General features: G+C 32.1%; 2 protein-coding genes and 2 non-coding genes across 4 annotated transcripts; 1 reads left to right on the forward strand and 3 right to left on the reverse strand.

Annotated features, from left to right (window-relative positions):
- Nucleotides 1-14,891: 14,891 nt before the first annotated feature.
- Nucleotides 14,892-14,998, reverse strand: LOC115718246 (small nucleolar RNA R71). The gene has a single exon (XR_004011828.2). It is a non-coding gene; the product is annotated as a small nucleolar RNA R71 (small nucleolar RNA).
- Nucleotides 14,999-28,799: 13,801 nt separating this feature from the next.
- On the reverse strand, nucleotides 28,800-31,798 carry LOC115717959 (uncharacterized). Its single transcript, XM_061116397.1, has 2 exons — nucleotides 30,919-31,798; nucleotides 28,800-29,083 (listed from the first exon to the last, which is right to left on the reverse strand). The coding sequence occupies exons 1-2, from the start codon at nucleotides 31,796-31,798 to the stop codon at nucleotides 28,800-28,802; spliced, it is 1,164 nt and encodes a 387-aa protein (XP_060972380.1).
- A 394-nt stretch (nucleotides 31,799-32,192) lies between these two features.
- Nucleotides 32,193-32,298, forward strand: LOC115718237 (small nucleolar RNA R71). Its single transcript, XR_004011821.1, has one exon. It is a non-coding gene; the product is annotated as a small nucleolar RNA R71 (small nucleolar RNA).
- A 6,143-nt stretch (nucleotides 32,299-38,441) lies between these two features.
- LOC115716983 (B-type cell cycle switch protein ccs52A) lies at nucleotides 38,442-42,625 on the reverse strand. Its single transcript, XM_030645908.2, has 10 exons — nucleotides 41,826-42,625; nucleotides 41,598-41,720; nucleotides 41,412-41,516; nucleotides 40,764-40,943; nucleotides 40,543-40,605; nucleotides 40,233-40,427; nucleotides 39,809-39,910; nucleotides 39,658-39,720; nucleotides 39,488-39,556; nucleotides 38,442-38,929 (listed from the first exon to the last, which is right to left on the reverse strand). The coding sequence occupies exons 1-10, from the start codon at nucleotides 42,363-42,365 to the stop codon at nucleotides 38,876-38,878; spliced, it is 1,494 nt and encodes a 497-aa protein (XP_030501768.2). The 5' UTR covers nucleotides 42,366-42,625; the 3' UTR covers nucleotides 38,442-38,875.
- Between the last annotated feature and the right edge of the window lie 29,464 nt (nucleotides 42,626-72,089).

Consider the following 72,089-nt stretch of genomic DNA (forward strand, 5'->3'; position numbering starts at 1 on the left):
CTCCTATGAATTTCTAAAAACTATGAAACACGAAAATCTCAATTTTCGCACTCACCGAAACACTACCAAAACTTATCCAAATCACTCCAAACTTCACAGGGCACATATATACCATGAATACTATCATTCTTATGTAACAGAAGTTAAAATCGAGCCCTTAAATGGAAAACGCCATTAACGCTCGGACTAAGCTTTAAAAAGTTCCAAACTTGATTTCTAACCCAAAACTACTTCAATTTCAACAAGAAAACATCGGAACTAGTCCCATGACTACCCGAGAACAATCCTATAAGGTCAGAACCTTCATAACTATTCTAATTCACAAAACCCCTATACGAAACCAATTGTTATTAAACTTAAAACGAAATTAAACCTTACCTTAAGCTTCTTCGCTCTGAGAATTCGCTATCCTGCTACTACCGGAGCTTAGATCGCTAAGTTTTGGATTGAAAATCAAAGAAAATGGATATAAAATGAGAAAATTTGGTTGAAGGAGAGAAACGAGGGTTCGTCTCTGTTCTCTGATAAGTTATATATATATAACTTAATAATATATATATATATATCGTATTCAAATTTTTTTAACGTTAATAATAATAATAATAATAATAATAATAATAATAATAATAATAATATAATATTAATAAAAATTTTATTATTAATAATTATTTTATTATTTCTTAATTACTAAGAAACTTTTACTTCTAGAGCGCTACATTAAATTCTACATACTCCTAATTATCCTAATACCTATATTATCAATTTATCAAAATATTCTCATTAATTCTATCAATTAAGCCTGTTATGACATTTCTAGCCCCCGATCGAGTCTCCAAGGTTGTCAAACCTGAAAATATTTTTATTCCACATATAGTTCATATTACATTCACACATACTATATAAATCTCCGTAATTTAAAAATCACACTTATTTATCCACTTATAGCAAATTTAAAATTTTATGTTGAACTAAATTAGTTGGATTATCATCCCACTCATTACCTGGTTAACTCATAATATAAATATAAACCCTAATTATTAATTATTAAGCTTATTGGGATATTACATTATTGGGCCCTACTTTGCAATTTTGCCATTTTGTCATTTTTCCATCCTATTTTCTCAAAAACGTCAATTTTCCAATTTAATCACTTAAATGCCAATTCCAATTATTTAATAACTAAAAATTAATTATTAAATAATATTGTCATTTAATATATTTATTAATTAGACATATAAAGTCTCTTAATTAATAATAAAACCTAGAATCGCTTTTCTTACAATTTTGCCCTTGCTTAGTGAAAATTCATAAACTAGACATAGTCTAATTTTAGAATTATAATTGATTAATTAAAATCAATTAACTGAGTCTTACAAGCAGTATGGTCTCAACTAGTATGGGGACCATGGGCCTATATAACCGAGCTTCCAATAAGCAGATCAAGAATTTACCAAGTAAATCCACTGACTTATTAATTCCTTGTTGCATCCACGCATAGAACTTGGAATTGCACTCTCAGTTATATAGAACGCTCTATATGTTCCACGATATAGATACGCTATAAATTATCCATTGTTATAATCCTAATTTGATCAATGATCCTCTAATAGATGATTTACATTGTATAGGGATTAAATTACCGTTACACCCTTCAATGTATTTTATCCTTAAAACACTTAGCTTCGTATAAATGATATTTCAGCGAAGTGAAATGAGTACTCAACCATTTATCTCTGTTTAGCCAAGCTCGAAGGAAATCATCGTTTCACTTCTAAATACCTATAGAAGTTATAGATTCCATATCTATGTTTAGCGCTCCCACTCAATTATACTACCATGTTCCCAAAATGTATGTATCACCCTGACCCAAAAGTAGGCTTAACTAACAAATCAAAAAACATGAATAATACTCTTAAGATCGAACCTAGTCATATCAGGATTAAGATCATTTGATCTAGGATCAACTAGGTGATATTGAATTGAATAAATATTACGGTAAATTTAACATATCTAATCAAAGTTCAATATCGGTCCCTTCCAATGTATACTCCATACACCCGATACTGGTAAACTTTGCCAATGCCTTGGAAAGGACATACCACTTATCCAAGGTGTAAGAATACCTATCGCTGATTATCATGCCAGTCTAAATCCAGTGAACTGACAAATCAAGGAATTAAACTTTCGAACATATTATCATGATTATATTCCACTGTGCTGACAACACTATAATCATTAACAAATACATATAATCTGGACCTAATAGAATTTATACATTAAACAATCATGAAATAAATCATGTGAACCATGCAACATAAAATGTTATTTCTGATCTTTATTAATTAGTAAATCTGATTATATTGAAATGGGTTTTATTTAGGGCACAAAACTCAACATAAACTACGTCCAGCCAAATTGAAATATGTTGATTGTGCTGGCATAATTGAAAAAGTTCAAAAAAACCTTCATGGTTGGAATAGTAGACACCTTTATTTTGCAAGTAGAGCTCAGCTAGTTCATTTTCTTTTGTTGGGAATCAGGAATTATTGGATGAGCCTATTCATTCTCCCGCAAAAAGTCACAAAAGAAGTCGACAAGCTTTGCAAAGACTTTCTTTGGGGTACATCTGGCAGCCGAAGTAAATTACACTTTGCTTCATGGGAGAAAGTTTGTCTGCCAAAAAAATTTGGAGGCATTGGGTTCCGAGAAGGGAATAAGTGACATATAGCTCTAATGGTCAAATACATTTGGGCCATTTCCATGAAACAAGACAATCTTTGGGTTCGATGGGTCAATGCAATTTATATGAAGAATGAAGATTTTTGGACTTACAACCCGGGACAGAATACAAGCTGGTACTTTTGTAAACATATTAATTTGCGTGATAAGATTAATAGGCAGGCTATGATTGAAGCAGGGAAGACTGGTACTTTTAAAGTCAAACAATTTTATCAATCTCTCTTAACAGAACTGAAGATCTCTTTTCACAAAGAGATTTGGCACAAACTCAAAGTCCCAAAGCATAGATTTATTTTGTGGCGGGTTGTGCACTCCAACTTGCTAACTCGAGATCTTTTGGCCATATTCATCCATCTTGATTGTCTTTTATGTCCTGTCTGCGAATTTGATCTTGAGTCCCATGGTCACCTCTTCTTTGCTTGCCCTTTCACTAAGAAAGTTATCCTAGAGGTCACTAAGTGGTTGGGTCAGTTTGATTGGCCGCCTAATCTTGAGGAATGGCTGATTTGGTTGAAAGGGAGAAGGAATAGCTTGGTTACTGATATCAAGTCAGCAGTAGTAGCTGCGGTTACCTACATGGTTTGGTGCAGTAGGAATAATTGTGCTTTTGAAGTTTTCTGGGAACCGACTGCAGTCCTTAGCAAGAGGATCAACTTGAGCAATAAAGCTAGAGTGATTTATCTTAACCATGTTAAGCTTAAAAACAAAGAAAAAGATGTAATTAACTTGATAAACAATTTTTGAGTTTTTGTTGGGGTTGTTCTCCCTTCGTGTTTTGTATTTGCTTAAGTGATTGGTGTAATAAAATTCATTTCTCTTGTTCCAAAAAAAAAAAAGGGGAAATTTTTAATTAGTATTATACTACCAAACGATAATAAAAAAGAAAATCACTTAAACAATTAAATAAGAAGATTGGACTTAAATATTATGAACTATCACCTAATGGAAGATAATTTGTTGACGCAAAGTTCAATAATGGTCTTGCCTAGTGTTTAACGCCCAAATGTGACTTCCACTAGCGGTGGTTGTAGTATAGATCGGGCGGTCGATTCCACAAGGAGGTGATTATAGACAAAAGCGTTAGTAGAAAAATAAACACAAAAGGTTAATAAAAAGTAACAAATAAGTAACCAAAAGAGTTTGAGGATTTTTCTTTTGGTAATAAATATTAAAGAAAAGCAAATAAGGGTGTAACCAATAATAAAAGAGAGAAAGGCTTCAAGAATCATCCATATGCTTGTTTAGCTATTTTGTACCTTTGATTCACTAAGTTGACACAAATTATGTAACATTAAAGTTCATTATATTTTGAGTATACAAGTTCTTAAAAATAAAAGAAATAATTTAATCTTATGTAGAACCTAGAAATGACATTATACATCAGGCAATAATGCAATAAAAGATTAAATATAAAACTAAACATCAATATATATTATGACTAAATAGTAACACATAGAAAGAGCATGACTAATCCTATATATTTTTAGTAAAAATAATGACAAAGAGATAGAGATGGAGATGGAGGTGATAGTGAAGGAAATGAACATTAATATTACTTTTATTAATTTTTAGACATATAGGAAGAGCATGACTAAACCTATATATCATTTAACAAAAAGTAAGTAAAAATGAACATAAAAGACAGAAATGAGCAATACTACCATTACTATAATCACTAAATAAAAATATATAGAAAGAGCATGACTAAGTCTATATATATATTTTTATCTCAAAAAAAAATCTATATATATATTTGGTATATAATAGCATAAATAGTATAGATGGAAGAAGAACATAAAAATAAAAGTGGAGTATTAACTTGCATTACTCAAATAAATATTACAACAAAAAGTGAATCAAAGATACAAAATAACCTCACTTTGCATATGGAATCATCCCTAACCTTCCAAGGAAGTTAGGCCATATGCTAATCATTCTCATAAAATTTCTAAAGAGGAAAGATGAGAAGAAAAGTTGAGAGAATTTTGCTATAGTTTTTCTACACTAAAAATTACACACCAAAAATTACTAAAATGAGCTCCTATTTATAAAGCCATTGATTAAGGCTCAAATTTATATATTTAAAGGTTTAATAGCGTTCATAAAATTAATTTAATTAATTATTTTCATGGTTTTAATTGTAAAATTATGATAGTTGGAAATATTTAATTTATTTTAATTTTGTGTTATTTTCAGGGTTGAGTTAGTGAAACAGTGGCATGTTTGGAGCTGTTAAACCCAACTCAATAGTTGGTATTGTTGTAAACATGAAACAATGGCCCGAGCCCAATTTATTTAGTCCATAATGTCATTATTCACCATCAATTATTATAGTTCCAAGTCTTGAAGCTAACATGCAAAGCCAACATATTCAAAGAAAATGGGCCAAGTCAATAACAAGCCAGCCATTTCTCCATGCATTCTCTCTCCAATCAAAGAATGAATAATTCTTTATAATAAGTCCAACGTTCAAGAAAGAAGGCCCAATTTTAGTCTATTTAGTTTGGTCAACAAATTTATTTATTCAACATGTGCGGACAAGACTTTTTCTCTTGCATGATGCTACATCGCAAGTCCCATTCACTCCCACTCATCAGCACACTTCTCGCAGTGCGACAAGTGTCCCACTTTGCCCAGAATTTTGAGCCACTTCTCCAATATCTCACACTACAAAAAATATCAGTTATGAGTATTATTTTGGTTCTATAAATAGTACCGATTAGAAGAGCAAAACATCAGATTTTAGAGAGAGTAGAAAATTATTTTGTCATTATATTTTTCTCTCTTATTACTATTTTATCTATACTTATTTTAGTGACAAAAATGAGCGTATTAAAATAGTAATATTGGTTAGATTAGAGTGTAGCTTTTGTACTTCTTATTTTAATTATTGATATTGATTCTTTTGTGCTTCATCTCCATATCTTATTTCTTAAATTGTTCTTCATCTTCTAATTTTTCTTCCAAATTTAATAGTATCTTTTATATAAGTTCAGTCATGCTTTTCTTATGTAAGTTAGGCTATTAATATTTTGGTATATTTATTATATTTTATGTCGTTTACTGCATTCTGCCAATAGTGGTATTTTGTCGATTTATGATATATAATATGATATGCTATTAAGTTAGAGGTGAGATTCAATTTATTCAAGATTATTTAATTTGTGCTCATAACATATATATCTTCCGGTTGTTATTAATGGTGTAGAATTGCAACTGTGTTCTGAATTAATATCGGTATTAGAATAGGATTTGCATAACTACATCTCTACCTTACTAAACTCTTTATCTGATCATCCCCTTTCACTCACCATTTTATTATTTTTAATTCATTCACATTTCTATCATTTTATATTTACTAAACTAATCTTTAGTGGTAATTTACCTCCCTGTGGATACGACATATAACCCGTTTACTACCGCGACCGCAGTGTAACTAATTGGGCGACATCAATTTTTGGCGCCGTTGCCGGGGAGGTTTCTGCGCTACAAAAGGTTAGTATAGTAATTTTTTTTTTTTAGTATCTATTTATTTTTTTTTTTGTTTTTGTCTCTCTTTATTTATTTATTTTTTATTGATTTGTTTCTTTATTTATTTAATTATTAAAAAAAAATGCCAATTTTTTTTTTCTGTTAGTAGTTTATCTTTTTTTATTTTCGTTTAGAATATATAGTGTGTTTCTTTTTTTCCTTTGTTTCTTTACTAAAAAAAACTGAAGTAATTTTTTTTTTTGTCTTTTTCTTAATGTATATATATATTTAGTAATTATAAATATATAAGATAGATTTTTTTTAAAGAAAAAAAAAACTGATTAAAAAAAAGTAATACACTTTATTTATTTTTATATATATTTTCTTCTTTTTTTTTTTTTAGATTAATTTTATTCCTTTAACTTAACAAAAAAAAAATTAGTGTTGAGAAAAATTGTGTAATAGTAAAAGTGGTAAAATTGAGAATATTCTGTCTAAGAAAGATTGGCTTTAAAGGTTTGTGGTAGAGTACCCTCTACACTTTCTAGCAACCCCGGGGAGTTCTAGTAAAGTGTGGGACGAAGCGGTACCTTGGCAACCTTCCCAATCGGCCTGGGAATATCTCATGTATATACCCTTAAATTATTACATAGTTGAACTTTATACTAATTAAAAAAATATATATATGAAAAAGATCATCGTCGATTTGAATATTTGTATCCAATATATCTTTCTTCATTAAACAATGCAAATTCTAGTGCTACTGAAGGTACTAGTAATTTTATCGAACCAGAATTTAGTGATGGGGAGGAAGCTTTCCAATACTATTCTTTTTACAAGAGTGAGAGTTCCAAAAAGTGGAAGGCTTGGTACGAGTCTCATCGACCACGTCCTTATGAACATACACCATCTGGTGCACATCCCTATGACGAAGAGGAAGAACAGTCCTACAACTCTTACTATCAGAATGGTCCTGATGATTATAGTTGGAAGCCTGAGTACGACTATAATCCATTATATGAGTGGAATTGGGAAGAGAAAGATCCATGGTATAATCACAACAGCTCTGATGATCATAGTTGGAAGCCTGAGTACAACTATAATCCATTATATGAGTGGAGTTGTGAAGAGGAAGATGCTTGGTTTTCTCATAACTCTCAACATCTATACAATCGCTCCCTAAATGACACTATTGTTGAGTTACAAGCATCTATGGTGATAAATTGCGAGATGATGAAAGACTTACTTGCTGAGCTGAAAGAAATTAAGCAAGAATTGAGCAAGTTATCTGGTCACCTGGTAAGTTCGCATGCTAACGATTTTCCTCTACAACAGGTGAATGAAGCACTAATCTCCAATACTACCTTTCACAATTTTGATGAGGTAAGTGTCACCTCTACCTATAGTGGTGAAAATTTTAAAGAATCCACTCTACCGAGTACATGTGATGGTTATCATACTGATGTGGTACCCACATTATTCATAGAGAAGGATGATACCACCACTATTCAGAATGAAACTCTTTCTCATTCTATCATTCTTCCCCTAATTCTGGATGAAAAGAAATGCTATCATACTGATGTGATAGACAAAGCCGTTGAGGAAATTAGAAAATTATTTTCACTTAGTCATTTACCATATTTCCTCTACGACTTAGACAAAGATCATTTTCTTTTTCCTGAAAATGTAACTAATGCTTCTATTTTTGAGACACAGGATAAAAGAAAATTTATTTTTGATACTGGATAGTCAAGAATATTGAGTTGGTAAGCCTACCTGAGGAGACTTGTCTCCGGCTTGCCAAGACTAATCAGGTTCTATCTTTCCTTGCTTTCTTTTATTTTCGGTATGTTTTACCTTTAGTTTTGTTTGTTTATTCTTCCTTTAGTTTTATTTTTCTAAGAATCAATATCATGTCATTTTGCATTGGCTCACTCTCTAAGTGTTCTCATTTCATGCATTTCATGTATATATTTTTAAACAATGAGGACATTGTCTAATTTTAGTTGGGGGTGGTGAGCATATTCAAGCGTTTTTCTTAATTTTTGTCATATTAATATTTTCATGGTCAAATTTTTCAAAAATTACTCATTTACTCTTGTAAAATATTATTTTCAAGCCAATTTTTGCTATCTTTATTACTTAGAATTTTTCTAGAGTTACAAAATGCACATGCCAAACTTTGTGGTAAGATGGTTGTTAGCACATATTTGCTTATAAAATTTGCCAAGTTTAAGTGTTCATGTTCTTTTATGAGTGGCGAGATTTGAGAAAATAATTTTTGAATTTTTATTGATTCTTAGAAATGGTTATAATTATTTTGGACATGGTACTAGGGTTTGATTGGATGTTGCTTTAAGGGATAATATTTTTATAGACAAATCTTATTAAGGAGCCTTTGTGTAATTATTTTCTTTAAGTGCAAAAAAAAAAAAAAAAAAAAAAATAGAAAAAAAATATAGAAAAGAAAAGAAAAAAAAATTGTACTATTTCATTTTTTTTATTTTGGCTCCTAGAAAAACAAATGTAAAAGATTGTCTATTTTCGTTCAAAAATCCCGAAAAGCTGGTTTGTGGTACTCTTACGGTGGTTTGTCCAAATAATTCATAACCTATCTTTGTTTCAATGTTTATTCAAATGTTTGTCCTAAATTGATCTATCCATTTCGAGTGCTCACTTTTCAATTTCCAACTCCATGAGTGAATACCTTAGCCATATATAAATGTTTTCAATGACCTGTGAGGCTAATGGAGTTGAGACTTCCACTTGGTACATTTTTCGAAAGCTCTTATGTGCTATGGTTTGTGGTAAGAAGGTTCAAGTTTGGTGCACACACTCACAACTCTAGATTTATTCAAGGTAATTTTGTATAGTTCTTATTTGCTTGTTACTAATATTTTGCTTGAATATTTGTGCCATTTTTTTTAATTTTTGACTTAAAAATATCATGTTGACATTATTTTTGTTTGCTTGAATTGCTAGAGACTAGCAATAAGCTAGTTGGGGGTTGTGATTAAGGCTCAAATTTATATATTTAAAGGTTTAATAGCGTTCATAAAATAAATTTAATTAATTATTTTCATGGTTTTAATTGTAAAATTATGATAGTTGGAAATATTTAATTTATTTTAATTTTGTGTTATTTTCAGGGTTGAGTTAGTGAAACAGTGGCATGTTTGGAGCTGTTAAACCCAACTCAATAGTTGGTATTGTTGTAAACATGAAACAATGGCCCGAGCCCAATTTATTTAGTCCATAATGTCATTGTTCACCATCAATTATTATAGTTCCAAGTCTTGAAGCTAACATGCAAAGCCAACATATTCAAAGAAAATGGGCCAAGTCAATAACAAGCCAGCCATTTCTCCATGCATTCTCTCTCCAATCAAAGAATGAATAATTCTTTATAATAAGTCCAACGTTCAAGAAAGAAGGCCCAATTTTAGTCTATTTAGTTTGGTCAACAAATTTATTTATTCAACATGTGCGGACAAGACTTTTTCTCTTGCATGATGCTACATCGCAAGTCCCATTCACTCCCACTCATCAGCACACTTCTCGCAGTGCGACAAGTGTCCCACTTTGCCCAGAATTTTGAGCCACTTCTCCAATATCTCACACTACAAAAAATATCAGTTATGAGTATTATTTTGGTTCTATAAATAGTACCGATTAGAAGAGCAAAACATCAGATTTTAGAGAGAGTAGAAAATTATTTTGTCATTATATTTTTCTCTCTTATTACTATTTTATCTATACTTATTTTAGTGACAAAAATGAGCGTATTAAAATAGTAATATTGGTGAGATTAGAGTGTAGCTTTTGTACTTCTTATTTTAATTATTGATATTGATTCTTTTGTGCTTCATCTCCATATCTTATTTCTTAAATTGTTCTTCATCTTCTAATTTTTCTTCCAAATTTAATAGTATCTTTTATATAAGTTCAGTCATGCTTTTCTTATGTAAGTTAGGCTATTAATATTTTGGTATATTTATTATATTTTATGTCGTTTACTGCATTCTGCCAATAGTGGTATTTTGTCGATTTATGATATATAATATGATATGCTATTAAGTTAGAGGTGAGATTCAATTTATTCAAGATTATTTAATTTGTGCTCATAACATATATATCTTCCGGTTGTTATTAATGGTGTAGAATTGCAACTGTGTTCTGAATTAATATCGGTATTAGAATAGGATTTGCATAACTACATCTCTACCTTACTAAACTCTTTATCTGATCATCCCCTTTCACTCACCATTTTATTATTTTTAATTCATTCACATTTCTATCATTTTATATTTACTAAACTAATCTTTAGTGGTAATTTACCTCCCTGTGGATACGACATATAACCCGTTTACTACCGCGACCGCAGTGTAACTAATTGGGCGACATCAGCCATAAAAGGACTAAAAATAAATAAATAAAAATTTGGGATTATAAAATAAATATTAAGATTAAATTTGACATTTCAAATCAAAAATAAAATTAATATTATTTTTGTTATCATTTTGATTTTGTCTTCTACTCTTTGGATGAAGGTTGAGTGTGGAAGAGGAAAATAGGGTTGATGATGACCTAGACTTATCATCATTGCATCACATGCTTTGGAAGAGACAAAATTGATGATGAGCTTCATGGGCTAGGCTTGACCTTTTTGGGTTGGGTTGCTTTGGACTTCAACAAAAATGTCATTTTTTCTTCATTTCTTTTCAACTTTGCTCCTTCCTCTTTCTTTCAACAAAAATACACTTTAATTCCTACAAGAAAGACATAAATTGAATCAAAATCAAATATTTTCATTTATAAAATATATTACAATAATTTCATGAAATATCAATTAAAACTCAATTTATTTTATCATTTAAAATAAATAAAAGTGTATTTTTAACCACTAATCACAACCCCCAACTAGCTTATTGCTAGTCCCTAGCAATTCAAGCGGAGAAAAAGAATAATCGAGCTGAATAAACAAGTCAAACCACGCAAAATATCCAAGCATTTTCAAAATATTAGTAGAGAGTTAAAGATTGCTATCAATGTTATTTCAGTTGTAACAATAAAGTTGTGTGTGTGCACCAAACTGTATTTATTTTATTTCAAGTCTTAACACAAATAGTATCGAAAAATCTCAAAAGTGTAAAATTCTCAATTCCAATTTTTTTTCACGAGTATTGAAAGCATTTATATTGGAACGGTGACACTCTTTGGAATTGGAAATGTAACAATTAACGCACAAATGAGAGAGGATAAACTTTTTAGGACAAGAAATTTGAACAAATATTGATCACAAGATAGACATATCAAACTAATAGAATTCAAATGACAAACAACCTTTGGGATTTACATGAAAAACTCAGATAATAAAGAGCCAACTAACTAACTAATAAATAAAGAAATATAATAACAAATTTTATATTTTTTAGAGAGACATGTGATGCTTCTCTTTTTCTTTTCTTTTTAATTAAAATAAACTAACATGATTATTTTTTTTTTTTGATATGAAAAGAATGGAGGAAATAGAAATAAAATGATATTACTTTTGCTATTTTTATTTTTTTATTTTATTTTTTTTTTCTCAAAAAAAAAAAGATGGAGACTACATATAAAATGATGTTGCTCTTGTTCTTTTTTTTTTTTATTATATATTTTTTTGATGATTTTTTTTTCTTTTATTTTTGTTTTGATGATATATTTTTTTTTTACTTTTTTTTTCCTTTTTTTTTCTTCTTTTTTTTTTTTTTTACAAGAGACAACATATAAAAATAAAGACATAAAGAAATACAATAAAGTTACAAAGAAATAAACACAAAGGCTCTTTTGACATAAAATTAATCTTTCTAGTAAATGTCATGTTTGAAATTTCAAAAGTTTGACTTTACCAACTCAAATGATCAATAAAAGTTCAAAAAGTTGTTTTCTCAACTCTCACAACTCACCAAAAATGAAAAACTTTACACTCAAAATTTTTCTTAACTATATGTGTTTACAACTATTTTACCACATGTTTGGAAAGTGCACAAAAGAACTCTGAAAATCATAACTTGGTAACAAAATATAGTAAATATTGACTCAAACTGTAATTTTACAATCATGCTTGGATAATTTTGAAAAAAATTTGACTTAAAAATTCAACAAGACAATTATATTTTCCAAATGAACGCTCACTAGAGCTCACCACCCCCAATTATGGCTCTATAAATAGGAGCTCATTTTAGTAATTTTTGGTGTGTAATTTTTAGTGTAGAAAAACTATAGCAAAATTCTCTCAACTTTTCTTCTCATCTTTTCTCTTTAGAAATTTTATGAGAATGATTAGCATAATGACCTAATCTTTCTAGGAAGGTTAGGGATGATTCCATATGCAAAGTGAGGTTATTTTGTATCTTTGATTCACTTTTTGTTGTAATATTTATTTGAATAATGTAAGTTCATATTCCACTTTTATTTTTATATTCTTCTTCCATCTATACTATCTATGCTATTATATCCCAAATATATATATATAGACTTAGTCAAGCTCTTTTTATATATTTTCATTTTGTGATTATACTAATGGTAGTATTGCTCATTTCTATCTTTTATGTTCATTTTTATTTACTTTTTGTTAAATGATATATAGGTTTAGTCATGCTCTCCCTATATGTCTAAAAATTAATAAAAGTAATATTAATGTTCATTTTCTTTACTATCACCTCCATCTCCATCTCTATTTCTTTGTCATTATTTTTACTAAAGATATATAGGATTAGTCATGCTCTTTCTATGTGTTACTATTAAGTAAAAATAATATTGATGTTCAGTTTTATATTTAATCTTTTATTGCATTATTGCTTGATGTATAATGTCATTTCTAGGTTCTACATAAGATTAAATTATTTCTTTTATTTTTAAGAACTTGTATACTCAAAAATATAATGAACTTTAATGTTACATTATTTGTGTCAACTTAGTGAATCAAAGATACAAAATAGCTAAACAAGCATATGGATGATTCTTGAAGCCTTTCTCTCTTTGACTATTGATTACACTTTTATTTGCTTTCTTTTAATATTTATTACCAAAACAAAAATCTATTCAAACTCTTTTGGTTACTTATTTGTTACTTTTTATTAACCTTTTGTGTTGATTTTTCTACTAACGCTTCTGTCCATAATCACCTCTCTGTGGAATCGACTGCCCGATCTATACTACAACCACCGCTAGTGGAAGTCACATTTTGGGCGTTAAACAAATTTTGGCACCGTTGCCGGGGAGGTAATTTTTCGAAAGCTAGTGAAATCTACAATCAAGAGGTTAGTAACTTTTTTTTTGTTACATTTTATTTTCTTGTGAATATTGTCTTATGTTGTGTAAATATTTGTAAAAAAAAAATTACCAAGAATTCAAAGTATGCTCTAAGGTTCCGGTTTTATCCGATCAACCTTATCATAAATGATTTCTTGAAAAATAAAAAAATAGTTAACATCTTCTTGTATTTAGTTTTACAAGTATAATTTTATTTTTCTTGACAAAAAAAATGGTCTATTCCCTTTATTTTTATTTTTTTTACTTTAATTTTTGTTTAGCATGATTGTCTATATTATCTTTTAGTTATTGTTTTCTTTCTTCATTATTGTTTTATTTGTCTTTTTCTTAGTACTCTTAGCATTTAAGCTCTCTAAAAAAAAATCATAAAATACAAAAAAAAAAAAAATAATAAATAAGTTGTAAAAATTCTTTCACAAAACACTTAGTATTTGGTACAACGGTGTAAAATTGTATATGACACAAACCAAGATTGTTCTGTCTAGAAAGATTGGTTTTTAAATAAGGTTTGTGTTAGTGTACCCTCCACCTTACCTGGGAACCTCGGTTCTGTCTAGGCAAGGTTGGGACGAAGCGCTACCTTGGCAATCTTTCCAATCGGCCTGAGAACATTTTTGTGTTAATCATTGTAATATTGCATTTTTGTGCTATTGACTATAACAAAAACAACCTTGTTCAATCAAAAATAGGCAATTCATTTTTGCTTAGAAAGGTCTTTGGTCGAAAAGGTTAGTGAACCCTTCACACTTACCTGGTAACCCCGGGGAGTTCTAGTAAGTTGTGAAGGACCATTCTAAAAACCTCCAAAGTAACCTGGGAACAAACTGAACAAAAGAAAATTTTAAGAAAAATAAATTAAAAAAAAAAGCAAACTAGAGGGGATGAGTAACTCTTCTTCTGACGAAACCACTTCTAGTGAAACTTTGTCCAATCCATCCACTACTCCTTCTCCCATTCACACGATAATCGATAATCCTTTCGCAATGAATAATAATAATGAAATACAACAGAGAACACTTAATGATTACCTTCACTCCACCCAAACTTCCATACCATCATGTTTCATATTTCTACCTAATATGCCAAGTCTTGGTGTCAAACCTGACATTATTCAACTTTTGCCAACTTTTCATGGAATAGAAAATGAAAATCCATACGTGCATATTAGGGAGTTTGAGGAAGTTGTTGACACTTTTTATGACCGAGCAACCATCAATGATGTTGCACGCTTAAAGTTTTTCCCCTTCTCCTTGAAGGATAAAGCTAAAAGTTGGTTGTATTCTTTGAGATCTAGGCCTATTGGAACATGGGAAGAAATGACCAAAATATTTTTTGTTAAATATTTTCCTGTCCATAAGACCAACAGTTTGAAAAGACAAATCTCAACATTTTCCCAAAAAGACAATGAAACGTTCTATCAAGTCTGGGAGAGATTTAAAGATCTCTTAAGTCAGTGTCCACACCACGGGTACGAGAGTTGGCGCATCGTCAGCTACTTCTATGAAGGCCTCACAAGTCGTGAGCACCAGTTCGTAGAAATGATGTGCAACGGTGAGTTCCTTCAAAAAGAACCCGAAGAAGCTCTTGAGTTTTTCATTGAGCTTGCTGAAAAATCTCACACATGGACTGGTCCAAGTGCTGCTGAAAGCACCAACAGAAATTGACCATCTGGGATTTACCAACTTTGGGAAGAGGATAGCTTAAAGGCCCAAGTCGAAGCTTTAAAAAAGCAAATTGAAATCCTTACGACTAAAGATGGCCAAAAAGGGCGCATGGTTGCCCAAGCACAAACCAGACCACTCGAACCTTGTTTTGTTTGTGGAGAAAATGAGCATTTAGCTAAGGACTGCTTAGTGTACAAAGAAATGAAGGGGGTTCATGAGGAGCAATGCAATGCCTTAGGGCAATATAACAAGCCATTCTCCCATGGGTACAACCCTGGTTGGAGAAACCACCCGAATTTCAGTTGGAGAGATAATTCCAATCAAGCTCAAACGTCTGGAGGACAATGGAGAAATGAGAATCAAGCTCAACCTCCAAAGGCATATCATGCACCTCAATACCATGCTCAACAACAAGGAAACTCCCTTGAAAATACCATTCATGCATTCATTGAGGAACAAACCAAAATCAATCGCCAATTAAAGGAAGATGTCCAAGAAATAAAAAGTCAATTTTCAAAATTGAACACATCCTTAGCTATTTCTGAGAAAGGTAGACTTCCTTCCCAACCTCAATTTAATGCACAAGGGCAACATATGGTTGAAACCTCCAGCTCTAATGATCCCATCGTTAAAGGGGTTAACGCCATCACAACAAGAAGTGGCAAAACTTTGGAAGATCCATCCATCAAAACCCCTACTTCAAATCCAAAAGTTGCCCCTGACAGTGCACCACTCAATGCTTAATCTAAAGTACCATTTCCTTAGGCTCTTAGACCTGTTGGGAAACTTCCTGAAAATCGAGCTGAACTCCTTGAGCACTTGACACAAGTAAAGATTAATCTTCCTTTGCTCCACATCATAAAACAAGTGCCAGCTTATGCCAAAATCATCAAGGATTTGTGCACTGCAAAAAGGAAACACCATGTCAAGAAGACTGCTTTCTTGACTGAACAAGTGAGTGCGGTGATCGAACAAAAGACACCGCCAAAATACAAAGATCCTGGTTGTCCCACCATTTCATGCCAAATTGGGACTCATGAAGTCAGCCAAGCATTGCTTGACCTTGGCGCGAGTGTGAATCTCATGCCTTATTCTGTGTACTCGCAACTTGGTCTTGGAGAAATAAAGCCAACTTCCATTGTGTTGCAACTTGCTGACCGCTCTATCAAAAAGCCTCGGGGTATCGTTGAGGATGTTCTTATTCAAATCGAGAAATTCTATTATCCCGTGGACTTCCTTATTCTTGATACCCAATCTGTGGTCAACATGGAATCAAAAATTCCCATCATCCTTGGAAGACCATTCCTTGCCACTGCAAATGCTTTGATCAATTGTCGTAATGGTCTAATGAAAATATCATTTGGAAATATGACACTTGAGGTCAACATTTTCCACATTGGGAAACAACTTCAAGAGGATGAAGAATGTCACCAAACATTCATGTTTGACAATCTTGAATCTGATGAGATTCAATTGCAAAGAAATTTTGTTAATCTTGATGAACTCCTCTCTCGCCTTGAAAATGAAAATCCCAGTTTTGTTGAGTCCGCTCTTGCTATCGTTGATCAATTGGACACATAAAAACAGAGGGAAGAAGTTTTGGAAGTCACACTTTGAAGCATTACCTCGTGAGAGGGAAACGCTAAAAGCTTTTACCGAAGAGCCTCCCAATGTTGAACTGAACCAACTTCCAAAGGGTTTGAAACATGTTTTTCTGGGAGATGGCCAAACCTTTCCAGTTATCATCGCGTCCGACCTTCAACTTTCTCAAGAATTGCAGTTACTCGAGCTACTGCGAAAATACAAACTTGTGATAGGTTGGACGTTTGCTGATATCAAAGGTATTAGCCCTCGAATTTGTACCCACCGAATCAATCTAGAAGAAGAAGCTATCCCACGAAGGGACCCTCAAAGAAGACTGAACCCACCAATGAAAGAAGTGGTGAAAAATGAAGTGTTAAAACTTCTTGATGCTGCTATCATTTACCCAGTGGCCGACAGCAAATGGGTCAGTCCGGTTCAGGTAGTGCCTAAGAAATCAGGTGTTACTGTTGTCCTAAATAAAAAAGGGGCCCTTGTTTCCACCAAAATTGTGACGGGTTGGCACATGTGCATTGATTATCGAAAATTGAATGCCGCCTCCTGTAAAGATCATTTCCCGCTCCCATTCATTGATCAAATTCTTGAGCGCGTAGCTAGTCATCATTTCCACTGCTTTCTCGATGGTTATTCAGGTTACTATCAAATTGAGATTGCATTAGAGGACCAAGAGAAGACCACTTTCACTTGTCCTTTTGGAACATATGCTTTCCGGCGTATGCCATTTGGACTGTGTAATGCACCAGCTACTTTCCAAAGACGCATGATGAGTATTTTTCGTGACATGATTGAAAAAACCATGGACGTTTACATGGATGTCTTAACCGTCTTTGGAAAATCTTTTGACGCATGCCTTCTCAATCTTGAGGTTGTTTTAAAACGATGCATCGAGAAAGGTCTTGTTCTTAATTGGAAAAAGTGTCATTTCATGGTATCTTCTGGAATTGTCTTAGGCCACATTGTTTCTGAAAAAGGGATTGAGGTTGATCAATCTAAAATTGACCTCATCTCTAAACTGCCTACCCCTAAGACTGTCAAAGACATTCGGTCATTTCTTGGCCATGCTGGTTTTTATAGGAAGTTCATAAAAAAAATTTCAATGATTTCTCGCCCATTATGCAACCTCCTAGCTAAAGATGCTAATTTTGAGTGGACACCAAAGTGTGAGGAGTCCTTCCGAACACTTGTGAATTCACTCACTTCTGCTCCCATTATTCAGCCACCCGATTGGAGTCTTCCTTTTGAAATCATGTGTGATGCCAGTAATTTTGCTATTGGACCTGTTCTTGGACAACGAAGGGAGGGGAAACCTTTTGTTGTCTACTATGCAAGTAGAACTCTTAATAGTGCTCAAATGAACTATTCCACTACCGAAAAAGAGTTGCTTGCCGTTGTCTTTGCTCTTGACAAATTTCGAGCTTACCTGATTGGATCACCTATTACGATCTTCGCCGATCACTCCGCCCTTAAGTGCCTCCTTTCCAAAAAGGATGCTAAGGCTCGCTTAATAAGGTGGATCCTCCTCTTGCAAGAATTTGACATAACAATCAAAGACAAGAAAGGTGTTGAAAATGTAGTCGCGGATCACTTGTCCTGACTTGGATTTAGTGATCCCGCTGATGGCCCACCTATTCATGATGATTTTCCCGATGAACAATTGTTTGTTGTTACTAAGTTACCGTGGTATGCGTACATTGTTAACTACTTAGTAACTGGTGAGCTCCCTTCTGAGTGGAGTTCACAAGACAAACGCAAATTCTTGGTCAAGGTGCGAAATTTCTTTTGGGATGATCCATACTTATTCAAGTATTTCCCTGACCAGATTATGCGAAAATGCATTCCCAACGATGAGGTGTCAAGTGTGCTAAACTTTTGCCACAATGATGCTTGTGGTGGTCAATTTTCTGTGAAGAAAACTGCTGCAAAAATCTTACAATGCGGTCTTTACTGGCCCACTTTGTTTAAAGACACCAATGATTTTTGTCGCTCTTGTGTAAGGTGCCAAAAGTTAGGCTCCTTATCCCGTCGGCACATGATGCCCTTGAACCCAATTCTTGTCATCGAAGTATTTGATTGTTGGGGGATAGACTTTATATGACCATTTCAACCTTCTTTTGGTTACCTTTACATCCTTCTTGTTGTGGATTATGTTTCAAAATGGGTCGAGGCGGTACCTTGTCGAAATAATGATAACACGACCGTTGTGAAATTCTTAAAAAAAATGTGTTATCGAGGTTTGGTACCCCTCGCGCTATCATTAGTGATCAAGGCACTCATTTTTGCAACCGATCTTTTGAGGCTCTTATGCGAAAGTACGGTGTACTTCACAAAGTTGCAAATGCCTATCATCCATAAACCAATGGTCAAGCTGAGCTTGCTAATAGGGAGATAAAAATAATTCTTGAAAAGACGGTAAATCCCGATCGAAAAGATTGGTCAACACGTCTTCAAGATGCACTTTGGGCATACCGCACTGCTTACAAGTCCCCTCTTGGGATGTCTCCTTATCGGCTTGTCTATGGAAAAGCATGTCATTTACCTGTTGAACTTGAGCACAAAGCTTATTGGGCTATTAAGGCCCTGAACTTAGATCTAAGTGCGGCAGGTATGAACGGAAAACTCCAATTGTCTAAAATTGAGGAGTTGAGAAATGATGCTTACGATAATTCTAGGATCTACAAAGCAAAGCTGAAAGTTGCTCACGATAAACAGATCCTAAGAAAACATTTTGAGTCGAATCAAAAAGTACAATTGTACGATTCTCATTTGTATCTCCACCCCGGTAAGTTGAGATCGAGGTGGACTGGTCCATATATGGTGAAACAAGTATTCCCCAACGGTTCTGGTGAAGTTAAGGACCCAACCGATGGGAGAATTTTTCGAGTCAACGGCGAGAGACTGAAACATTACATTGAGAGTGTGAGCCTTGTTGAAGAAGTCCTTCTTGAGGACCCAGATTATACACTTTGAATATTTGTTTTCTATCTATATATTATATTATTTATTTTTATTTTGTGTTTTTCTATTTTTCTTTCTATGTTTGTTCTGGGTTTCAGTTATCAGGTTATCTCCGCTCTCACCCCGGGCATATTATCATCATTCAGGTGTACTCTTGTCCCTATCTTTTTCATTTCATATTTTTGTGACATTGAGGACACTATCTAATTTTGAGTTGGGGTGGTGAGCTCTGGTGAGGTTCATTTGGAAAATTATAATTGTCTTGTTGAATTTTTAAGTCAAATTTTTTTCAAAATTATCCAAGCATGATTGTAAAATTACAGTTTGAGTCAATATTTGCTATATTTTGTTACCAAGTTGTGACTTTCAGAGTTCTTTTGTGCACTTTCCAAACATGTGGTAAAATGGTTGTAAACACATATAGTTAAGAAAAATTTTGAGTGTAAAGTTTTTCATTTTTGGTGAGTTGTCATAGTTGAGAAAATAACTTTTTGAACTTTTATTGATCATTTGAGTTGGTAAAGTCAAACTTTTATAATTTCAAACATGACATTTACTAGAGGGATTAATTTTATGTCAAAAGAGCCTTTGTGTTTATTTCTTTGTAACTTTATTGTATTTTTTTATATTTTTATTTTTATATGTTGTCTCTTGTTAAAAAAAAAAGAAGAAGAAGCAAAAAAAAGTAAGAAAAAAAAAGATCATCAAAACAAAAATAAAAGAAAAAAAAATCATCAAAAAAATATATAGGGTAAATACCATTTTGGACCCTGTGTTTTGCAAAAGTTACAGATTGGACCCTGTGTTTTGTTAAATGACAAAATGGACCCTATATTTTCTAAAATAGTAAAAATAGGACCCTGAGCTCAATTTTTGACAACTTTTTTTTTAATACAACCAACTTGAAGACAATGCTTAATAAGAACAGATACAAAAATGTAAACAGTTTTGTCATATCACTTTTAGATCGGATTAAAACTAAATTTTATTTTGACAAAAAATCAATTCAGGGTCCAATTTGTACTATTTAGAAAATACAGGGTCCATTTTGTCATTTAACAAAACACAAGGTCCAATTGATAACTTTTGTAAAATAGAGGATCCAAAATGGTATTTACCAAAATATATATAATGAAAAAAAAAAAGAACAAGAGCAACATCATTTTATTTTGATTTTCAAGTAGTCTCCATCTTTTTTTTGAGAAAAAAATAAAATAAAAAAATAAAAATAGCAAAAGTAATATCATTTTATTTCTATTTTCCTCCATTCTTTCCATATCTAAAAAAAAAAAGTTTCATGTTAGTTTATTTTAATTAAAAAAAAAGGAGAAGCATCACATGTCTCTCTAAAAAAAATTGTTATTATATTTCTTTATTTATTAGTTAGTTAGTTGGCTGTTTATTTTGTGAGTTTTTCATGTAAATCCCAAAGGTTGTTTGTCATTTGAATTCTATTGGTTTGATATGTCTATCCTGTGATCAATATTTGTTCAAATTGCTTGTCCTAAAAAGTTTATCCTCTCTCATTTTGTGCGTTAATTGTTACATTTCTAACTCCAAAGAGTGTCACCCTTCTAATATAAATACTTTCAATACCCGTGAAAAAATTGGAGTTGAGACCTTTACACTTTTGAGATTTTTCGATACTATTTGTGTTAAGACTTGAAATAAAATAAATACAGTTTGGTGGACACACACACAACTCTGTTGTTACAACTGAAATAACACTGATAGCAATCTTTAACTCTCTACTAATATTTTGAAAATGCTTGGATATTTTCGCGTGAGTTATTATCCAATTGGATTTATGATTCTGGACTAAACTTTGTTTATTTGTTTTCTTCTTCTGATTGGCCAAGCTACTTGAACTCAATTGAGTTGGATCAGAAAGCTGGACCAAGGGTGAAATCGTCCAGATGAAGATGAAGCTCTTCAATTTTTTGAATTAATTGTTTTGGTTTAAAACAATTTGGATTTCAAATTTTAGTTAGGGATATTTATCCCTGTTTTTCTCATATTGTTGCAATATTTTTTTTATTTTATTATTAATAAAGTTTTATTTTTCGAAATTCACTATTGCAATTTATGAGATTGAGCTTCATTTAATTTTATCTTCATCAATTATTACCACATTATATTTATATGTTTGTATGTGTAAGTGTTTTTATTATTGATGCAAATTCTATAATATTTACAAACTCTTCATAGAGTTATATTATATAAACACTAGAAATTATTTCTATGTTTATCAATAATTGTTAATTCTCATACAATTATTAAGAATTTGTTTAATAAAAGGATCTTATGATCTGATAGGGGTGGAGAAAAGTTAAGAAAACTATGCAGTTCAACGATCTTTTATATCTAATGAACTCTGGATAGTATTCAACTCCACATAAACTCTATCACACAGAGAATCGTGATCTTTACAACCTTTAGGGGTGGATCATAATCTCTATATACTTAGGGGTGGAGATTTTCCATAGTACCCTATATGTATATTCTTAGGGGTGGAGTCTATTCCACAATTCCCTATGAAACACATATCTTGTTTAAACATAGAAGTAATATAATGAGTCAGCTATTGTCAATATAAATTCTTGATCTTGATTGTATGTTCCATTTCGTTTTTACTGTTGTAAGTAAAAGCATGATACCTTTGAAAGTTCTTTGTTAAAGTTTCACACTACCTTAATTGAGTGGGAGAATTTTAAAGTTCTATACCCATCTTCATTAGGTTGATAATTGTGATAGGTACTTAAGAACACTACTGAAAAGCAAATCTATCCATTCACATGGATAGATATAGCTTATCAGAATTATGAGAATAAGATAAAGAACTCTGGTTCAGTCCATTCGAATGACTTGAACCAAGAATTCTTAATCCTCATAAAATTTTATGGTATCTTAATTTTGATTACTTTAATCTCTGGCATGTATTTTTCACTTCAAATACTAGTCTGCTAAGTTGATGACTTAGTCTTGACTTAAAGTTTCAGACTAATACAAAAGTCACAACTAGGTAACTCTCTAAACAATCAGAGGTTAAAAGTATTATTTAACCAGACATCTGCTATTGAGTGGGAGCTATCTGAGATGTAATCAAATAGGGAACATTAGAAGATATTCAAGAAGGATTTATGAAAGTGATCTATATGTCAGATATTAAGGAACTGTGTATCAGTTGTCTTTGTATCACACCATCTAATTTCGAAATTCTTAAGATGGTGCTTACTTTGGGGGTGGAGGAATTATTGTATAATAATTCAAGCTCTACCAGAGAAGAACTATAACTTGGTATATTCGAAAATACCAGAAAGTTATATCACTGAAGAAAAGTCTACACTGTATTATCTCAATTACATATTTTAAAATATGAGAGATATGTCCTCTGTTAATTCAGATGTACTTTTAAAACAGTAAAGATTTCAGTATCCCTTGATGAGTAAAACATATAGTAAAGGATGTTTCATAAGAGTATTTATGAACTAGTTTCCAGAAGTTTGGGTGGATTTAAATATACTACACTTGATCTGAAGATCAAGACATCAAATTGACCTATTTGCGCAGTTTGTTTTATATTAGTGCAAGTGGGAGTTTGTTAGGTTTTATGCCCTAAATAAAACTCTTTACAATCTGATTAGTTATCAATATAAGAAATTTGAAGTGATTGATGTTTGCATGAATTTTACATGCTAATGCTTTAATATGTTTAATATGTTTATTACATTCATACACACAAAATCAGTTAAATCCAGATCATATGTTTATTCACAATTACAGTATCGTCAACACAGTGGAATGTGATTGTGATCATATGAATCAAAAGTTTTGGTCCCTGTTTCATCAGTGTTATTGGATTTACACTAATGTGATAATCAGCGATGATGTGTACTTACACTTGGAGTAAGTGTTATGTTCTTTCCAGGACATTAGTAAAGTATACTAGTTTCGAATGTATGGAGTATACATTGGACTGGACCGATATTGCAACTAAGTTAAGATATTACAAACTTACCGTTATACATATCTTTCCAAGTCAATATCAGTAGTTGATCTTAAGATTGAAAAGAATCTAAATCCTGATATGTTTGGGCTCAACTCAGGAGTGCTATTCATGTTCTTTGATTTATTAGTTAAGCCTACTTTTGGGTCAGGGTGATACGTATATTTTGGGAACATGATAGTATGATTGAGTGGGAGTGCTGAACATAAATATGGAATCTATAGCTTCTACTGGTGTATAGAAGTTAAGTGATGATTCCCTTCGAGCTTAGCAAATAGAAGTAAATGGATGAGCTCTTGTTTAACTGACTAATTATTAGATCACTAAACACCATTTACAGGTAGCTAAGTGTTTTAAGGGGCAAAATACATTGAGGGGTGAGAACGGTAAAGAAATCCCATCTCGATGTAAATCATCTATATAGAGGATCTTTAAATCACAATAATATTATAACAATGGTTAAATGAGATAGTATATTGGTATCGTGAAACATACAATATGCTCTATATAAGTCTGAGAGTGCAATTCTAAGTTCTAAGAGTGGATTCAACGAAGAATTAATAAGTAGGAATTTACTTGGTAAATTTGGTTCACTTATTGGAAGCTCAGCATATAGATCCATGGTCCCCATTCTAGTTGAGAACATTCTGCTTGTAAGACTCATTAATTGATTCGTGATTGATCAATTATAATTCTAAAGTTAGACTATGTCTGATTTTATGAATTTTCACTAAGCAGGGGTGAAATTGTAAGGAAAAGAGTTTTCTAGGTTCATTTATTTATTAATAGACTTTATATGTCTAATTAATAATTAAATTAAATGACAATATTATTTAATAATGTATTTTAATTATTAAATAATTAGTTTTGGCATTTAAAAGGTTAGAATTGGAAAATTGGCATTTTTGAGAAAATAGAGATAAAATTTGATAAAATTGCAAAATTAAGTGGGGCCCATTACAACACCTATGGCCGGCCACTTATAAGGCTTTTTCAAATTATTATTTTCATTATTTTAATGCCAAATAATTCTAAACTTAAACCTAGTAAGTTGCCTATAAATAGAAAGTGATGGCTCAGTCAAAACACAAGTTTTCAATAAGCCTTTCTGACAGAAATTTCTCTCTTCAGAAAACTGAGCCTTCCTCACTCTCTACCTTGGCCGAAACCTCTCTCCCTCTTTTCCTTCATCTTTTTCGTGACCCTAGTGAAAGAGTAAGTGCCCACACACAGCAAGCAGTAACTCAATCATAGATTGGAAGACTGTGAAGGATCAAAGCTTGAAGAAGAAGGAGATTCGGGCTCAGATCTTGATTATACTCTGCTACAGAAAGGAATCAAGGGTTAGAGATCTGAGTGGAAGGAGACATTTATTCCGCTGCATCAATGTAAGGTTTTCTTAACTTTATATGTGTTTATTTTATCGTTTTAGAAAGTTCATATTTAGGATGTTAATAAACATACTTGTGAGTAGATCTAAGATCCTGGTAAAATAATTCCCAACACAATTTTGTCTCTTCCAAAGCATGTGATGCAATGATGATAAGTCTAGGTCATCATCAACCCTATTTTCTTCTTCCACACTCAACCTTCATCCAAAGAGTAGAAGACAAAATCACAATGGTAACAAAAATAATATTAATTTTATTTTTGATTTGAAATGTCAAATTTAATCTTAATATTTATTTTATGATTCCAAATTTTTATTTATTTATTTTTAGTCATTTTATGGCTCTATAAATAGGAGCTCATTTTAGTAATTTTTGGTGTGTAATTTTTAGTGTAGAAGAACTATAGCAAAATTCTCTCAACTTTTTTTCTCATCTTTACTCTTTAAAAATTTTATAAGAATAATTAGCATAATGGCCTAATCTTCCTTGGAAGGTTAGGGATGATTCCATATGCAAAGTGAGGTTATTTTGTATCTTTGATTCACTTTTTGTTGTAATATTTATTTGAGTAATGCAAGTTCATATTCCACTTTTATTTTTATGTTCTTCTTCCATCTATAGTATCTATGCTAAAATATATATATAGACTTAGTCATGCTCTTTCTATATATTTTTATTTAGTGATTATAGTAATGGTAGTATTGCTCATTTCTATCTTTTATGTTCATTTTTATTTACTTTTTGTTAAATGGTATATAGGTTTAGTCATGCTCTCCCTATGTGTCTAAAAATTAATAAAAGTAATATTAATGTTCATTTTCTTTACTATCACCTCCATCTCCATCTCTATCTCTTTGCCATTATTTTTACTAAAGATATATAGGATTACTCATGCTCTTTCTATGTGTTACTATTTAGTAAAAATAATATTGATGTTTAGTTTTATATTTAATCTTTTATTGCATTATTGCTTGATGTATAATGTCATTTCTAGGTTCTACATAAGATTAAATTATTTCTTTTATTTTTAAGAACTTGTATACTCAAAATATAATGAACTTTAATGTTACATCATTTGTGTCAACTTAGTGAATCAAAGGTACAAAATAGCTAAACAAGCATATGGATGATTCTTGAAGCCTTTCTCTCTTTGACTATTGATTACACTTTTATTTGCTTTCTTTTAATATTTATTACCAAAACAAAAATCTATTCAAACTCTTTTGGTTACTTATTTGTTACTTTTTATTAACCTTTTGTGTTGATTTTTCTACTAACGCTTCTGTCCATAATCATCTCCCTGTTGAATCGACCGCCTCATCTATACTACAACCACCATTAGTGGAAGTCACATTTGGGGCGTTAAACAATCTCCCTATTAGCTAGCTCAACTTGACCATTGGTTTGTGGATGATAGGCATTTGCAACTTTGTGAAGTACACCCTACTTTCGCATAAGAGCCTCAAAAGATCGGTTGCAAAAATGAGTGCCTTGATCACTAATGATAGCGCGAGGGGTACCAAACCTCGATAACACATTTTTTTTAAGAATTTCACAACGGTCGTGTTATCATTATTTCGACAAGGTACCGCCTCGACCCATTTTGAAACATAATCCACAACAAGAAGGATGTAAAGGTAACCAAAAGAAGGTTGAAATGGTCCCATAAAGTCTATCCCCCAACAATCAAATACTTCGATGACAAGAATTGGGTTCAAGGGCATCATGTGCCGACGGGATAAGGAGCCTAACTTTTGGCACCTTACACAAGAGCGACAAAAATCATTGGTGTCTTTAAACAAAGTGGGCCAGTAAAGACCGCATTGTAAGATTTTTGCAGCAGTTTTCTTCACAGAAAAGTGACCACCACAAGCATCATTGTGGCAAAAGTTTAGCACACTTGACACCTCATCGTCGGGAATGCATTTTCGCATAATCTGGTCAGGGAAATACTTGAATAAGTATGGATCATCCCAAAAGAAATTTCGCACCTCGACCAAGAATTTGCGTTTGTCTTGTGAACTCCACTCAGAAGGGAGCTCACCAGTTACTAAGTAGTTAACAATGTACGCATACCACGGTAACTTAGTAACAACAAACAATTGTTCATCGGGAAAATCATCATGAATAGGTGGGCCATCAGCGGGATCACTAAATCCAAGTCAGGACAAGTGATCCGCGACTACATTTTCAACACCTTTCTTGTCTTTGATTGTTATGTCAAATTCTTGCAAGAGGAGGATCCACCTTATTAAGCGAGCCTTAGCATCATTTTTGGAAAGGAGGCACTTAAGGGCGGAGTGATCGGTGAAGATCGTAATAGGTGATCCAATCAGGTAAGCTCGAAATTTGTCAAGAGCAAAGACAACGGCAAGCAACTCTTTTTCGGTAGTGGAATAGTTCATTTGAGCACTATTAAGAGTTCTACTTGCATAGTAGACAACAAAAGGTTTCCCCTCCCTTCGTTGTCCAAGAACAGGTCCAATAGCAAAATTACTGGCATCACACATGATTTCAAAAGGAAGACTCCAATCGGGTGGCTGAATAATGGGAGCAGAAGTGAGTGAATTCACAAGTGTTCGGAAGGACTCCTCACACTTTGGTGTCCACTCAAAATTAGCATCTTTAGCTAGGAGGTTGCATAATGGGCGAGAAATCATTGAAATTTTTTTTATGAACTTCCTATAAAAACCAGCATGGCCAAGAAATGACCGAATGTCTTTGACAGTCTTAGGGGTAGGCAGTTTAGAGATGAGGTCAATTTTAGATTGATCAACCTCAATCCCTTTTTCAGAAACAATGTGGCCTAAGACAATTCCAGAAGATACCATGAAATGACACTTTTCCCAATTAAGAACAAGACCTTTCTCGATGCATCGTTTTAAAACAACCTCAAGATTGAGAAGGCATGCGTCAAAAGATTTTCCAAAGACGGTTAAGACATCCATGTAAACGTCCATGGTTTTTTCAATCATGTCACGGAAAATACTCATCATGCGTCTTTGGAAAGTAGCTGGTGCATTACACAGTCCAAATGGCATACGCCGGAAAGCATATGTTCCAAAAGGACAAGTGAAAGTGGTCTTCTCTTGGTCGTCTAATGCAATCTCAATTTGATAGTAACCTGAATAACCATCGAGAAAGCAGTGGAAATGATGACTAGCTACGCGCTCAAGAATTTGATCAATGAATGGGAGCGGGAAATGATCTTTACAGGAGGCGGCATTCAATTTTCGATAATCAATGCACATGTGCCAACCCGTCACAATTTTGGTGGAAACAAGGGCCCCTTTTTTATTTAGGACAACAGTAACACCTGATTTCTTAGGCACTACCTGAACCGGACTGACCCATTTGCTGTCGGCCACTGGGTAAACAATAGCCGCATCAAGAAGTTTTAGTACTTCATTTTCACCACTTCTTTCATTGGTGGGTTCAATCTTCTTTGAGGGTCCGTTCATGGGATAGCCTTATCTTCCAGATTAATTCGATGGGTGCAAACTCGAGGGCTAATTCCTTTCATATCAGCAAGCGTCCAACCTATTGCAAGTTTATATTTCCGCAGTACCTCGAGTAACTGTAATTCTTGAGAAGGTTGAAGGTGGGACGAGATGATAACTGGAAAAGTTTTGCCATCTCCGAGAAAAACATGTTTCAAGCCCTTCGAAAGTTGGTCCAATTGATCAAATCATTTGCAGTGGCAAGGAATGGTCTTCCAAGGATGATGGGAATTTTTGATTCCATGTTGACCACAGATTGGGTATCAAGAACAAAGAAGTCCACAGGATAATAGAATTTCTCGATTTGAATAAGAACATCCTCAACGATACCCCGAGGCTTTTTGATAGAGCGGTCAGCAAGTTGCAACACAACGGATGTTGGCTTTATTTCTCCAAGACCAAGTTGCGAGTACACAGAGTAATGTTGGGTTTTGTGCCCTAAATAAAACTCATTTTCAATATAATCAGTTTTACTTATTAATAAAGATCAGAAATAACATTTTATGTTGCATGGTTCACATGATTTATTTCATTATTATATATATAATGTATGAATTCTATTTAAGTCCAAAACATATGAATTTGTTAATGATTATAGTGTTGTCAGCACAGTGGAATACAATCTTAATCATATGTTTGAAAGTTTATTCCCTAATTTGTCAATTCACTGGATTTAGACTGGCATGATAATCAGCGATAGGTATTCTTACACCTTGGATAAGTGTTATGTCCTTTCCAGGGCATTGGCAAAGTTTACCAGTATCGGATGTAATGAGTATACATCAGAAGGGACCGATATTGAACTTTGATTAGATATATTAAAATTTACCGTAATATCTATTCAATTCAATATCACATGTTGATCCTAGATCAAATGATCTTAATCCTGATATGGTTAGGTTCGATCTCAAGAGTATTATACATGTTCTTTAATTTGTTAGTTAAGCCTACTTTTGGGTCAGGGTGATACGTACATTTTGGGAACAGGATAGTATAATTGAGTGGGAGTGCAATATGGAGCCTATAACTTCTATAGGAATTTAGAAGTGAAACGATGATATCCTTCGAGCTTGGCTAAACAGAGATAAATGGTAGAGATCTCATTTCACTTCGCTGAAATATCATTTATACGGAGCTAAGTGTTTTAAGGATAAAATACATTGAAGGTGTAACGGTAATTTAGTTCATATTCAATGTAGATCATCTATTAGAGGGTCATTGATCAAATTAGGATTATAACAATGGATAACTAATAGCGTATCTATATTGTGGAACATATAGAGCATTCGATATGACTGAGAGTGCAATTTCAAGTTCTAAGTGTGGATTCAATAAGGAGTAAATTCGGTTCGACTTATTGGAAGCTCGGTTATATGCCCATGGTCCCCATACTAGTTGAGACCATACTGCTTGTAAGACTCAGTTAATTGATTTTAATTAATCAATTATAATTCTAAAGTTAGACTATGTCTACTTTATGAATTTTCACTAAGCAAGGGCGAAATTATAAAGAAAAGAGATTCTAGGTTTATTTATTAATTAAGAGACTTTATATGTCTAAATTAATAAATATATTAAATGACAATATTATTTAATAATTATTTTTTAAGTTATTAAATAATTAGAATTGGCATTTAAATGGTTAAATTGGAAAATTGGCATTTTTGAGAAAATGGGATTGAAAAATGACAAAATGGCAAAATTACAAAGTGAGGCCCATTATCCTTATATGGCCGGCCACTATGATTAAATTTTAACATTTATATTTTTCATTATTTTAATGCCATACAATTCTAACCCTAAACCTAGATGGCTTTCTATAAATAGAAAGTGATGGCTTCAGGAAACTATGACTTGCATCTTATTTTCTCTCAAAGAAAACCTGAGCCTCCTATTCTATTGATAGCCGCCCCTATCTCTTCTTCTCTTCTTTTCAATTTTCAAATAGCCTTGAGTGAATGAGTAGTGTCCACACACATCAAGTGGTATCTCAATCATAGTATGGAAGATTGTGTAGAATCCAATCAAGAAGGAGAATCAAGAGATCCAGGTTCAGATCTTGGTGATGCTCTGCTACAGAAAGGAATCAAGGGCTAGAGATCTGAACGGAAGAAGTCATTATATTCCGCTGCACCCAATGTAAGGTTTTCTAAACTTTATATGTTCTTTTTTCATTATTTTAGAATTCATATTAGGATGTTAATAAAACATACATGGTAGTAAATCTATATCCTCGTAAAATATTTCCAACAAGTAAGGCATGAGATTCACACTCGCGCCAAGGTTAAGCAACGCTTGGCTGACTTCATGAGTCCCAATTTGGCATGAAATGGTGGGACAACCAGGATCTTTGTATTTTGGCAGTGTCTTTTGTTCGATCACCGCACTCACTTGTTCAGTCAAGAAAGCAGTCTTCTTGACACGGTGCTTTCTCTTAGCAGTGCACAAGTCCTTGATGATTTTAGCATAAGCTGGCACTTGTTTTATCACGTGGAGCAAAGGAAGATTAATCTTCACTTGTGTCAAGTGCTCAAGGAGTTCAGCTCGGTTTTCAGGAATTTTCCCAACAGGTTTAAGAGCTTGGGGAAATGGCACTTTGGCTTGAGAATTGAGTGGTGCACTGTCAGTGGAAACTTTTGGATTTGAAGTAGTGGTTTTGATGGATGGATCCTCCAAAGTTTTACCACTGCTTGTTGTGATGGCGTTAACCCCTTTAACAATGGGATCGTTAGAGGTGGAAGTTTCAGCCATGTGTTTCCCTTGTGCATTAAATTGAGGATGGGAAGGAAGTCTGCCTTTCTCAGAAATAGCCAAGGATGCGGTCAATTTAGAAAAATGACTTTTTATTTCTTGGACATCTTCCTTTAATTGGCGATTGATTTTAGTTTGTTCCTCAATGAATGCATGAATGGTGCTTTCAAGGGAGTTCCCTTGTTGTTGAGCATTGTATTGAGGCGTAGGATATGCCTTTGGAGGTTGAGCTTGATTCTCATTTCTCCGTTGTCCTCCAGATGTTTGAGCTTGGTTGGAGTTATCTCTCCAACTGAAATTTGGGTGGTTTCTCCAACCAGGGTTGTACGTATGGGAGAATGGCTTGTTATATTGTCCTAAGGCATTGCATTGCTCCTCATGAACACCCCCCCCCCCTCTCATTTCTTTGTAAACTAAGCAGTCCTTAGCTAAATGCTCATTTTCTCCACAAACGAAACAAGGTTCGAGTGGTCTGGATTGTGCTTGGGCAACATGCGCCCTTTTTGGCCATCTTTAGTCGTAAGGATTTCAATTCGCTTTTTTAAAGATGCGACTTGGGCCTTTAAGCTGTCCTCTTCCCCAAGTTGGTAAATCCCAGCTGGTCGATTTCTGTTGGTGCTTTCAGCAGCACTTGGACCAGTCCATGTGTGAGATTTTTCAGCAAGCTCAGTGAGAAACTCAAGAGCTTCTTCGAGTTCCTTTTGAAGGAACTCACTGTTGCACATCATTTCTACAAACGGGCGCTCACGACTTGTGAGGCCTTCATAGAAGTAGCTGACGATGCGCCAACTCTCGTACCTGTGGTGTGGACACTGACTTAAGAGATCTTTAAATCTCTCCCAGACTTGATAGAACGTTTCATTGTCTTTTTGGGAAAATATTGAGATTTGTCTTTTCAAACTGTTGGTCTTATGGACAGGAAAATATTTAACAAAAAATGTTTTGGTCATTTCTTCCCATGTTCCAATAGACCTAGATCTCAAAGAATACAACCAACTTTTAGGTTTATCCTTCAAGGAGAAGGGGAAAAACTTTAAGCGTGTAGCATCATTGATGGTTGCTCGGTCATAAAAAGTGTCAACAACTTCCTCAAACTCCCTAATATGCACGTATGGATTTTCATTTTCTATTCCATGAAAAGTTGGTAAAAGTTGAATAATGTCGGGTTTGACACCAAGACTGGGCATATTAGGTGGAAATATGAAGCGTGATGGTATGGAAGTTTGGGTGGGGTGAAGGTAATCATTAAGTGTTCTCTGTTGTATTTCATTATTATTATTCATTGCGAAAGGCTTACCGATTATCGTGTGAATGGGAGAAGGAGTAGTGGATGGATTGGACGAAGTTTCACTAGAAGTGGTTTCGTCAGAAGAAGATTTACTCATCCACTCTTTTTTTGCTTTTTTTTAATATATATTTTTTAAATTTTTTTTTGTTCAGTTTGTTCCGAGGTTACTTTGGAGGTTTTTAGAATAGTCCTTCACAATTTACTAGAACTCCCCGGGGTTACCAGGTAAGTGTGAAGGGTTCACTAACCTTTTCGACCAAAGACCTTTCTAAGCAAAAATAAGTTGTTTATTTTTGATAGAACAAGGTTGTTTTTGTTATAGTAAATAGCGAAAAAATGTAATATTACAATGATTAACACAAAAATGTTCCCAGGCCAATTGGAAAGGTTGCCAAGGTACCGCTTCGTCCCAACCTTGCCTAGACAAAACCGAGGTTCCCAGGTAAGGTGGAGGGTACACTAACACAAACCTTATTTAAAAACCAATCTTTCCAGACAAAACAATCTTGGTTTGTGTCATATAGAATATTACACCGTTGTACCAAATACTAAGCGTTTTATGAAGGAGTTTTTATAACTCACTTTTTTTTTTTTTTTTTGTATTTTATGATTTTTTTTAGAGGACTTAAATGCTATGAGTACTAAGAAAAAGATAAATAAAACACTAATGAAGAAAGAAAACAATAACTAAAAGATAATATAAACAATCACACTAAACAAAACTTAAAGTAAAAAAAGAAAAAAGGGAATAGACTTTCTTTTTTTCTTTTTTTTGTCAAGAAAAAGAAATTATACTTGTAAAACTAAATACAAGAAGATGTTAACTATTTTTTTTTGTATATTTTTTTTTTTCAAGAAATCATTTCTGATAAGGAAGATCGGATAAAACCGCAACCTTAGAGCATACTTTGAATTTTTGGTAATTTTTTTTTTACAAATATTTACACAACATAAGACAATATTCACAAGAAAATAAAATGTAACAAAAAAAAAGGTTACTAACCTCTTGATTGTTGATTTCACTAGCTTTCGAAAAATTATCTCCCCGGCAACGACGCCAAAATTTGTTTAACGCCCAAATGTGACTTCCACTAGCGGTGGTTGTAGTATAGATCGGGCGGTCGATTCCACAAGGAGGTGATTATGGACAAATGTGTTAGTAGAAAAATAAACACAAAAGGTTAATAAAAAGTAACCAAAAGAGTTTGAGGGTTTTTGTTTTGGTAATAAATATTAAAGGAAAGCAAATAAAGGTGTAATCAATAATAAAAGAGAGAAAGGCTTCAAGAATCATCCATATGCTTGTTTAGCTATTTTGTACCTTTGATTCACTAAGTTGACACAAATTATGTAACATTAAAGTTCATTATATTTTGAGTATACAAGTTCTTAAAAATAAAAGAAATAATTTAATCTTATGTAGAACCTAGAAATGACATTATACATCACGCAATAATGTAATAAAAGATTAAATATAAAACTAAACATCAATATTATATTTACTAAATAGTAACACATAGAAAAAGCATGACTAATCCTATACATTTTTAGTAAAAATAATGACAAAGAGATAAAGATGGAGATGGAGGTGATAGTGAAGAAAATGAACATTAATATTACTTTTATTAATTTTTAGACACATAGGAAGAGCATGACTAAACCTATATATCATTTAACAAAAAGTAAGTAAAAATGAACATAAAAGATAGAAATGAGCAATACTGCTATTACTATAATCACTAAATAAAAATATATAGAAAGAGCATGACTAAGTCTATATATATATACATATATATTGGGAAAAAATAGCATAAATAGTATAGATGGAAGAAGAACATAAAAATAAAAGTGGAGTATTAACTTGCATTACTCAAATAAATATTACAACAAAAAGTGAATCAAAGATACAAAAGGTCTTCCGGCGAATAATAGTTTTGTTAGACTCGAGATCCTCGACAAAGAACGCCACATCATCAGTTCCAGCGTAGTCGGCGGTGAACACAGACTCCCGAACTACCGATCTGTTACGACTTTTCATTCTTCGATCTCTGATACGGTGGCGGTGGAATCGTACGTAGTGGATGCTCCGCCGGGGCATATGGCGGAGGACACGTGTACTTTTGCGGACACCATTGTTAGATGCAACCTTCATTCTCTCGCTCAGATCGACGAGAATATCGCGAAATGATTGGCCATTAACAAGTCCAATATCTCAAGAGTAATTCTCCTTTTTCTCCCCCAATTTTAGCTATTTTTGCATTCAAAATTAAAGTAAATATATTTTATTATTATCATTAATTTATAAGTCAACTATATTTTTAGGCATAATTATTTAATTATTAATTTCTTTATTTATTAAGTTATTTCAATTTTTAATCATAATATATTTTTTCTTTAAGTAGTTATGCTATATATTTGTTTTATTTTTGTAAAATTTTAATTAAATATTATACATATATGTTTTGGTTGTGATCTATTTAGTATCTTTTAATTTAATTATAATAAATTTTTCATCTTTTTAGGTAAAATTTATGTTATTATTTATGATTTAGAATTAATTATGATAATTTTATGCTTATGATAAATTTTCATTGATTTAATTGTCTTTAACAGCTATTGTTTTTTTCTAAAAATAGAGAAATTTATTTATTGTAGAATTTTAAATTTTTATGTTGATGTACTACTATTTAATTTAATTTAATATTTTAGTCTATTATCTTTTACTTGCTTTAATATTTTTGTAATTTAATAGCTTTAATAAGTCTCATACTATTTTTATAATATATTTATATAGTAGGTTGTATAAGGCTAATTTTACTTAATAGGTTTTTGACTTTTATCTTTAATTATATATTTAATTTGATAATTTGATTGTAGTTTAATAGCTGTGTTAATTTTATCTCGTGATTGATTTGAGTTTTATTTTCATTATCTTATTTGATATTGATTATTATATATGATACTTTTTTAGGAAAAGATTTATCAAACTCATTAAATTACATTAAATTGAATTTATTTTTACATTATCATTTAATTTTTTCTTACCATTTATAATTTTGTGTAATATTTTAGATCTTCTTACTATTATTTTTCACTTAAAATATATTATTTTGTTTTGCATAAAGTTATTAATTTATAATGTCTTTTTGCATTCATTATCCATTATTTTTTAAAACCATAATTAAATTTTATTAAATTAATTATTTTTACCATAAATAAATGTATTCTATTTTAGTTGAGTTTTGTTTTAAAATTTTTTAAAATATTATATTATATATAAATATATATTTTGTGGGATATTTTAATTCTAATTAAGATGTTAATTACTCCTTGTTTTGACTATTATAGTATTAATATTTGTTTAAAAGTATATATGAGATCACATGAGTTTTTGCACTATTTTCTGATAGTTTTGATACTTTTTACGACTTTTGTGCCTTTTTTGGCTTTTTGTGCCATTTTATGGCTTGTCCCTATTTGTTTAGGGTGATTTTGTGGTTTGGTCAATTGGCAAGAGAAGTGATTCTGCTCATGATTTCTATTTCAACGACTTGTTCTTTTTTGACAGATAAGTATTTCAAGTTTAAGTCCTTACATTAAATATGGATTTGTTTACTATTGTTATTTCACATTATCTTTTCATTTTATTGTGTGGTAATAGAGTTTTATTTTGTTATTTTGTAGGTTATTTTGTGGAAGGCACCTACAATTACAGAGAATTGCGGATAATCCTAATTTTAAATTTAATTTGTTTGTTATAATTTTTCAACAGTCTTATATTAGGGTGCTAGTTTGTTGTTACTAGCCAAAGAGTAATACCTTTGGCTAGTTATTCTTAGAAATTCTGTTGATTTTTTAGTCTTTTAATATTGCTGAGAGTTAGAGTTATGAAGTGTGTGCTAATTTCTAATTTATTATATTATTTTATTTTGAAGATTGTCATTCTAATATAACTGTTCTTTTGTTTTGGTGTTACAATTTTTCAGTTTCGCCTGTCTCTAAAGACAACTAGTTAATAATGGGAAGGTATTTCTTCAATGTGATGTGGTGCTGTTTGATGACGTTATAGCTTTATTGTCTAAATTTCCGGGGGCAGTTTTGTCCCATGTGGCTCGAGATGAGAATTTTGCAGCGCATGGTTTGGCAAAGCATGCCCTTCGGTTAGACAATGAGCTATCTTGGTTCGAGGAGGTGCCGTCGCCGATTGTGGATTGCTGCTTTGATCATCTTGTGTGATTTTGATCACCGCGTCACAAAAAAAAAAAAAAAAAAAAAAAGATACAAAATAACCTCACTTTGCATATGGAATCATCCCTAACCTTCCAATGAAGATTAGGTCATTATGCTAATCATTCTCATAAAATTTCTAAAGATGAAAGATGAGAAGAAAAGTTGAGAGAATTTTGCTATAGTTTTTCTACACTAAAAATTACACACCAATAATTACTAAAATGAGCTCCTATTTATAAAGCCATAAAAGGACTAAAAATAAATAACTAAAAATTTAGGATTACAAAATAAATATTAAGATTAAATTTGACATTTCAAATCAAAAATAAAATTAATATTATTTTTGTTATCATTGTGATTTTGTCTTCTACTCTTTGGATTGAAGGTTGAGTGTGGAAGAGGAAAATAGGGTTGATGATGACCTAGACTTATCATCATTGCATCACATGCTTTGGAAGAGACAAAATTGATGATGAGCTTCATGGGCTACGCTTGACCTTTTGGGTTGGGTTGCTTTGGACTTCAACAAAAATGTCATTTTTCTTCATTTCTTTTCAACTTTGCTCCTTCCTCTTTCTTTCAACAAAAATACACTTTAATTCCTACAAGAAAGACATAAATTGAATCAAAATCAAATATTTTCAGTTATAAAATATATTACAATAATTTCATGAAATATCAATTAAAACTCAATTTATTTTATCATTTAAAATAAATAAAAGTGTATTTTAACCACTAATCACCTAGAGTAACCCATCATCTGAATTTGATACTTGACCAACTTTAGAACATCGCAGCTCTGGTGAGTCCTGAAATCAAACTTTTGCAGTGAGAAAGTGAAATAGAATGTATAGGAAGAAAAAGTGGGTTTGGTAACAAAAGAATAAAGATTTGGTGGTTAAGGGAGTGAGATTTATTTTTTATATAAAATAGAGGAGTGGAACATGTGAGGAAAAAAAATTATATTCTCTATGCTACACTCCACCAAATAATGTGTACACTTAATATCACACTCAATAATTGTTAAGAATTTAAGGAATGCATTGATGTCTGATTTTAGGGTGTTTATTATACAATTTCCCAATATAACATACCTTGTTTTATAAATAGTGATTTACTATAAAGCGCCCACTAATCATATGTTTTGACATCCAATTACCAAAACGCCCATATTTCTTTTTTGCTTTTACACACCAAAATGCCCTATTATGTGAAGCACATGACATGTTGGCGATTTTCCACAAGTTACCATTATCAGTTACAAGTTATAAATGAATAAAGTCAATCTTCCTTCATCTATCTCAAATTGACAAGTAATAAAAATATGGGCACCACATGTTGGACTATAAAACCTGTTTAGGATGGATATTTGGAAACACAACTCCAGATAGCTCAAATAGGGTTGCATGATTTCATGCAAAACTTGAATCATAATTAAAACATTCAAGAGGACTGTAGAATTTCATGTTTAACTTCACTAATCTAATGAACAAATCTGGATAATAAAACCTTTGGTGAGAAGAAAGGTAAGTAAACTGAACCCTTGTATAGAAGACTGACAGTTTATGTACAATGATGATGGTGGTGAAAAGGTCCTAAGAAATATATTTATTTATATATAACCCAAAAAATTTGCAGTATTTCTCTCTTTGAAATATACAAGGGAATGGAGAAGGTATAAGTAATTATTAACCACCTCCCTCTATACATAACTCTATTGAGAAAACTTAGTAAGAATCATCTAATTCAAGTGGAACAAAGCAAGTTTCACTTTAACTCCTATAGCCTTTCAGGTCCCAGCAGAATCCATGGTCAAAGCATAATTATGTTTTAGGCACAACAATTTGAAGGAGCTTCAGGACCCTGATCAATTTTAGGTGCGTGAAATAATCTATTTGCCATCCCGTGAAGGCTCAAAAAACTTTATAAGGTTGCCCAGACAAAATGCCAAATTCTGGCAGTTACCGAATAACAGTTCTCCCAAGAGATGATGCTCCGATTTCACTTTCTGTGTTCTGCAGATAAAAAATTGTTCACTAGTTAAATTTTTCCATTCTATGGTAGAGTCAATTAGTAGAGAGCTACAAACATTATGCAGTTCAAAAATTTAGCACAACACTAAGGTGGCGTTTGATAGGTAATGAAATAAAATGGAAACAATTTTCATTTTATTCTATTTCTTTGTTTGTATATTAAAGTATTGGAATGTCATTCCAATAGAATGGCGGAATGGCCCTTCCACCAATGACTATTCCATTTTGAAAGGAAATGAAAAACCATTCTAATGCATAATAAGAAAAAATTTAATAATTTTTTTATTAATTTTTTTATGCATTTCAAATTTTATTCCATTTCATTCTTTTTCTTATTCTCATTCCTATTCCTATGTTTTCATTCCTACCAACCAAACGCCACCTTATGACAGGACTACTTTTTTCTTGAATGTTGACCAAGGGAGTCAAGAATGGAGAAAACAGGTCTCAAGAACAATGTACTTGAGAAATATAAAGCTATAGATGCAATTAAGAATAGAATTTATTTCAGTTCTCTTCATCTTCTCAAGCATTATTTACCTGGGATTTAGGAGAAGGGAATACGTTCCAAAATCTAAGTGTTTCATCCCCTGCTCCTGTGACAATTGTCTGAAGAAGTACACGCAGAAATAGTTAAGAGATAAACAGGCATGCTTGGCTAGAGTTTGAAAAGCTACAAAAATTTGAAAATTTAAACTGAAAGCACAAACCTGTCCATCGGGTGAAATGGCAAGATACAAAACTCTGTATGAATGGCCAGTTAGAGTGGCCAACTGCATATCCAGAACAGAGTAAAAAATTAGAAACTAGTAGCACCGGATGAGGTTTGTTATATGAAAATGTAGTTACAGACTTTCATACCTTCGACATGGTTGGATATCTCCAAACTATAATTTGGTTCTGTGAGTATCCATGGGTGCTGACAAGCTCATTCACATTTTTAGACCACACAAGATTGCACACCTGCAAAGTTCAAGGATATTTTAAGGCAAGTTTCACACTTGATCTAACAGTATCGAAGATATGATTATGAATCACATAGGTTTTTCAGACATGGACGAATTATTATAATTTATTTTTTTAAAAAAAAAACAAAAGAGTACCAGATGTCAGATACTGGACCACCATGGGCTACTTAACAAAGGAATCCATGGTACTCACAAAATGCATATCAAGTAAATTTTACTTCCAATATTGACTATCAACAATAACTTGCTTTAATAGTCCATACAAGTTTCCAAATAAATCAAAAGAGGCTTGAGTATAGCCAAAGTCAATAAGTAACCTGACTTCCGGTGTCCATGCAACTCAAGTGTGAGTTAGTGGTGGTGTTCCAAAATCGAATACATCTGTCTGCAGTTCCTCCACCTGATGCCAGAAGGCCATGAAGATGGGGAGACCATGCAATAGCTTTCACGGCGGCTGTATGCTCACAGTATTTCAACACTGGTTGAGTTGAATGTTGATTCCAGACAAATAGCTGTACATCAATGATCAATAAGATATGAGTCAAAAATTAAATATAATTAACAAAGTTACTGTATCCACAGAAAAAGAAAAGCACACATTTTTTTTAAATGAATAGAATCACATACCCGATTATCATTTCCACCTGATGCTAACTCGCGGTTATCATATGACCACTTTAATCCACAAACCTGAAAGACAAATAATTCGCCATCAAGCTGGGTTATCAACAGTAAAGATAGTACATACAATTTATAATATAACATGAAGACTAGACAAGTTAAAGGCAAAAATAAAGATTTATGGTTAAACATGGAAGTTTAATCAAGCTGAAGATGAGGAGTCTGACCTCTGATTTGTGTCCAGAAAGTTTACTAACAAAATCTTCTTGCGCACGTATATCTCGGAGAAGAATACTCTTGTCTCGGCTACCAGAAGACAGCATAGTTGAACTCCAGGCCAAGGCCCCAACCCGCAATCTATGGCCCTCCATATTTCTAACCTTCCTACAGCGAGATGCATCCCAAATCTATATAGAAGATGACAAATGCATCCGGGAAAGTTTACAAGACATCAAATAATCTAATTATACAAATGTCGAAAAACTAATAGAAGCATAAGCTCATAAACATATCAAGATTAACTCAGGACTGGGCCAAGCCTAATTTAGAATCAAGTACTGATTTTAGAATTTCTTCTTGTTCGGATGAGCACAGTGATAAGATGTGAATTATCGTTAGTATGATTCACTGTTTCATCCTCTAGAAAAACCCAATGCAACTCTTCACATAGTTTTCATTATCAGCTATTCAAACTTAAATTTATAAAATCATAGTTTCCTATAATTGTTCTAACTGGATAGTCATTCTACATACTAGTTCTATAATCTTGTTGCTGGTTGGATTCACGAACTCTTCTCTGTTGACAGGTTGAAACTCCCACATCGATAATTTCCAACAATTATATAACGATCTGTTGAATAAGAAAGATCTCAAACCTGGACTTTTCCCTTGCTAGTACCAACAGCAAGATGCGTTCCACGCTGAGCCCAGCCCACTGAGCAGACACTGTCATCCATCCCCAAATCACATAACTTAGTTACCTGTAAAACAATAATAATGAATGAAGCAGACAAAAGAAGTTTTCATATATTGCATTTTTGCATTATAACAACAGAACCCACCTTGCTACTGCAGGCATTCCATAAGTAAACACAGTTACCCAATCCAACAGCCAACACATTGTTGGGAGACCAATCCACAAGATTCAGATAAAAGTCGTCTTGCAATGCAGGGGCATCCAGTACCTACCCAAACCACAAAAACATTCCATAAAACCCCAAATATATCTAAAAAGCACATCACTTCTGATCAAATCAGAAAAACAAAATCCCAAATATTCACCCATTCACCTTATATGGTGACCTGGGAACCTTCCTAGGAGTCTTAACAGGGCTATGATTAACTCCAGGAACCGCATCATCGAACCCAAACGGTGAGAGCGAATGCATTGATTGGCGAGTCTCGGTCTTATATCGGAATATATTCCGGCTAGGCGGGCTCATCAGCAAGCTCCGCTTCTCCGGTGTAGCAGGAGCCACGACTCCTCCTGAATCTGGCCCAAAAAGCGCTGTCCGCAGAAGAGTAGTATAGGCGCTAGATTGGTCCTCCCGGCCCTCGGAAGGAGAATTAGCCGACGGTGAGATATCAAATAGAGCAAAGTTCGAACCAGATCTACTGGGTATAAACCTATCAGAATAAATAGTACGAGACGGTGATTGGGAATGGTTCGAGTTAATCATACGGTCGATTTGGCGAGATGGAGTTAGGGTTTCGAGAGCAAGAGAGGTCCGAGTCATGGTGGAAGGAAGATTAATCTGCGAAGAGGAAGAATTAAGGCTTCTGATAGGCGATTGGTTGCTAAGCGGTGCTACAGTAGTAGGTTCCTCCATGGAGGAACAGCAAAATAGATCGAGGGAGAGAGAGAATGAGAGATGTGAGATTGTGATGTGATGAAGAAGATTTAGATTAGATGAAAAGAGAGGAGAACCGAACCAGATGCTGTCAATTTTCCCGGGAAATCTAGTAAAGGTGCTACAGTTAATTTTCCCGGGAAAATTACCTGACTTTTGTGGTGTGCCCTAATGAAAGAATGAGTCATAATAAGGCTTAGGCTGCAGGAAAACACAGTTGCTCTCTCTTTTATTTTATATCTTTGGTTTACTTGGTAAATTTTAATTAAATTTAAATTATAAAACACATCATTATTATTATTTTTTTTATATATATATAGTTATTATTTTGTTTTGTCAGTTTTTAATTAATTTTAAATTTTGTTTGCATCTCGATTACTTATTCTAGCATCAATTATTGTATTTTTTAATAAGCAAATAAATAATTAATTTTTTTAATGAATAAATAAATAAATTATTGATTATTTAACTACCTTCAAATGCAAGGGATGTTCTTTTGTTCTATCTTTAATTAAATGGTAGGTATAAATAATTATTTCACATGTAATTTGATTTGAGTTCTTAACCTATAGATCGTGTGTAAGGTAGTGGGGTGAGTAGAAATTATATATTTATATATGAATTTATATGTAAGTCCAGGCTATAATTCCTTCTCTGTAATCTGTATTTTTTTTTTTTTTTACATTTATTTAATTAAGTTATGTTTTCTCAATTTTTGAAGGGATGCTTCCCAAAATAGTTTATATATATTTATTACATTATTGATAACTTGCTTCCCAAAATAGTTACATGCCCTTTTATGGGTCCTATACATAATTTTAGAGTATTTTACACTTTAGGATCTGAATTATTATGCTACTTTTACTGTTTTGGTCATCAAAGTTTTAATATATATACATATAAATAAATTAAGAAAGAAAAAATCAGTACAATCAATGCTACAAAAGGAAAGTCATATTTACTAACACAGCAGAAATAACCATTAGAAGAACATTTCCATTCTCCAAAATAAATCTTCTTTTACCAATTTGTAGAAATTACATTGGCAAAAATTTAAGATTTAACTTTTTTGTGGCATAATTTAGGGTTACAGATTTTATTTTATTTTTTTTTTGTTCTTTTTACATTTGTATAGAGTTTTCTATGCCATATTATTGTAATTAAGTTTTCAAATACCATATTGTTTGGGAGCTAACATAAAATGTATTATATTTTTTACCTATTGATAGGTATAATAATTTATAGTCAATTTAATCAAATGACATAAATTAACTCTTAAAAATTACATCATAATTAATAATTTTTTATTTAAAATTAATTTTAAATATTAATAACTAGATCCAACTAACAATATTCCAAAGCTAACTCCAAACATATATTTTTTCTTATTTATTTATATTATAATTTTTTATAAGTTTAATTTATTATTTTTTAATTTTAAATTTATATATTATTTTTATTTTCTACTCGACAATAATTATAGCTAAAAAAGTACAAAACATTCAAGTTATTTAATTTTAAAATAATCAATACAAATATAACCAACAATATAATTATGATGTAAGTTGTAAACTTCTCTTACATCAACTATAATCTCATAAGTTCAATCATTTATAAAAACATAATTTTTTTTATTTTTAATTTAAGTTTTTTAATTAATTTAAAAATTTATTTTTTTTTCTAAACAACAATTTACATGTTTTTAATATTTTTTTATTAATATGGAACAATTTTTATATTATAATAATTTAAAGTTTTTAATTATTGTGGTGGGAAGTTTTTAATTTTTCTTTCTTAATATCTATTGACGATTTTATTACATATATTATATTAGTGAACAATAAAATAACATATGCAATAATAACAAAAATGAAAAGTTATGATTATATGAAATTGAATAATATATTTTGTCAAAGAAAAAATAGATAATAAATAGATAAAAAAATTGCACTGAGAAAATATTTGAATAGTCTCATTTAAATTTAATAGTGTACGGCAACTTTGGATGCTACTCTTATAAAAACGTGATTTATTTATTTTTATGTATTTTTAATTTAACTTTTAAATTAATAATTTGGTTTTTTTTAAAAAAAAATAATAATACTATATGGAATATTTCTTATACTATAAAAATTTAAAGTTTGAAATTATCGTGGTGGAAGTCTTACATTGTTCATTGTTAATATATATTGATGGTTGTATTATATAAAGAATAAAATAACACATGCATTAATAAATTTTATCCAAATGAAAATTTATTGCTCTTTGACAAAAAAAATATGCATAATAAATAGATAGAAAGTTTTACACTAGAAAAAATCTGAATGATCTCGATTACCGTTCATCTTATCCAAATTTGATCTCAACCTAAGGGTGAGTTGTTGCCTGGTTGGTAGGAGACAACAACCTGATAGAGAAACTTGTTGGATACTTATATTAAATGATTGATATATGCTTTACCGGTATATATATTTTAACAAGGTAAATGGTTCAACGGGCAGTTGTTTCTTTAGTTCCCACAACCCCGACAATGACATGTTCAATCCAGGCCCACTAAATTAGTTCAGGATTCCACAAGACTTGGTCTTTATAATTTATTTTTAATTTGAGATTTATTTTAATTAATAAAATTATTTTAAATCTCTATGATAGTATATTAATTGATCTTGTTAATATGAGATAATTCATATATAAAATATTTTTTCTCAAATTTTACAATTGTTGTGGACAATAAAATAAGATATGCAATAAGACATTAATTTATCATTCAAATGTAATAGTTTATAAAAATAATTAAAGTAAAGAATTAATTCTATATCTAAATTTTTTAAATATATTGAACATTATAAACTTAAAAAGTAAATTAATTAATATAATATGATAAAATTTTGAAATTATTAAATTAGTTGAAATCTTAAATTAAATATAAATAAAGAAAAAGATAAAAAAAAAAAATATTGCTTCTAAAGGTTGAACTCGTGACGTTTTAATTGTTTTAAGAGTACTTATATTGGTTGTTGTTTGGAATTTCTCCCAAAATACGTGGCAGTTCAAGAAAGAGTTAGGTTGCAATAGGATCCACACTACAGGATGTGCCATCTTAATAGCCCCGGAGCTTAATGTTACAAAGGAATAATGACAAAATGATCATCTTTGGGAGGTACTTGATAACTCTAAGATTTAGAGTTATTTTTTATATCTTTAAACTTGAATTTTAAGCTAAATAATAGAGTAATTAGTGTCTATATTATGTAATTGTGTTTAGTTTGTTGCGTTTTTATAATAAATGGAAGTGTGTGTGTGTTAGTAAGTGTTAAATAAACTTATGTTGTTGTTTTTATGTGTATTAAGCAGAAAAAAAAAATGCAGAAATGGGTATTTGGAAATGTTTGGGACAAGAAGGAAAAAGAGCAGAAAAAGGATTATTGCTGACTGTCATTGCTATAGCAATCATCGCGTAGCAATTGACCAGCCCAGTAAGTGTATTTTGGCAGAAAGTCCAGCTGGCATTAATGAAGAATAAAAGGTGCTTAGGTGGCGAAAATGTGGACAATGACTCAACTAATATGTGGAAAATGAAGGGCAAGTGGACTATGACTTGGATTTCCAATTAGGGTAAACTTTAGTACCCTAATTGGGGAGCAACAACGAGGGAGGACATTAGAAAAGGGTGGTTGCACTTGAAAAAAAAAAAGGAGTACGAATTTTTTCAGATCTAAGTACAGAAAAAAAAAAAAAAAAAAAAAGAGAGAGAGAGAAAGGAGAGGGTACAAAGAATAGAAGAAGAAGAAGACTAAGAAGAAGTAGGAGAGGGCAACCTACAAAGAGAAGATTTGAGCTCACCAACTCATTTCTCTTGCTCTCCTCTTCCATTTTGTATCATTTTCTACTCTTTAATATTCTCTTAAACTCCATGACTCTATTATTTTCTGGTTTGATGTTGTTAATTTTAGCTATGAACTAAAAACTTTGAGATTTGGGTGGTTATGAACCCTTGTATGAACTAGTGTTTTGATTTGAAATGAATGAGTAGTCTTGTCTTTGCTCAATTAGATGTGATGAAATGTTAAGTGAATGTTAAATTTTTGGCCAGCTTTAACATTTAGTAAGCTAGATCTTACTTAGAAAAGTAAGACCTAGTTGAACCCCTCTAATTGATGCATGATTTTTACCCCTATTTTAGGTATTAATTAGTAGTGGAATAGGCATATTTTGCTACCATGCATAACTAAAGATTTGATGTTATATTGGACTATTTGTGATCTGATCTGGTGTAGGAATGCATTGTTGAGATTATGAATGGTATATTACAAGTTTTGGAAAAAGCTTGCTGGTTTTTCTTAAAATCTGTTAACTCTGCCAGGATTGTTGAGCCATTGATGGGTCATTGCTGTATCAACTGGAACATATAAGTGGAAATTAACTACCAAGTCTATTTTCCAAATATGAAATTATCACCACTTTAATTACTTTTGGCTTCTTATTTTTAGTTTATTTAGCTTAAAATATTACTTCTCAACTCTAGAATTTAGGTTAAGAATTTTTTCTCTTGAATTAATTAGTTACTTTGCTTTATTTTTATTTGAAATTTTTGAATTGCCTTTAGTTGATTTTGCATTATTTAGTAAAAAGTCCATGTGGAGACGAACTTTGATTACTTATCATTGTATTACTTGTTTGTGATTGTGTACAATTGCGTAATTATAAATCTTAATACCCCAGGAGCTTAATGTTACAAAGGAATAATGACAAAATGATCATCTCTGGGAGGTACTGACTGGACAACAGGTGAATTCAACCCGAAGAAAGGTGCAGGAGGATAGGCGAAGTAGACACACTGCTCGAGGCTAAAAACATTGTATATGCGTTTAATGCGACATGTGAAAGAGCATCTGACACCTTACACTGAACAGGGGTGCTTAAGGGTTTAAACCCATAGTTCTCTAATTTCACGAGACCCCATACATCAATTGATGTCTGCATATATGAATTGTCTAATTATAAATAAGAGATGAGTCAAGTCTCTCCAAACACTTATAGATAACCCAAATACATCATAAAAGTAGGTAATTGTGCCCTAAGATCAGATTTGAGAAATTTTGCAAAGCATGGTTCAAACAAACACGATAATAGCGGCTTTTTTACCACCACAATGAGCCTATAAATACCCTAATGATGTATAGAAAAGGGGATCGATCAGGAAATTTTTCGTAAAAAAAATACTCTCATTAATGCCACAACCATGTAAAATCTTCTCTTCTAACATTCATTAATTCCTTCACACAGCTCTAATTATGGGTTGTCAAAAATCTCGGTCAATATTTTAGTGTTTTCATTGAGAACTATATGAAGTTTGCTTTAATAAAAAATCATAAATAACCTCGAAGTACGATGGTGATGAAAAGGAACACTTCGCGTCCACAATAACCTAACGACCCAAAAGACCCAGAAGAAAAAGAGGCAGCGTCTAGGGTGGACGCTAAAGGAGAGGGAGACACTAGTGACCCCGAGGATACAAATCAAGAAGAATATGAAGAATACGATGAAGACCATTACATAGAATTAGTTGAGCTAAGGCAAAAGGCTACTGACCATGAGGTTGAGTTGGTAGAGCAAAAAGAGCAAAATAAGAGAATGCAAGAAATATTAATTGCCATGAAAAAAACAATGGAAAATGCAGGCATCCAAGTGGATCCAACTACAGTCACATCTGTACAAGAAAAGATTGGGGAGAGCCCTCTCAGCCCAAAGGAGCCAAAAATAAAAGAATAGGGAGCCTAGTCCCACAGGTACCCTTCAAAAAGGCCTGCCCCAAAGGGGAATCCCATGCCTGTGCCTAAAAATAACAAAAAGGCCCAGGATCCACAGAAAGTTTGCTCTGATCTCCCGAAAGGGAAAGGTCCACTAGAGGGTAGGTTTCCTAAAGGGAAAACTGGCCCAGGACCGTGGAGATCAGAGAAGCATGTCCGTGCATCAAGAGTCAGGGAAACAAAGGGGGTCCACTAGGAAAGATTCCCCGGTCAAAGAGGGTAGTTCTATAATGTGCATGCTCAAAACTAAAGAAAAGTCATCAAAACTTAAAAAGATAGACTCTAGGGTTCTTACCTTCGGATTTCACCTCTTGAATCTCGCTATAACACCTCTGAATTGTTAAGCAAGACTTTGGTATCTTGATGGTTCTCCTTGGGTTTGAATAGGGTGAAAAAAGGTGAAGAAAAATGGGACTTTTCTTTCTTTTTCTTAATTTGATTAATTTAATAATCAATAAAAGACAAATCAAGCCAAGTGACTAAGTAGCCAGCTGCCAACTAAGAAAATTAATCACTAATCCCTTAAATTAAATACCTAAAATACCCTTACATAAAAGCTTAGTTAATAAAATGGCTTAAGGGTAAAATGGTCCAATAACATAACCCTGCCTAATCCTGATATTCCAAACATCAACTTATAAATATCCCACTAAATATAAAGATTCTAACTAACCCATGTGACTAAATTGGTCATCTGTCCCATTTTTTATCGTCGTCGAGTAAAAATATAAAAATTATAAATTTTCCATATAACATAGATAATACACTTAGGTGGCATTTGGTTGGGAGGAATGAAAATATATGAATAAGAATAGGAATGAGAATTGGAAAAGGAATGGAGTAGAATAAAATTTAAAATGCATAAAAAAAATTATTAAATTTTTTTAAAACTTGCATTTGAAAGGTCTTTCCTTCCATTTCAAAATGGAATAGTCATTCTACCAAATTTGGTGGAAAGGCCATTCCATTGGAATGATATTCCAATACTTTAAAATGCAACCAAACAAAGGAATGGAATAAAAATTATTTCCTTTCCATTACATTCCATTTCATTACCTCCAACCAAACACCACCCTAGAGTTTAATAAAATCTCCAGAATTGAGAAATTACAACTCTAATGCCTATTTTTCAAAAATGGGACCCACAATAAATATAAACTTATGCATAATCATCAAATATCGATAATTAATGCTAATTACCTTTACTAATTCATAATCTAATCATGCGGTCATTACAATTATCCCCCCATTAAAAGGATTTCGTTCTCAAAATCTAACCTGAATAACTCTAGATATTGAATCCTCATGCTGGACTCTAGTTCCCAGTTGGTTTCCTCCACCCTACTATTCCTCTAGAGCACTTTGTTGGGTATTATGACCTAAATAAAACTCATTTCAATATAATCAGATTTACTTATTAATATCGATCAGAAATAACATTTAATGTTGCATGGTTCACATGATTTATTTCATGATTATATGTACATAATGTATAAATTTATCTGAAACCCTTTTCACATACTTGATCCTGTTTATTGTGTCGTCAACACATTGGAAAGTAAACATGACTATGTGAATAAAGTTTCCTAGATTTATCAGACACAGGGTTTTACTAATATGATAATCTACAACAGAGTTTACTTGCATTTGAAGAAGTGCTATGTTCTTTCCAGAGCATTGGTTAAAGTAAAGCTCAGGTTGGATGCATGGAGTATGCATCGGAAGGGACCGATATTGAACTTTGACTTAGATTTATTAAACTTACCGTAATATCTATTCAAGTCAATATCGCCAAGTTGATCCTAGATCAAATGTTCTTAATCCTGTTATGATTAGGCTCAATCTTGAAAGGCTATTCGTGTTCTTGTTGGGTTTTATGCCCTAAATAAAATTCTATTTCAATGTAATCCAGATTATTCAATATCAATAAAGTAACAGAAGTATTTTTCATTCATTTGTGTATGTTTTGGTTCAATTAATCAATGGTTTGTCTATTTGATTTATAAATTCATCCAAACCCCTTTCACATACTTGATCATGTTTATTGTGTTGTCAACACAGTGGAAAGTAAACATGACTATGTGAATAAAGTATTCCTAGATTTATCAGAACACTGGGTTTTATTGATATGACAATCTACAACAGAGTTTACTTGCATTTGGAGAAATGTTATGTTCTTTTAAGAACATAGGTCAAAGTAAAGCTCAGGTTGGATGCATGGAGTATGCATTGGAATGGACCGATATTGAACTTTGAAATAGATTTATGAAACTTACCGTAAATATCTATTCAATTCAATATCATAAGTTGATCCTAGATCACATGATCGAAATCCTGATATGGTTAGGCTCAATCTCGAGAGTGTTATTCGTGTTCTTTGATTTGTTAGTTAAGTCTAATTTTTGGTCAGGGCAATACATACATTTTGGGAACACGGTAGTACGATTGAGTGGATGCGTTAACATAAATATGGAATCTATAGCTTCTATCTGGCGAATAGTAAGCAAAGGGTGATTTCCTTCGAGCTCAACCAAACGAGATAAATGATTGAGTACTCATTTCACTTAGTTGAAATATCATTTATACAGGGTTAAGTGTTTTAAGGATAAAATACATTGTAGGGTGTTACGGTAATTTAGTCCCTTTACAGTGTAAATCATCCATATAGAGGATCATTGATCACATTAGGATTATAACAATGGATAACTAATGATGTGTCTATATGGTGGAACATATAGAGCATTCTATATACTGAGAGTGCAATTCTGAGTTCTATGTGTGGATTCAACGAAGAATTAATAAGTCAGTGAATTTAAGTGGTAAATTCTAGATCTGCTTATTGGAAGCTCGGATATATAGACCCATGGTCCCCCCACTAGTTGAGATAATATTACTTGTAAGACTCATTTAATTGATTTTAATTAATCAATTATAATTCTCAAGATAGACTGTGTCTATTTGAGAATTTATCACTTATTAAGGGCAAAACAGTAAATAGAGTTTTTGAAGGGCATATTTATTAATTAGGAAACTTTAATTAGTTTTATTATTAATGAAATAAATGAAAATATATTATTTGATAATTAATTTTATTATCAAATAATTAGATTTGACATTTATGTGGTTGAACAAAGGAATTGGCAGTTTTTGACAAAACAGGAAACTATCAATGTAGGAAAAGGAAAGTTGGAAAAGTGGCAAGCCTTGTTTCCACAATGCCTAGGCCGGCCACTTAAGCTTCCTTTTCTCTTTGATTTTTTCAATTTTAAATGTCAATTAATTCAATCATAGCCCTGGGTGGTCTTCTATAAATAGGAGGCAAAGGCTTCAGTTTTCAAAAACACATTCACAACATTATTCTAATAGAATTTTCTCTCTGAAAATTCTCTCTGAGGCTCCACCCTCTCTCTCTCTATTCCTTCATTGTTTCGAAATCTATAAGTGTTAGAGTAGTGCCCACACACATCAAGTAATACCTCAATCATAGTGAGGAAGGCTGTGTAGAATTCAGAAACAACAAAGAAGGACTATCGGGCTCAGATCTTGATTATACTCTGCTACAGAAAGGAATCAAGGGTTAGAGATCTGAGTGGGAGGAGACATATATTCCGCTGCACCCAATGTAAGATTTCTGATACTTTTATGTGTTTAATTTTCCATCGTTTTAGAAGTTCATATTTAGGTTGTTAAATCAACATACTTGTGAGTAGATCTAAGTTCCTGGTAAAATAACTTCCAACAACTGGCACCAGAGCCATGGTAATTGATTTGCTTGCAAGAAATTTGGACTTAAAACGATTTGTTTGTGTTTTGGATGGTATCATGGTTCTTTGTGTGTCATATTGATGTTTGATTGTTGTTTGTAATTTCTGGGAAAAATAGTTACTTTTCTGTCTCTGTAATTATTTTTGTTGGATAGTTTGGAAAATTCTAAGCAATTTACCTTTTTACAGAACTCGATTTCGATTTAATTTGAATTAGTTATGAATTTTTGAAAATTGGAAAAATCGGGATGATGAGCACCCTCATCACGCATGCGGAATGGCTGCGAGCAGCCTTCCTGCGCCGTGATTCCTCGGCGTGCACCCCTGAGACGCGCGCGGATGGGCATGACTGGCATGCCATCCGTACAGTTCATCAATTTTTCAATTTTTTTCAATTTTTCATGCTATTTCATGGAATTAAATTCCGATTTTTTGTGTAGTTTTGTATGTTGATTTTTGTTTTTCAAATTTCAAATCTAATTATCAGAAATAAATTAATTTTATTTTTTAAAATTAATTTTAGATATTAGTGTAATTTGATTTTGAAAATAGGAAAAATCAAGTTTTGCTTACCTTTTTTCTTATTTCCTTTCAAATTTGATTATTTTATTTTTTTTAAGGTCAGATATTAATTTTTTTTTGGTAACTCGACCTTAATTAGAATAAGATCAAAATAATCATGATATTTTAAAAGAGGAAATAAGATATTTTTGTTAACTTTTAAATTTTGTTATTTTTACTTAAATTAAATTGTAAAACAAGAAAAGGGTATGTATTTACCATTTTCTATTTTATTATTTAATTTATTAAATAACATGAAATTTAAAAGGAAAGTTAACAATTTATTTTGAAATGACATTTAGGTTACCCAAAACCTAATTTTTGAAAATGGTAAGTTAAATTTTTAAATTTCATTTTTCGAAATATATGTTTAAAATTAAATAAATCCTACATCCAACTATCCAAATCTAACCTTGTTGCAGGAGTATGTGCTTTAGATTGTTTGTAAGTTTTCTAAAACCTATTATTGCTTGATCTAAATTGTCTTGGTTAACTTGTTGATAGTCTTGGGTTTTATGCCCTAAATAAAACTCTTTACAATCTGATTAGTTATCAATATAAGAAATTAGAAGTGATTGATGTTTGCATGAATTTGACATGCTAATGGTTTAATATGTTTATTATGTTCACACACAAAATCAGTTAAATTCAGATCATATGTTTATTCACAATTACAGTATCGTCAACACAGTGGAATGTGATTGTGATCATATGAATCAAAAGACTTGGTCCCTGTTTCATCAGTGTTATTGGATTTACACTAATGTGATAATCAGCGATGATGTGTACTTACACTTGGAGTAAGTGTTATGTTCTTTCCAAGACATTAGTAAAGTATACTAGTTTCGAATGTATGGAGTATACATTGGACATGACCGATATTGCAACTAAGTTAAGATATTACAAACTTACCGTTATACATATCTTTCCAAGTCAATATCAGTAGTTGATCTTAAGATTAAAAGAATCTAAATCCTGATATGCTTAGGCTCAACTCAGGAGTGCTATTCATGTTCTTTGATTTATTAGTTAAGCCTACTTTTGGGTCAGGGTGATACGTATATTTTGGGAACATGATAGTATGATTGAGTGGGAATGCTGAACATAAATATGGAATCTATAGCTTCTACTGGTGTATAGAAGTCAAGTGATGATTCCCTTCGAGCTTAGCAAATAGAAGTAAATGGATGAGCTCTTGTTTAACTGACTTATTATTATATCACTAAACACCATTTACAGGTAGCTAAGTGTTTTAAGGGGCAAAATACATTGAGGGGTGAGAACGGTAAAGAAATCCCATCTCGATGTAAATCATCTATATAGAGGATCTTTAAATCACAATAAGATTATATCAATGGTTAAATGAGATAGCATATTGATATCGTGGAACATACAATATGCTCTATATAAGTCTGAGAGTGCAGTTCTAAGTTCTAAGAGTGGATTCAACGAAGAATTAATAAGTAGGAATTTACTTGGTAAATTTGGTTCACTTATTGGAAGCTCAGCATATAGATCCATGGTCCCCATTCTAGTTGAGAACATTCTGTTGGGTTTTATGCCCTAAATAAAACTCATTTCATATAATCAGATTTACTTATTAATAAAGATCAGAAATAACATTTTATGTTGCATGGTTCACATGATTTATTTCATGATTATATATGTATGAATTCTTTTTAAGTCCAGAACATATGAGTTGGTTAAAGATTATAGTGTTGTCAGCACAGTGGAATATAATCTTTATTATATGTTCAAAAGTAGATTCCCTGATTTGTCAGAACACTGGATTTAGACTGACATGGTATAATCAGCGATAGGTATTCTTACACCTTGGAAAAGTGTTATGTCCTTTCCAGGACATTGGCAAAGTTTACCAGTATCGGATGCATGGAGTATGCATTGGAATGGACCGATATTGAACTTTGAATTAGATTTTGAAACTTACCGTAAATATCTATTCAATTCAATATCACCTGTTGATCCTAGATCACATGATCGAAATCCTGATATGGTTAGGCTCAATTTCAAGAGAATTACTCGTGTTCTTTGATTTGTTAGTTAAGCCCAGTTTTGTATCAGGGTAATACGTACATTTTGGGAACACGGTAATACAATTGAGTGGGGGAGCGCTAACATAAATATGGAATCTATAGCTTCTATTTGGCAAATAGAAGTAAAGGATGATTTCCTTCGAGCTTAACCAAACGAAGATAAATGGTGGAAATCTCATTTCACTTAGGTGAAATATCATTTATACAGGGTTAAGTGTTTTAAGGATAAAATACATTGTAGGGAGTTACGGTAATTTAATCCTGTACAGTGTAAATCATCTATATAGAGGATCATTGATCACATTAGGGTTATAACAATGGATAACTAATGACGTGTCTATATCGTGGAACATATAGAGCGTTTCTATATGACTGAGAGTGCAATTCCAAGTTCTAAGTGTGGATTCAATGAGGAATTAATAAGTTAGGGAATTTACTTGGTAAATTCGGTTCGACTTATTGGAAGCTCGGTTATATAGACCCATGGTCCCCATACTAGTTGAGGCCATACTGCTTGTAAGACTCAGTTAATTGATTTTAATTAATCAATTATAATTCTAAAATTTAGACTATGTCTACTTTATGAATTCTCACAGTTTAAGGATGAAATCGTAAAGAAAAGGGTTTCTAGGTTTAATTATTAATTAAGAGACTTTGTATGTCTAATTAATAATTATTTTAAATGACAATATAATTTAATAATCTATTTTAGTTATTAAATAATTAGTTTTGGCATTTAATAATTATTGTAATTGCTAATTAAAGCCTAGCTATAATAGGAAAGTAGTGAATCACACTAAATAAGACAGTTAATCAATTACACAGTAATTAAGGAAACTGTTTTATTTGGAAAGTTGTGCTCTCCCTTCTCCCTATATAAAGCAACCTTGTTCTCTTCTCTTGCATGAGCAAAAAGCCACGAAATTGAGAGAGAAAAATAGAGAGAAATTTTGAAATCCTTGTGAGATGAGTAGTGCCCACACACATCAAGTGGTATCTCAATCATAGTATGGAAGACTATGGAATTTCTGCATCAAAGAAGGAGAAAAGAAGATCCAGGTTCAGATCTTGGTGATGCTCTGCTACAGAAAGGAATCAAGGGCTAGAGATCTGAACGGAAGGAGTCATATTATTCCGCTGCACCTTTGTAAGGTTTTCTAACTTTATATGTGTTTATTTTCATTGTTTTAGAATTCATATTAGGTTGTTAATCCAACATACTTGTTAGTAAATCTAGATCCTGGTAAAATAATTTCCAACAACTGGCACCAGAGCCATGGTAATGATTTACTTTCATGTAATATGAATTAAAACGATGATTGCATGTTTCTGTGTTGATTTGGATGGTTTCATGTTGGTTATGTGATGAATGTTTATGTTGTACGAAATTTTTCCATGAAAAATATTTTTTCAATTTTTGAAAATATTTTATTTGGATGCCTTGTGAAAAATTAAGCAATTTTGTTTTTTACGGAACTCGATTCCGATAAAAATTGAAAAAGTGATGAATTTCGGAAAATCGGGTTTCTTGGATGTCGAAGCTAGGTGCACGAATGCACTAGGTGCTTCGATCCGCGCGCGCGTGAGCCTGGGTGTGCACCCTGCAGACGCCGAAGTCTGCCGCACACGAGACCCTGCTTCCGCCGAGGTTTCTCCCCCATGACACTCCCTGTCCGCGCGCGTAAGGCCCTGCATGCAGCCTATCTGGGCTGCTCGTGCAGCCTTGCTGCCAGCTTTCCCAAAAAGTTGCGATTTTTGGGATATTTTCCCAAAAATCCAATTTTTTCATGGGATTGTTTCCCAAAATTCATTTTTCCAATTTTAAATATTTCTAAATTGAATTGTTTCCAATTTTAAATATTTTCAATTTGGAATTTTTCCAATTTTAAATATTTCTATTTTGGATTGTTTCCAATTTTTAAATATTTCCTATTATGGTGAGATTTAAAAATTTCTTAAGTTCTTTAATATTTATTTATTATTTAATTATAAGATTAGATATTTTGATATTTAAGATATTTTAAATTAAAAGATAACTTTGTCTTTTTATTTAAAATATTATATTAAAATTATCTTATATGACAAATTAAATAATTAATAAATTTGAAATTAACATAGATATTTTTATAGATATACTTACCATAATGTTTTCAAATTCAAAAATTTGTTATTTTGTTAAATATTTAATTATTTATAAATTATAAGTTTAAAAATGATATTTTTTCTATATATATCATTTTTCCCTTATTAGAAATTTATAAATCATATCTTAAATATTTAAATAACATAGATATTTTTGTAAAGATTTGAATATTTCTTAATTTGAGATATTTTTGACATATAATTATGGTAATTATTATTTAACCAAATCTATTTTAAAATTGGTTTATTTTATTAAATTATAAGATCTGAAAGTGATATTGGAGATTCTTTCCTTTTAAATCATTGATCTTATTAGAAATTTAATTTTAATTTGATTCAAATAAACCTAGATATTTTAAAATTAGTTTCCTTTATTTGGTTAGTTTAAGAATAATAATTTAATTATATTAATATCTTATTTTCACATCTGTTACATGGACAATGTTTGTTTATTTATATTGTTTATTCAAAAAAAAATTTTAACAAACCTATTATTTATCTGATCTAAATTGCTATGATTAACTTGTTGACAGATCATGATCCATTGATCTGATTTTAATCATAGTCCAATTGACGATAGATCTTATAAATAATTTGTAACAGGTAAATTTTGTACTTCTTTCATCTGTGTAAACCTAGTAACATGATAGGGTCCATCCAAATCATTTGACCTGTGTGAGCCTATATGTTTGCTTTTGGGCTTAGATACATATAGGGAGCCCATTTAAGTTTTTACTAAGTAAATGGACTAGGTTGCTAAAATAAATTTTGACATAAGGAAATTTATTTAGGCCCAATTAGATTTGGGCTTATTCAATGAATAACAATTGTTTATTTTAAGGTTAAATTCCTCTCTTTTGGGCCTTGTGTGAGAGTTGGGGGCCTTAGAAGTGGGTACGACATACTGAACCCAGCTCCCCCTCACATGAACTACCCCAATTGTGAAGGCCCGTTTGCCTTATTTAAATAATTGTATTAGGTTAATTATATTAGTCTAACCTAATTAAAATTGAATTAGCAACATAATTAACTTTTAAAATATATGAAATTTATTTTTCATTGTAATATTTTAAAGTTAATTTTAGAAAAACACTTAGTCAATGATATATTCTAGATAGTTATTTCTAGTACTAGTTATTATTTCTAATATTAAATAGGAAAATATCATAGATTGTGAAATTAATTGCTTCATAATTAATTTTGGTACAATCTAAGTTTAGAATATTTTCCTAGTATTAAACTAGAATTAATAATTAAGTTTCCTCTTTACTTAATTATTTGTTTCTTGAATTTAATACATTTAATTAAATTGAAAATTTCAACATCTAAGTTGATTTTCATCATGATACTTTAATATTGTTATTTTCATGTTATTTAATTAAAGTTGAAAATTATTTTAAGTTTGGAATCTTATTTCAGAATAACTTAAGTTTGAATAATTTTTAGAATATATTTTATTTTATTTTATTAATCATTTCCCAAAATTTCAAAATTACATTTCTTTAATGTAGAAATTTCGAATTTTATTTGAAAAATAGATTAAAGTTGAAAATTATTTATTTAATTTTGGACCAACTTAAATCAGTGACTTTTTCATTTGATGGTTAATTAAAATAAATGAACTAAAATATATTATAATTAGAAATTGGATTAATTAGTCTATAAAAGTCTAGATAGATATTATCTGTTTTGCTTGAAGTATTTTTCTAGTGTATTTAATTAAATAGAAAATTAATATTTAAGTTGATTTTTTAATCATGATACTTAAATATTTGAAATTTTTCTTAGATATTTAATTAAATAGGAAAATTATATTTTTTGTTGAAAATTAATTTTTATTAATTTTGGGCCAACATAAAATTAGAGTAATTTTCCAGGATTTATTTTTATTTTATTTTAAAGCATTTTCGAAACGCAATATATATTTATAGAAAATTAAATTTGAGTTGTAAATTAATTCAAATTAATTTTGAAACAACTTAAATTGAATAATTTTCTAAATATGGAAATTATTACTAAGATGGAAATAATTCACGTTATTTTCATATCCATCTAAGTATAATTTATAAATATTAAATTAAAATTTATATTTGGAATTTTTCATTCTAAATTGGAAATTTTAATTAAATAAATATATATTTAAAATAAATTGATTAAAATAAATATTAGAAGAAAATACAACCCTTCATTAAATAATGAGCTTTATTATAAGGATATTCGATCTCCATTGTTGGTTTTACATAGCTATTGTTTTAGTGAGTAATCCTCCCTAATGGAGGAACGTTCATTAGAAAGTTAGCACCGTTTAATCTCGAAAGATAAGTAATCTTGTAAGTTTTTTATATAGTTTATGATCACCCTAATGGTGGCGACTGTATAAGACTTGCAAGAATATGAAACAATGGTGGAAGCTCATAAGATAGAATGGCCTTGACTCTCGCCTAAACGGGACAACGCGGATTCACATCTTGATCGAATAAAAGGTTGCTAGAATGTTTGACATTTTAGATGAGCTGACAACTCTGTTCAATGAATGGTAGCTTTGACTCTCGCCTAAACGGGACACTGATATCAGTTTGTTGAAAATCTTGGAAATTATTTAGGATTGTATGTTTTAGTATTTTCACTTGTCATTCCTATTTGCTATGTGCTTCATAATTTATGAATTGTGTATGAATTTGTATTGAACCATGTTATTTTCTGTTATTAAATTGTAGTTTAATTTCGAATCTTCATTGTTGGTCTAACTTGATTTGTTTTTCTAATGAGATAAATCCCTAATGGATTTTCACCATTAGACTAACATAATAGTGTTAGATCTCGAAAGATAAATATTGTATATGCAACATCTAGCTGTTCATCAATTGATGACACCTCAGACTAGTGTTTTACAATATGAAACAAGAAGATTGTATAAATAAGATTACTTTGACTCTCGCTAATCGGAGCATCGTTGGATTCTTATTTAAAACGAAATTATCCTAATTCCTCTTAGCTTATTCATTTCGAATTAGCTTAATGACATATCATTGGATGAATGGTCTATAAATCATATAAAGTCTTATTTTCTCTTAAGAAATTAGATGACGCATATGATTATATTCCCGGAATTCTATCCCAAAATGATATAAATCTTCAATCTTAGATATCTCCTACTTGTATAGGCAAATCATAGAGTTAGATTAGTAGTGGTGATCCAAGAAAGAATTACTAATTATACAGTTACACTTTCACAAGTGTTTAATAACCATTTTCTTTCAATGGATTCAAACTGTATGAGTTTAGTATTCTGTGACCAGAATCCACTTGCACTATTCTAAGAACTCTTTGATGTAACTAACTTAAGTCATCAAAAGATATAACCACATATTTTATAAATCTATGGCATTTGTATCTTGTTCATAGTGGTTTTGAGAAGATCATTCTCTGCAAAGAGTTAATATGCCTATATCCATTGAAAGTAATTTCATCTCATTCGTAGATGGATATACATTCAGGGGTGGATATGAGTTTTCGTTGTATTCTTAAAACGATCACTCTAGATTTTACCTTATGCAAAAGAAATTTGAAATGTTTGAAAAATTTCATGAATTTCTAGCAATGGTGAAGGTAAGTGGTTAAAGATCTTGCAAACTGATAGGGGTGGAGAAAAAGTTAGTAGATATGCAGTTCAAAGATCATTAATTTGATTTTGAATAATATCCAAACTTACCTCCCCAGAAATTCGAGTTGCATATTGATGATTAGTTACTAGTCGTTGCCTAAATCCTTCTATGGAAATAAAATTTCAGAATGATGCAATGGTTGTATACTTAATGTAAATCATTACTAGATTCATGGATGACCTAATCGAAGTCTTAAGAAAAGCTAGAACTGCTAACCCTGGTTTGCATGTTTGTTAGCTATTCTAAGTGATTAGGGGTGGAGTATCCCATAGTCATTAGATAAGAAAGTGTTTGTTTAAACAAATACTACTTTTCTAAGAAAATGACTAAGTCTGAAAATAAAGTAGCAAATAAAGGAGATATTTTTTCTTGATTCCAAAAGTGTTCTATCATCTTATTTTACAAGATGATCCCACTGCCTCTGTTGTCTTAACACAACTGAAGAGGTCTATACCATTTAGTTTTCTTAGACATAGTTCACGGTACCTTGTTGTAGTAGGAGAGTTTCTAGGAACTCATGATGTTATAACTTGGAAGACACTAGTGATTAAAATCCATTGTGAGTTTAAACAAGTAATGGATTGTCAAGATAAGAAACTAAGAGGAAAGCCAATAGAACTATGGTTTGATCCATTCACATGGAGTAACCTAAAGTTTTCTATTACAAGGACATAAAAGGAAATTTTCGTTAATGAGTCTATTCAATGGACTTAACAAAGCTTCCTGTTCCTAGTATTATAGGTTTGAGTTTATCTGAACCTATGGCTTGTGGTATACCTGGAAATTACTTACTCTAATGCAAGCAACTTACTTTAGTAAGATGCTGATGCATTTTCTTTCCAATGGAAATCTATAGAAGCTTCATAACTTCTTAGATATAGATTTTATTTATCTAAGGAAAAGTTACAACTTTTCTAGAAAAGATAAAGCCATGAAAGAATTTCTTAAATCAACAATGAGAGGTCTCAGATATGCTTTAGTATGCCTTAGACCAGACACCTGCTGTTGAGTGTGAGTAATGAGTAAGTATAGATTAATCCAAGAGAGGAACATTGGAAGACAATCAAGTAAATCTTAAGATTAAGAAGAGGAACTATATGTTAGTCAATAAGGGTGTTTGTTTAAAACTCTTAGACTACACCACATCAGATTTCAAGACTTGCCTTTGTGCTAGAAAGTCTGCTGATGAGATGGTGATTACTTTGGGGGTGGAGTAGTGATTTTGGAGAAGTGTAAAAACCTATCTGAAATCTCTTGGTCTACCAGAAAGAGACTGAATGTTAAAAGTTGCAGGAAAGATACTTTTTCAGTCTAAGGAAAGTTCTATACATTTGTGGCAGTGTTCCAACTTGCCTTAACTACTAGGGTTACTTCCTGAATAACGAAAGAGTAGTTGCCCAAAAGTATAGAATCCAGTATCCCAAAAGAGTAGACATATAGAGAGGAATTTCACATTATCAAGGATTTTGTGATTAAGGAAGAGTAATGGTGGAGAAGAGGTTGTGTTTAATTCAACCTGTCAGATCCCATTACGAGGAGTTTACTACTATTACACTTGATTGGTATATCAAGGTGTTAATGATTATTTGAAATGCACTTTTTGTTTTATATTAGTGCAAGTGGGAGTTTGTTGGGTTTTATGCCCTAAATAAAACTCATTTCATATAATCAGATTTACTTATTAATAAAGATCAGAAATAACATTTTATGTTGCATGGTTCACATGATTTATTTCATGATTATATATGTATGAATTTTTTTTAAGTCCAGAACATATGAGTTGGTTAAAGATTATAGTGTTGTCAGCACAGTGGAATATAATCTTTATTATATGTTCAAAAGTAGATTCCCTGATTTGTCAGAACACTGGATTTAGACTGACATGGTATAATCGGCGATAGGTATTCTTACACCTTGGAAAAGTGTTATGTCCTTTCCAGGACATTGGCAAAGTTTACCAGTATCGGATGCATGGAGTATGCATTGGAATGGACCGATATTGAACTTTGAATTAGATTTTGAAACTTACCGTAAATATCTATTCAATTCAATATCACCTGTTGATCCTAGATCACATGATCGAAATCCTGATATGGTTAGGCTCAATTTCAAGAGTATTACTCGTGTTCTTTGATTTGTTAGTTAAGCCCAGTTTTGTATCAGGGTAATACGTACATTTTGGGAACACGGTAATACAATTGAGTGGGGGAGCGCTAACATAAATATGGAATCTATAGCTTCTATTTGGCAAATAGAAGTAAAGGATGATTTCCTTCGAGCTTAACCAAACGAAGATAAATGGTGGAGATCTCATTTCACTTAGGTGAAATATCATTTATACAGGGTTAAGTGTTTTAAGGATAAAATACATTGTAGGGTGTTACGGTAATTTAATCCTGTACAGTGTAAATCATCTATATAGAGGATCATTGATCACATTAGGGTTATAACAATGGATAACTAATGACGTGTCTATATCGTGGAACATATAGAGCGTTTCTATATGACTGAGAGTGCAATTCCAAGTTCTAAGTGTGGATTCAATGAGGAATTAATAAGTTAGGGAATTTACTTGGTAAATTCGGTTCGACTTATTGGAAGCTCGGTTATATAGACCCATGGTCCCCATACTAGTTGAGGCCATACTGCTTGTAAGACTCAGTTAATTGATTTTAATTAATCAATTATAATTCTAAAAGTTAGACTATGTCTACTTTATGAATTCTCACAGTTTAAGGATGAAATCGTAAAGAAAAGGGTTTCTAGGTTTAATTATTAATTAAGAGACTTTGTATGTCTAATTAATAATTATTTTAAATGACAATATTATTTAATAATCTATTTTAGTTATTAAATAATTATTTTTGGCATTTAAATGATTAGAATTGGAAAAATGGCATTTTTGGAGAAATAGAAATAAAATTGAGGAAACTGCAAAATCCAAGTGAGGCCCATTTCCCTCTATGGCCGAGCACTCCCTTTGTGTTTCGCAATTATTATTTTTATTTTTTAATTGTCATGTAATTGCTAATCAAAGCCTAGCTATAATAGGAAAGTAGTGAATCACACTAAATAAGGCAGTTAATCAATTACACAGTAATTAAGAAAACTGTTTTATTTGGAAAGTTGTGCTCTCCCTTCTCCCTATATAAAGCAACCTTGTTCTCTTCTCTTGCATGAGCAAAAAGCCACGAAATTGAGAGAGAAAAATAGAGAGAAATTTCGAAATCCTTGTGAGATGAGTAGTGCCCACACACATCAAGTGGTATCTCAATCATAGTATGGAAGACTATGGAATTTCTGCATCAAAGAAGGAGAAAAGAAGATCCAGGTTCAGATCTTGGTGATGCTCTGCTACAGAAAGGAATCAAGGGCTAGAGATCTGAACGGAAGGAGTCATATTATTCCGCTGCACCCACTGTAAGGTTTTCTAACTTTATATGTGTTTATTTTCATTGTTTTAGAATTCATATTAGGTTGTTAATCCAACATACTTGTTAGTAAATCTAGATCCTGGTAAAATAATTTCCAACACATTCTGCTTGTAAGACTCATTAATTGATTCGTGATTGATCAATTATAATTCTAAAGTTAGACTATGTCTAATTTTATGAATTTTCACTAAGCAGGGGTGAAATTGTAAAGAAAAGAGATTCTAGGTTTATTTATTTATTAATGGACTTTATATGTCTAATTAATAATTAAATTAAATGACAATATTATTTAATAATCTATTTTAGTTATTAAATAATTAGTTTTGGCATTTAAAAGGTTAGAATTGGAAAATTGGCGTTTTTGAGAAAATAGAGATAAAATTTGATAAAACTGCAAAATCAAGTGAGGCCCACTATAACACCATGGCCGGCCACTTATTAAGGGGTTTTTAAATTAATATTTTCATTATTTTAATGCCAAATAATTCTTAACCTAAACCTAGTAGTTGCCTATAAATAGAAAGTGATGGCTCAGTCACAATACAAGCTTTCATATGCTTTCATAAGTTTTCTGACAGAAATTTCTCTCTTCAGAAAAACTGAGCCTTCCTCACTTTCTATACCTGGCCGAAATCCCTATTCTCTTTTCCCTTCATCAATTTCGAACCCTAGTGAGAGAGTAAGTGCCCACACACAGCAAGCAGTAACTCAATCATAGATTGTGAGACTGTGAAGGATCAAACTTGAAGAAGAAGGACATTCGGGCTCAGATCTTGATTATACTCTGCTACAGAAAGGATACAAGGGTTAGAGATCTGAGTGGAAGGAGACATTAATTCCGCTGCATCAATGTAAGGTTTTCTTAACTTTATATGTGTTTAATTTATCGTTTTAGAAAGTTCATATTTAGGGTGTTTAAACAACATACTTGTGAGTAGATCTAAGATCCTGGTAAAATAAATTTCCAACAACTAGATCCCATGATCTAATTTTAACCAATGGTTCAATTGATGATAGATCAAGTAAATAATTTGTAACAGGTAATTTTTACAATCTTCTTTCATCTGTGTATGACCTAGTAACATGATAGGATCCATCCAAATGTGTGTGCCTGTGTGAGCCTATATGTTTAATTTTTGTTATAGATACATATAGGTTGTTGTTGCTAAATAAAATATCAAACCTGATAGATTTTATTTAGGCTCATTTAGTAGTGAGCCTATTCAATTAATAACAGTTGTTCATTTTAAGGTTAAATTCCTCTCTTTTGGGCCTTGTGTGAGAGTTGGGAGCCTTAGAAGTGGGTACGACATACTGGACCCAGCCCCCCCTCACATGAACAACCCCAATTGTGAAGGCCCATTTGCCTGATTTGGATAACTTTGCTAGGTTAATTATATTAGTTTGACCTAATAAAATTGATTAGCAACATAATTAATTTCATTCTTCCTTGAAATTAATTTAAGAAAAACATAGTTTGAATAATTATATTCTGGAAAACTATATGTATTTTTCTTGTGTTTAATTAAATACGGAATTATAACCATATAAAATCTTTCTGAATCTTAATTTTATAATTTCATTGAATATTCCTATTTAAGTTGAGATTTAGTTAAATCTATCAAATCAACTTAGATTTGAATATTTTTGAATTTCCTATTATAAATTAAGTTGAGGAATTTTAGGAATTGGTTATTAAGATTCTTTAGATATTTTTTAAGTTGATATTTTATAAATATGGAAACTTAAAATGGAATATCTTCTAAATTAAGTGGTTACTACTTAATTGGTAATATTTAATTAAGTCATTGATTGAAGAATATTTAAGTTGGGTATTTAGATTTTTCTAAACAACTTAAATAAGATATTTTTCAAAATTATTCTATTTTTTGAAATTTAATTAAAGTTTTACTTTAATTTGTAATATTTCATTATTGAGATATGGAATATAAATGATTAAACAAAATACATATATATTTTTTTAAATAATGAGCTTTAATCAAGAGAAATTCGATCTCCATTGTTGGTTTTACATAGCTATTGTTTTAGTGAGTAATCCTCCCTAATGGAGGAACGTTCATCAGCAAGTTAGCGCCGTTTAATCTCGAAAGATAAGTATTCTTATAAGTCTTTTATATGGTTTATGACCACCCTAATGGTGGCGACTGTATAAGACTTACAAGAGTGCGAAACAATGGTAGAAGCTCATAAGATAGAATTGCCTTGACTCTCGCCTAAATGGGACAACGCTGAATTCCAATCTTGATCGAATAAAAGGTTGCTAGAATGTTTGACATTTTAGATGAATTGACAACTCTATTCAATGGATGATGCTTTGACTCTCGCCTAAACGGGACACTGTATCAGTTCGTTAGAAACCTTGGAAAATAAACTATGTTAGATTTAGTATTTTTATAACATATGTGATTATTTGTTTTCTGAACCTATGTATGAATTTATAGAACCAAAACCTTACTTCTGTTTATTGATATGTTGTACTGCCAATATGAATAACCCTCATCCCAATCCACTCCTAGTTAGTATCTTTGCAAAAGAACTCAATAGTGTGAAAATGCATCCTGGTAGTTACATTAACTCGCACCTATTGATGATGAATCTGAAATTCCAAAAGGCAAATCTACTAGGAATTGATTTATCAAAGGAACAATGGGTAAGACTCATACTTAATAGTCTTCCTCAGGAGTATGATAGTTTTCTTCTATATTACTTATTGAACAATCCTCACTCCTCCGACATAGATAAACTCGAGACTGAGTTGAGGGCCCATGAGCGGAATCAGATTGCAATGGGACCTCCTGGTATTGCAAACTTTAATCAGAGGAAGAAGATTAAGCATGAAGGCTCTAACAAAGCTGCTTCTTCAAGTACAATTATCAGACATCATGTTCTATGTGCGAATTGTAATGGAAAGGGACATAAAGAAGAACAATGTCCGAGGCTTCTAGACAATTCAAACGAAGGTGATGCTTGTGTCTTTGAATCATATGTTTTAGAGAACGACAAATCCACCTGGATTGTTGATTCTGGATCTACTAACCATGTATGTTCTTCATTGCAGCTGCTTAAAACTTGGGAGAATCTTCACCCAGATGAGTTAAAGCTAAAAGTTAGAAATGGCGAGTTGGTATCAGTTAAAGCAAGAGGAACAGCCCGAATCAAGTTTAATTCTAAGAAGTTTTTACTTTTAGAGAATGTTTTATATATTCCTAATTTTAGTAGAAACTTGATTAGCGTTTCATGTTTACAAACACAATTTTATATATTGAATTTTTCGAGTTCAAATTGTTCAATTTATCGTAATGGATTTCATATATGTGTTGCAAACATGGAACAAGGGCTTTATGTTTTAAGACCTGATACTCAAATCTCACTAAATACTGAACTTTTCAATGTAGCTAAACCTAGAAGCCTTAAGAGAAAAGAGATTGATAATGATGATCAAACTTATCTATGGCATTTACGTTTAGGTCATATAGGCTTTGATAGACTCAATAGGCTAACCAAAGACGGTCCATTGAAAAATGTCGTCTTAGGAGAACTGCCAGTTTGCGAGTCTTGCCTAGAAGGAAAAATGACCAAACGTTCTTTCTCTGCGAAGGGAGAGCGTGCCAAACAACCCCTAGGGTTAGTGCATTCAGATGTTTGCGGACCGCTGAATGTAAAAGCCAGAGGAGGTTATGAGTATTTTGTCACTTTCATTGACGATTTCTCTAGATACAGTTTTCTTTACCGAATGCAAAAGAAATCTGAAACGTTTGAAAAGTTTCAGGAATTTCATGCTTTGGCTCAAAACCAATTAGGTAAAACATTAAAGATCTTGCGAACTGATAAGGGTGGAGAATATATGGATATGCAGTTCAAAGATCATTTAACTGAACTTGGAATTGAATCACAATATAGTGCCCCAAGCACTCCACAGCAGAATGGAGTTGCAGAAAGAAGAAATCGCACTCTCTTGGAAAGGGTTAGGTCTATGCTGAGTTATTCAACTCTGTCTACGTCCTTCTGGGGATATGCTATTCAAATGGCAAACGACATTTTAAATGTTGTACCATCTAAAGCAGTCCCTAAGACACCCGTCGAACTATGGAATGGTCTGTTGGGTTTTATGCCCTAAATAAAACTCTGTTTCAATGTAATCCAGATTATTCAATATCAATAAAGTAACAGAAGTATTTTTCATTCATTTGTGTATGTTTTGGTTCACTTAATCAATTGTTTGTCAATTTGATTTATAAATTCATCCAAACCCCTTTTCACATACTTGATCATGTTTATTGTGTCGTCAACACAGTGGAAAGTAAACATGACTATGTGAATAAAGTATTCCTAGATTTATCAGAACACTGGGTTTTACTGATATGACAATCTACAACAGAGTTTACTTGCATTTGGAAAAATGTTATGTTCTTTCCAGAACATAGGTTAAAGTAAAGCTCAGGTTGGATGCATAGGAGTATGCATTGGAGTGGACCGATATTGAACTTTAAAATAGATTTTGAAACTTACCGTAAATATCTATTCAATTCAATATCATAAGTTGATCCTAGATCACATGATCGAAATCCTGATATGGTTAGGCTCAATTTCAAGAGTATTATTCGTGTTCTTTGATTTGTTAGTTAAGCCTAATCTTTAGTCAGGGCAATACATACATTTTGGGAACACGGTAGTGCGATTGAGTGGGAGCGCTAACATAAATATGGAATATATAGCTTCTATCTGGCGAATAGTAAGCAAAGGGTGATTTCCTTCGAGCTTAACCAAACGAGATAAATGATTGAGTACTCATTTCACTTAGTTGAAATATCATTTATACAGGGTTAAGTGTTTTAAGGATAAAATACATTGTAGGGTGTTACGGTAATTTAGTCCCTTTACAGTGTAAATCATCCATATAGAGGATCATTGATCACATTAGGATTATAACAATGGATAACTAATGATGTGTCTATATGGTGGAACATATAGAGCATTCTATATACTGAGAGTGCAATTCTGAGTTCTATGTGTGGATTCAACGAAGAATTAATAAGTCAGTGAATTTAAGTGGTAAATTCTAGATCTGCTTATTGGAAGCTCGGATATATAGACCCATGGTCCCTCCACTAGTTGAGATAATATTACTTGTAAGACTCATTTAATTGATTTTAATTAATCAATTATAATTCTCAAGATAGACTGTGTCTATTTGAGAATTTATCACTTATTAAGGGCAAAACAGTAAATAGAGATTTTGAAGGGCATATTTATTAATTAGGAAACTTTAATTAGTTTTATTATTAATAAAATAAATGAAAATATATTATTTGATAATTAATTTTAATTATCAAATAATTAGATTTGACATTTATGTGGTTGAACAAAGGAATTGGCAGTTTTTGACAAAACAGGAAACTATTAGTGTAGGAAAAGGAAAGTTGGAAAAGTGGCAAGCCTTGTTTCCACAATGCCTAGGCCGGCCACTTAAGCTTCCTTTTCTCTTTGATTTTTTCAATTTTAAATGCCAATCATAGCCCTGGGTGGTCTTCTATAAATAGAAGGCAAAGGCTTCAGAGTTGAATAGAAATATACAATTGATACACAACATTATTCTGACAGAATTTTCTCTCTGAAAATTCTCTCTGAGCCGCCACCCTCTCTCTCTCTATTCCTTCACTGTTTCGAAATATATAAGTGCTAGAGTAGTGCCCACACACATCAAGTAATACCTCAATCATAGTGAGGAAGGCTGTGTAGAATTCAGAAACAACAAAGAAGGACTATCGGGCTCAGATCTTGATTATACTCTGCTACAGAAAGGAATCAAGGGTTAGAGATCTGAGTGGGAGGAGACATATATTCCGCTGCACCCAATATAAGAATTCTGATACTCTTATGTGTTTAATTTTCTATCGTTTTAGAAGTTCATATTTAGGTTGTTAAATCAACATACTTGTGAGTAGATCTAAGTTCCTGGTAAAATAACTTCCAACATGGTCGTACACCTAGTTTACGCCATTATAGGATTTGGGGGTGCCCTGCTCACGTCTTGAGAAAGAAAGAAGGCAAACTGGAATCGCGAACTGAGGTTTGCATGTTTGTCGGAAATTCTAAAGAGACTAGGGGTGGACTATTTTATAGTCACAAGGATAACAAAGTATTTGTTTCTACAAATGCTACTTTCCTTGAAGATAACTATATGAAAGACAACAAACCGAAAAGTGAAATTGTATTAGAGGAAATGCTCACAGATACTGTTCCTTCAAATGTACCATCCTCTTCTACTCAAGAAGAGGAACATCCCACTCCCTCAGTTGTAGCAACTAAGAAAACTACTACCAAAGCTCCTGTTCAGAAGTTCACCGCTCCTCGTCGTAGTGGGAGGGTTTCTACAAAACCATCTCGTTATGGCTTGGAAGGTGAAATCAATATGGTCGTTGGTGACGGTATTGATGACGACCCATTAACCTATAAACAGGAAATGGCAAGTTCGCAACGGAAGCGATGGTCAGCCGTCATGGATTCAGAAATGGATTCCATGAAAAAGAACAAAGTCTGGGAATATGTAGAATAAACTGATGATTATCGTCCAATTGGATGTAAATGGGTCTACAAGAAGAAAAGAGGTGCTGGAGGCGAAGTCGAAACTTTCAAAGCTAGACTGGTCGCCAAGGGTTATACCCAAAGAGAAGGTGTGGACTATGAGGAAACTTTTAGTCCGGTTGCCATGCTCAAATCCATCCGAATTCTTCTCTCCATTGCTGCCGCTTTAGATTATGAAATTTGGAAAATGGATGTCAAGACAGCCTTTCTTAATGGGCTTCTTGAAGAAACCATATATATGGAGCAACCAGAAGGTTATGTTCTTCCTGGGCAGGAGAATAAAGTTTGCAAATTAAACACGTCCATATATGGACTTAAGCAAGCTTCTCGCTCATGGAATAAAAGGTTTGATGAGATCATTAAAACCTACGGCTTTCATCAGAATGAAGATGAACCTTGTGTTTACCAACTCAAGGAAAACCAAGTAGTAGTATTCCTGGTCCTTTATGTTGATGACATTTTGATCATTGGCAACAATGTCAAGAAAATGACTCACATCAAGGAATGGCTTGACACTCAATTCGACATGAAAGACTTGGGTGAGGCAGCCTATGTTCTCGATATTCAGATTATCAGAAACCGGAAGAACAGATCCCTTGCCCTCTCTCAAACAACTTACATTGACAAAGTTCTAGAGAGATTTTCCATGACTAATACCAATGGGGAAAATATGCCCTCTAGACATGGTATTCGTCTATCTAAGGAATAGTGTCCTACTGATCCTCAAGAGATAGAGGACATGGCAAAAATTCCTTATGCTTCTGCAGTTGGAAGTCTAATGTATGCTATGCTATGCACTAGACCAGACATCTGCTATGCTATGCAATTGGAATCGTGAGCAGGTATCAGTCAAATCCAGGACGGGTACATTGGAATGTTGTTAAGTATAGTTTGAAATACTTAAATTGTACAAGAGATTATGTATTAGTCTACAAGGGTGGTGCTTTAAATCCCTTAGGCTATACAGACTCAGATTTCCAGGGATGTCTTGAAGACAGGAAATCTACATCTGGGATGGTGTTTACTCTTGGGGGTGGAGCAGTGGTTTGGAGAAGTGCTAAACAAACTGCGATTTCGGATTCTACCATGGAGGCAGAATACATAGCTGCGGCTGAAGCAGCTAAAGAGGTTGTCTGGCTTAGGAAGTTCTTCACCAGTCTTGGTGTAGTTCCTGGAATGGAAAAGCCTCTAGTCCTGCTTTGTGATAACAATGGAGCTATAGCCAACAGTAAGGAACCTCGGAGCCACAAGAGAAGTAAGCATATAGAAAGAAAGTATCATATTATCAGAGAATATGTGGCAAGAGGGGATGTACTGGTGGAGAAAGTGGATACGCAGGACAACTTAGCTGATCCATTCACCAAAGTCTTGGCAGTAACTTCATTCAAAAAGCACCGTCAGAATTTAGGATTAATTGAAATGTACTGATTTGTTTTATATTAGTGCAAGTGGGAGTTTGTTGGGTTTTATGCCCTAAATAAAACTCTATTTCAATATAATCCAGATTATTCAATATCAATAAAGTAACAGAAGTATTTTTCATTCATTTGTGTATGTTTTGGTTCAATTAATCAATTGTTTGTCTATTTGATTTATAAATTCATCCAAACCCCTTTCACATACTTGATCATGTTTATTGTGTTGTCAACACAGTGGAAAGTAAACAT

The sequence above is a fragment of the Cannabis sativa genome, chromosome 5 (genome assembly GCF_029168945.1).
Source record: "Cannabis sativa cultivar Pink pepper isolate KNU-18-1 chromosome 5, ASM2916894v1, whole genome shotgun sequence".
NCBI lineage: Eukaryota > Viridiplantae > Streptophyta > Magnoliopsida > Rosales > Cannabaceae > Cannabis > Cannabis sativa.

What these genes read in the sequence shown, in the direction of transcription:
- LOC115717959 (XM_061116397.1), bottom strand. Translation starts at nt 31,798, where the DNA reads ATGAGAGGGGGGGGGGGTGTTCATGAGGAGCAATGCAATGCCTTAGGA. An exon ending in GTTGCTTAACCTTGGCGCGA is followed by an intron (nt 29,084 to 30,918) that starts GTGTGAATCTCA and finishes AGTTTTATTTAG; the next exon opens with GGCACAAAACCCAACATTAC.
- LOC115716983 (XM_030645908.2), bottom strand. Translation starts at nt 42,365, where the DNA reads ATGGAGGAACCTACTACTGTAGCACCGCTTAGCAACCAATCGCCTATC. An exon ending in CTAGCAAGGGAAAAGTCCAG is followed by an intron (nt 40,944 to 41,411) that starts GTTTGAGATCTT and finishes TCTTCTATATAG; the next exon opens with ATTTGGGATGCATCTCGCTG. An exon ending in CCATTTCACCCGATGGACAG is followed by an intron (nt 39,557 to 39,657) that starts GTTTGTGCTTTC and finishes GTACTTCTTCAG; the next exon opens with ACAATTGTCACAGGAGCAGG.